Below are 72089 nucleotides of genomic sequence, written 5' to 3'. Positions count from 1 at the left end.
GCCACCAAAACACAGAAAATTGAACTGTACAGAAGTCCAACAACAATGAACCGTTCAAGCCAGACCAGTAAGGGGCAGAGCCAGCAGCAGAGCAGGGTCAGGCAGAAAAGATCCTCCGACCCAGGTGTGCAGGCAGCTGTGGGCTGATCCCAGGTGTGGGGTAGCAACAGGCGGACGCAGTGAGGGCACAAGGCGGCAGGCTGACCGCGGTCACACATTCTCGTGCAGATAAACCAGTGAAGGAGCAAGCAGTGAGACAGACCACACAGGCCCCAGTGGTGGGAAGCAGCAGAGGGGACTGCCATTGCCCCCTTTTGACCCCGCCCCCAAACACAGCATCACAACCCAGCAACTGAGTTGCCATGCCCTGGTGAACACCTAGGACTCTGCCCCTCATATGTAACAGGCATGAATAGACCAAAATATTATGGCTCAAGAAGAACTCAAAGCCCCGGAGCCCATAACTCTAAGCAACCAAGAAATAGCCAACCTCTCAGATTCACAGTTCAAAACACTGGTGATCAGGATGTTCACAGAACTGGTTGATTTTAGTCACAAATTCGAGGAACAAATGAAGGCTAAACTAATTGAAATGAAGGGAAATGCATAGGAAACCAATAGTGATGGAAAGGAAACTGGGACTCAAATCAAGGGAGTAGACCACAAGGAAGAAAAAAATGACCAAATAGAAAAATATGAAGAAACAAGAATTCAAAAAAAAAAAAAAGAGAAAAGCCTTAGGAACCCCAGGACATCTTTAACCTTTCCAACATCCGGATTATAGGGGTACCAGAAGGGGGAAAGAAACAGCCACAAGTGGAAAACGTATTTGAACAAATAATAAAGGAGAACTTCCCCAGTCTGGCAAAGGAAATAGACTTCCAGGAAATCCAGGAATCTCAGAGAGTCCCAAAGAAGTTGGATCCAAGAAGGAACACACCAAGGCACATCATAATTACATTAGCCAAGATGAAAATGAAGGAGAGAATCCTAGAAGCAGCAAGAGATAAGGGGACAGTCACCTACAAAGGAGTGCCCATCAGACTGTCAGCTGATTTCTCAAAAGAGACCTTACAGGCAAGAAGGGGCTGGAAAGAAGTATTCCAAGTCATGAAATCCAAAGACCTACATCCAAGATTACTCTATCCAGCAAAGCTTTCATTTAGAATGGAAGGACAGATAAAGTGCTTCTCAGATAAGGTCAAATTCAAGGAGTTCATCATCACCAAGCCCTTCTTATATGAAATGTTAAAGTGACTTATCTAAGAAAAAGAAGATAAAAAATACACACAGTGAAAGGACAGCAAACTCACAGTTATTAACAGCCACACCTAAAACAAAAGCAAACTAAGGGGACAGCTAGATCAGGAGTGGAACCATAGAAATGGAGATCACATGGAGGGTTAGCAACAGGGGAGTGGGAGGAGGAGAAGGGGGAAGAAGGTACAGAGAATAAGTAGCATAGATGGTAGGTAGAAAATAGATAGGGGGGAGGGCAAGAATAGTATGGGAAATATAGAATCTAAAGAACTTGAGGCACATAGGAACTTGAGGTCATAAACTAAAGGGGGAGAATGGTGGGGGAGGGGTGTGCAGAGTGGAGGGGAATGAAGGGGAGGAAGTAGAACAACTGTAATGGCATAATCAATAAAATATATTTAAAAAATAAAAGATAAATAAATACCAAGGGAAAAAAAAGAAATAAGTATCCTGGGAAATGTCCTTGTTCCAACTCTGGGAATGGAGTTGGAACAAGGACAAGAACAAAAACAAATTTTAGTAGGGTCTCTTGTTAGTAAAATATAAAAAGTATCAACTCCATAGAATATCAAAAGAATTTAATGAGTTGATTATGTGAAAGTGTTTTATTTCACATAAACTATAAAGTTCCACAGAAATTTATTATAAAAATATTATGTTGAGAGTTAAAAGCTCTGGATCAAAGTTTTATGATGACCATACACTTGTTTATTCTATGGGCAATTCACTTAGCTTCCCTGAGCTTCAGTTCTTTGTCTTCATAAAAAGGTGAACTGATGATAGCTACAATCTCTAAGACAGATGTCTCTATAAAAGAAATAGTAAGTATTGGCAATTGTTAGGTCAAGCATATTAAATTCTTATACAATTAAAATTGTTTCTTTTATGAGTTATGAAGTTCTGTGTATGCAACAATGAAGCTCCCACCACCACCGACCATCATTCCTAAGGTAAAGTTTTTCTCCTTTTGATTATAGACCATAGCTTGCAACTTTGTGATACTTTCCTTTGACTAATAGCCATTCTTGGCTCAGTGAATTTAGGACAGCAGCTGTATGACTTCCCATAAAAGCAGTAACAGCTGTGTGTGTGTGTGTGTGTGTGTGTGTGTGTGTGTGTGTGTGTGATTATTGAAGATGTCGTGTGGGGTAGGTACCAGAGTTGAGCCTTGTACCATACTGTTATGGACCACTGTGCCTTGTTCTAGGAATTATAACTCTACCCCCTGTGGCTAAGGAGGGGTCAGTGACCTATGGAATGCAGCCGCAGAAGACAAGGCTTGTCTCTGGTAGCAAACGCTGCCTCAGTTTCCTCCCTGCTTCCAAAGCATGGTCCGAAGTCCTTGACGAGTAAGACCCCTCAGAGAATGGGCAACCTAGGCCAGACACGACCACTTGGGAGGCCATCATGGAAGGACTCAGGGGGCTGCAACAAAGAGCAATGGACTCTTGCCCCCGCTCCCTCCCCCACCCCCGGCTTTGACATAGCCGGAGTCCCCATGTTCTCTGGGAGAAGCACTTCCTGGCTCTAATCCCCTTAAGCCTGAATACCTGATGGGGAGGGATGCAGCTCCTTGCCTTTCTAGAGCATGTCCTGGGGGAAAATCTGGCATCACAAAGACTTCCTGATAAACCTGTGAAATCTGCTCTAAGAGTGCTTTCATTCATATGTTAAGGGTTCGAACAGGAAACCCTAAAACTGTGTTCCTGACAGACTCTGACTCAGACTAAGCCCTCAGATTTCTTTGAAATGTTATGTACTGTTTGATCCTTACCGCCCTGTACTCCCATGTATTACAATGCAATAAAAGCCCTTGGAGGAAGGGGCTCAATGCCTTTTTCCCCTGAGAAACTGGCCACTGCTCAAGGCCTTTGTCCTCTGGAAAACTGGCCACCTCTCTTCCCCAAGCAGGTCACATCATGTCTCAGTCATGTTTACTTCCATCCATGGCACATGGGGGGACTTGGGAGGAAAGTCTCCCCGAGCCATACAATCCCATCAGTCTGTCGAGATGCCATTCATGAATGGATAAAACTTACCAAAGGTGAAAAAAAAAAGTAAAATCAGAATTAAGGAAATACTTTGGGAAAGATTTTTAAACTAGAGAAAGATAAAGCAAGAGAGAAGAGCAAAGTGTTTGGCCATTTTTGGCCAAACATATGGCCAAAAATGAAATTTGGTTCACACTCACAAAAGGAAGATTCAGGAATATGCTCTTGAGTAAATTCACCTGACATATCATCCCTACAATCACCATTTTAGGACAAGTTGATATGTTTCTCAACACTAACATGGGGGTAAAGTATCATCATGGTCCACTTAAAAAAAATGTCCCTGAGGTAAAAGAACAAGGATGGATTGTATTACAGAACTGTAATTGGACCATTTTCAAAGATAATAAACAGACCTCTTTCTAGCTGTAGGGAAAGACTGAAATTGGAAATAATTAATTTCTGTAAATTCTCTTAGTGAACATGTATTAACTAACATAGAAGGGACAAGGAACCAGGCAACAATGGTGAGTGAGGCACAGACCCACCTTTGAGGGTCTTAGAGACTTCAGAGGAGATAACCTCATAAACAGAACATGAGCGTCTGTGTACCAGGCACTCTCCCTAGAGGTGGAAAAAAGAGACCATGTTTGGCTAGAAGGATTTTCTTAAACAGTCTCTAGAGTGGGAAGGCCAGAGTCTCCATCGTGCACCCCAGAGGCATGCTTCCTTTGGGTGGCAGTGCTGAATGGAACAGAGTTTGGGGCCCTTGTTTTAAGTCTCTTTACATAATTACCTTTGATCTTTCTTACATGATATTAACATGCCTTTCAGTTAAGAAGAGGAAGAAATTGTTTCTCTAAAATGAAGTTTTGCACATTTACTTAACTCTACATCTTCCAAATGTCCATGAAAAAGGCTAAAGTACTATACAAACAGGAAACATCTAAATTATAAGGAACTACTTCCAAAATATCTATCAAAAATACTCAAACAAATAGGAAACACCTGAAGTCATAATAAAAATTCTACAAAATACACTGAATATGGGACAATATAAAAGAAAATGAACAGATTTCATATGAAGAAAATGCTTTGGGGGGAAGGAAAATTCAAGAAGAGCCCTTAAATAAATATGGTCTAAACAAGTCAACTTTGTGAAAATAAGTTCAAAACTTAGATGAAATGCACAAACTCCTTGAAATATATATACAAAGCTCACTAAAGATAAAATAGTGTAAATAGCCTTATATTTTAAAAAAAGGAATATAAAGAAGTCTAGGCTGTGATAGAAAACAGACTATTGGGCTCCTAGAGTGGGACTTGGTAGAATAATTACTGGAGAAAGTTTACTATAAACTTAAGAGAAGAGAGAGACAAAGTGAGAGTAAGAGAGAGAGAGAGTGTGTCAGACTTTAACAAAAAAGTACTGGCACCAAGACTGCTGAAAAGGTGAGCACTCTAACACTGTATAACACCCGGGTGAAAAATTTCTCTGCAAATGTAGTCAATGTAGAAAGGCAATGACAAATTAAGACTCTCTGCACACCCCACAGAACTGGTCAGTTGTGGATGTCTAAAAGAGGGTTCATAACAAGGAGCACAGACAAACTGTTCCATTTAGATAGCCATCACCACTGTCAGGAAGCTCCAGGTTGGGTTTTGTCCTCAGTCACTGCAGTAGACTTGCTTCTGTATCTTGTTCTCTCCTCCTTATGTCAACTGTTTTTCCTCCCTTCTTCCATTTTGTAGTTATGTTATTGTTTTTATGTTATGAACAAATTTACACACATGTGTATGTGGGAAATGTTACAGCCTCTTCACGAAGCACTATGTAAATGAAAAGCAAGACACTGCTGTTGTCCAGTGCAATGTGACTGTGAAGAAACAAACACTAGTAGATTCCATTCGTTAATACATCCTACAGTGCAAGCAATAGCCTGAAATGTGATGCTACTTCACTTATGAAATAAGTGGACAACCTTATGCATTCTATAACTTCAAGTTTCCTAGATAATGAAAATGAAACATAAAAGTTAAATTACCTGCCTTGATCCCATAGGTAGGGGACAGTTGGTCCCTTGTTCAAGCCCATTTTTTTAACTCCGAAGGCCATGTTTTATCCTCCATCATGTGATGTTTCTGAAAGGACACTTAAATGAGAGGAACCAATAAATACCTCTGTATGCAAACTGTTTTATTTTAGCTTCTGGGAGCCTGATCATAAAAGAAAATTTAAAAAATACATCGGTTTCTAAGCTTAAAATGTTCTCTGAAGTGGTCTGAGTCCTTTCTGTTTGTAAAATATTGATTGCAGTTCTTCTATTTATTATACCTTAAAGTTCTAGTTTTTACTTCCATGATTATACATTAGAATTACTAATCAAACTTCTAATAATCATAGGAAAGCTTGGAAGGAGAGTGTGGGTCATTTACTAACTAACCAACAATAATTAAATCAGAAACTGAAAAACACAATATCTGCTTGAAGAAAAAGAGTCTTTCAAAAATCTCATCATTCATTGTCCATTCAAATATGTTATGAGCTGCTGCCCCATGCCCAATTATCTATTCAGTACCAGAATGGTTCAAAGCTGAAAATGCTTGTATGCTTTCAAGGTCATGCAGTGTAGTAGAAAACATAACCCCTTTAAACACAGTATGAAAAAGACAATAACTTTTATCTTAGGTTTGTCCATTTGGTCCCAAAGAGTGAATGTTACTGCAATTTTAACTAACCTTTGACCTAGGGCAAAAGGATACATGGTTTAAGTGCAAGTTACAAAAAAAAAGTATACAGAAAAGAAATGAAGATGAGACCATATCTCTTGTGAAATATATAATTCGTGTCCAAAAATATATATTCACTACTATAGTAAAAACTAAATGTAATGCTAAGAAATTGAGCCATCAGAGTAGCACAAAATAAAATGCTGAAATGTTTTGGTTACAAAGAGAACCCAGAATGTGGTCTCAAAATTCAGACAGGGTCTGTGAAAACAGAATAGAAGGTGAGAGGGCGTTTCCGAATGGGAGAGGAAGGTCTTCATTTGTGGTTCCCAGAGTCAATTGTTTCATGAGCAAGCCCCATGGGCTCTTCCAAATCCTGAAATTACTTGCAAAACTTTGTGGATATGTCCATTTTTTTCGGGGTGAAGTGTCTAGAACTTTCATTAGATTCTTTCAGTTTTCTCTGAAAGTATTATGAATCACAGAACAGCAGGAAGACACAGTGAGCAAAATACAACACATATTAAATGTAGAATAACATATTTAAAATATCTTTCATTTGAGCATACAAGCACTTTTTCAACATATATAAACACAAAAAAATTAAGCTTTCAAATGTAAACATTGAGTGGCTAGCATTAAAAAGAGACAGAGGTAATTGTATCAAACAGAAAACCTCAAAGTAAAGAGAGATAAGCATTAGGAAATTAATGTTGACCCCAAAATAATAGCAGTGTTTACTCCACATGATTTGAGCCTCTTATCCTTTCTTCAAATTACCTGGGTGTAAACAAGAAAATAAATGCTTTCAAATATGAAAGTATGTGCCAGTGTTTGGACGAGATCAAGAAGATGAATCTGTCATGAAAAGTGGCTGAGGTTCTGGTTTCTTGGAGGAGGAGACACAGTCACTGGACGGGGGCTCCGTTCCCAGACTTTCTGTTGTTCTCCCAATGTAGGAATGAAAAGATGTGTTTGCCTCTCGCACAAACACATCAAAGATAATTTCACTTATTATTTATGTCATAAGCAGGAGGTTTGTAAAGAGGCTTGTAAAGGCTTGTAAAGCTGGTAAAAGCATTTAAGGACAAAGATGTATGTAAAGAGGCAAAAGTGAAATAATTTTGCTAAGTTAGGCACACAACTGGTTAGTACTCTACTGAAAAATAAAACTGTGAATCTTTGGAATTACACTTTACTATCAAAAGACATATTGTTCATTTTTATTTATCAGAAATCATTTGCAACATATCCATCCCTAAAAGTTTGTATGAAAATTTATACTGTGTGAACTCTAACCAATAACAAATGAAAATCCAGGTAAGGTAAATTCCCCTAAAAAATTAAATAATTCTTAAGCAGCCCTAAGAGATAATGTTCTAGCATTAACACTGAAAGGAAAATTTAGTTGTTCTTTTGTTTTATTTTCAAGTTTTTAAAATAATTTTTCTTAACTGGTGTCAAGATTGCCCTACTGATAAGAGGGAGGTGCTTCTCGATGACATGACATTTGTAAACCTTTGCATCTGACTTGGTGGATTCATGCTTACATTGTTATAGGTAACATTACAGAAGGTTCACACAGGAATTTGCTAAATTGATTCAAGAACAAATTAGAATTTCTATGTGAAAGTTTGAGGTGAGAAGATGAGAGGGAATAACCAAGAATATTTTATGAATCCCAGACACCCACTGTTTCAAATGGCCCCTGCAAGTGGACCTGGCTTTTTCCGCGGTCCTGGGGAGGTTTAGGGTACTTGATCATGAAACTCTGTGTGTACTGTGATGAAGGGTGCTCCTCTGGGGTTTGGGGCAGAGGTGTGTTCTCTGCTGAGGCAGTCTTTCTCACCCTTACTGCCCAAAGCCTCAGGACTCAGCTTCTCTTTCCTATTGCTGCTTATATTCCAAACACGTTTCTGGTAACCAATTCACATCTAGCAGTTGCCATCTCTCAGCTCACCATCTTCTAGATTATGGGTTCCAGACTTTTGGCAAATGTGGCCACATTTCCAGACTTCAAACAAAATCTATAGGTTTCTGCGGACTTCAGGACATTGGTCTTGAAGAAGGAGTTTCCCATCACTTGAACACTGAAGAAATCACAGTCTTGACCCTAAGTGGCTGCTCACGAGTCTATGTCTTAATTACAGGGCACCCATGGGCTCATGACTTGGCCCTAGGCCTGTGTCTTCACAACCCCTCCTTCTCTGCCACAAGTAAATCCTGGTCCCATACCCCAAATTAAGTGCCGGTAACCCACCCATCAGCTATTCTTTTTGCCACATGTGAAAGTGCCACCACTGTGATATCCAGGGACTCTATCTAGGCCCTGAATCTGCAGTGCCTATACCAGGGAAAAGATTTTCCTTTCTGAATGCCTGACCTGCCCTGGCATTGTTTGTATTTGCCTGTTAAATAGCGCAATTTGCTCATAAGTTTTACAACGAGAGTGGAAGATACTTATCCACAGAAATTTAACTCAGCAATTGTGTTTCTCTTCTCAGTCAGTTCATCTAATACTGATATAGCTGCCATTGCCACATGAGCAATATCCCAACCATGCACCTTGAGCTCCATCCTCTTTCAGAAGTGATTTTCTGCAAAAGGAAAAAATCCCTTCCACCAGATTTTATAAAACATTCAAACATTTCTTGACTCATTGTATGTACTGAGAGTGGGCATGAGTGAGAGTCAAGTGGGGGTATCACATCACTCACCAAACAATATTTGGGATGCTTATAAAGCCCTCTATTCAGCACCCATTTACAAATTTTCTCTTATGTTGAAAGTTCAAACTGTTTTGACCTTTATACTACCCTATTCAACTAGCAGGGGTGTCTAACCCATGGCCTAGGAGCTATGAATACTGGCCAACACAAAATTGTAAATTTACTTAAAACCTTTTTCTTTTTTTTTTTTTTTGCTCATCAGTTTTCACTAGTATTTGTGTATTTAATGTGTGGCCCAAGACAACTCTTCTTCTTCCAATGTGGCCCAGAGAGGCTAAAAGTTTGGACACCCCTGGTAGAGGGTTAACTTCTACCCTCAGCACATCCATCAAATCATGGACCCAATAAAGTGACTTCAACCCTAAGAAAAATGCCTTTATCAGTTGTGAAGAAAACAAAATGCTACTCATCTTATCATATGTGCATAAAATTTAGGGACAATAAAGTACACCGACACCAATTTTCTATCCAATAATCATATGATTATAGCCAAGAGCAATAGTTCTACATTTTAACAGACAGAGAAGTCTGGTGAGGTTCGCAGGATGCTTGAATAATTTGGAGATGGTCATAGTCTGAAGTGCTGGTGCCTGGGACTCAGCCTGAAGTTTTCTGTCTTATTCCAGAGCTCCTTCCCTCCAAGTAACTCCTTCAAGCAGGAAATAATAATGCAGCATAATTCTCATCAGCCTTCATAAGAAAAATGATCCAAAACCTTAAAAATGCCATGCTTGTCTTCCAGCATGGACTTTAAGTTAAATTTTAAAAGTTATGTGGTAGGTGTTATTAAATCTACTATATATCTTGTATATATGGGGAAATGGAGGCAAGATTCTCAAAAACTTGAAAATAACAATTATCATTTTGGTCCCTTGGAGATTTTGGTATGTAATGCAGACTGAGTAGATCAGTAAAGACACATGAGACGTCAAACTGAAGGGACAAGATCATTCCCAGGAGGGTGCATTGATAAATTCTGATTGGCAAGACTCACCTAAATATAGTCCAATGGTGAAAGCATGTGACAAATATATTAGGAATTCTAAATTATTCTTGTGCTCTGTTTTCTGTTACATATGTTCACTGTTTTCTGACTACTTTGAATTACTTTGTAACTTGCCATACTTGGAAGCAAAAAATATGCTAAATTGGCCCTGCCAACATTTTATCCATCTGGTAGCTATTTTCTTTAACGGCATTCTTATTGGGAGTGGTGGAATGGGGAGAGGGAGCAATGTACATCCCAGGGGTGCTGAAGATCCGGGCATGTTTGCTGAACTGATAGAGACTAGCCTACTAAAAGTCCAAGTCCATAAGAAATGGAAGAACTTCACACTAAAATGTTAGGCCCACAAGGTTGACCCCATGTTTCAGAGGAAGCATTAGCGTTTGTCACACAAAAAAATTCTCTTTCTGAGACACTGGGGCACATGTTGGACTGCTTCATTACTCTTTCTCAGAGGGTCACATACAGTGGATTCACTGCAGACCACCATCATTGTGGACACTACAGTAAAGGAATGAGCAGTACAGTGGCAAAAAGGCAATGTCACACCTGGATGAAGGTGATGATATCACTATAGCATAAACGAATGGCAGAAGCAATGGGACTACTGGCACTGCAGTATTAAGTATGAAAGTTGGAGTCAACCAGGACATCTTCCAGTCTTGGAAACTGAAAATGACATGATGAACAGCACAGTGCCCATCAGAAACAGTGCTGGTGACTGGAGATCAGCTGTGTGCAGTGACCAGAGTTTCCTACTGTGTACAGCACAGGAGACTGTCAGAGGAAAACCTGAGCAAGGAGGGAAAGCAAAAAATAAGGAAGAGAATGAGAATGAGGAGGGGAAAGGAGGCAAGAGGAGAAGAGGGAGAGAGAGAGCCAGAGAAGGAGGGGAAAAGAAAAAAAGGGGGGAAAGGACCCATGGACACACACAACAGTGTGATTATTGCAGAGGAAAGGGGGTATAAAGGGACTAAAGGCAATGCAAAAAATACAATAAAAATATATAGATCAATTTGAAAAAAAAGAAATTATTACCAAAAATGCTAAAAGGAGGGTGATGTGGACTCTGGCCAGCAGGGTCCATATGCTGTGGCTGCTATGAACAAATTCATATGGACTACAGAAGTGCTGTGGAGAAAAAGGGACAGTATGGCTGCTCTCTGAGTGAGAGAGGGCCCCAACCACTGCCTAGACAAGCGTTTATTGCTTTTCTGGACATATTACATCAAAGATGGTCTACATTTATTATGCACAGGTTCGCTTTAGGTGGTTACTTTTCACAGATAACAAAGGAGAAGTTGCTAACTACTACAAAGAAGGATATTTGCAAATGGAAAGGGAAAAGTGGTTAAACTAGTTAGACTCCATACTTGGGAGATTTAGCACAGATTTTAGGAAGTTACTTTAAAGATATGCAGTAAACATGTGTGCCTCAATTCAGGGTGAGGGATTTTAGCAAAAAGCAAGCCTCAAAGTAATCTAGGTACAATGCAGGCCTGATTCCCCACAGGAAAACCGATCCGTGGGCTCAGTTCCTGTGTGTCACTCATTCCCTGCCAGTTTTCCGAATCAGGGGCTGGGCTACATTCACCATATCACATGTATAGGTTCCCTAAAGGGAGGCACCTAAAAACTAGAATTTGTTTATTTAAAAAACGTGTGTTTTTCTCTTGTATGCATAAACTTCAGTCACCTTCAAAGTACTAAGCACATGCAATACACCTATTGAGATGTTTTTTCCACTGCTCAGAACATTTTTTGAACACATCAATTTTGATACCTTTTAGTGCTCCTGCCATTTTTTGTTTCACCTCTTCCACATCAGCAAAATATCTTTCTTTGACGACTTTTTCATCTGGGGAAACAAAAAATAGTCACCCAGGGAAAGATTGAGTGAATAGGGAGTGTGAGGCATGGGGGTCATTCTGTTTTTACTCAAAAGCTGCTGTGCACTCAGCGTGGTACGGACAGGTATGCTTATAAATCACCCAGCATGAAGTGGGCAAAGACGTTGAAAGAGTCTTCAAATAACATTCACTGAAGCCAAATGCAGCCTCTCACAACAATGCCAGCTGGTACACTGATACAGATGGGTTCCTGGAACACTCACCTAGTGGAGGAAGCCTGTACTACAAGGGACCCACCCTCCATAAGATAATTCTGGTTTTTTGTGTCCCCCACCCCCATATGTCACCTCTTTCTCCAACATTATTTCCTATAAGACAAGACACATGATTTGGGTATGGAGCTTTCTTTTAATAAATGCAAATAAAATTGGTTCCTACTTCTGAAAAAAGAAAAGAAAACCTTTGAAAGAAACATGTAACCTGACTACTCTTATTAATACTCCCATCAGGACTCTGAGGGCTATTTATGAAGAGACAAACAAATTTTAAAGACAGAGAATATCAAATAACCATATACAAGTGCATTTAGAAATATACAACAGAATAAAATTGAAGAAAACATTGAAATTGAAAACCTACTAGAGCAAATTGACAAGGTGATAGAAGCCTGTCTCTGTGTAAAATTCCCATGCCCAGGGACCTTTATAGGTAGCTTTACCAATTTATCAAGAAAAGGTAATCCCAATCTTAATATGTTCTATAAAACATAGAAAAGGAAAAATTAGGAAATCATATTTAGACTCATGAAAGTCACTTCAAAAACAAGATAAAGATTGTAAGAACAGAGAATCATAGCATCAGTTGCAGGTTCTCTAATTAAAATATTAGATAACTAATAATTAATAAATACATACTCATTTATTTTAAGAAAAACATAACTATTTAAAAGAATATAAGCTAATAGTGCAGTATAATTTCATATCAAAAATTTACATTCATGGCAAATGTAATTTACCATGTTAATCGATTAAAATAAGAAAATTATGACTATCTCTACAAGTATAAAAATAATTTTATAAAATTCAACAATTTGTGATAATAAAACAATTTATATAATAAAATAATGAAGCCACTGTGGGGGAGCTTTGGCCACAGAGTCCCCCGCATCTGCAGTGGATGAGAATAAGTCTACCAAGACATGATCTGCTTGGGGAGGAAAGGTGGCTAACTCTCAAAGGAAGTAGAGCCTGTTCCTCAATGGGGTTTTGGGGGTTTAATTTGCAGAGGAATACAGGGTATATGTAAAGCTCATCAATCATTGTCAGGAAATAATGATCAAACAATAGATAACATTCAAAGAACTCTGAGGACTTATTTTGAGTCTGGGTCAGATAGCTACAGGGCCATAAAACTCTGAGAAACAAACTCATTTCATGCTTGTATCCTTATCATTTAAATTGAGGGTATAGCAAAGTAGGTTTGTAGGATTTTATGCATTCTCTCACCCCAGGGAACCCTCCCTTTCCAGCACAGGGCCACACCGCCTCCAGCATTGTTTCAGGCTTAAGTCAGGCAAGGGAAGTAAGGTAGCCAAGAGATTAGGAGACTTCTTGCAGACAAAATGAGGATTCAGGCTATGTCAAAGCCTAGGGGCGAAGGTCCATCGCCCCCTTTTTTATAGTCCCCCAAGTCCTTCCCTGAGGGCCCCTTTACAACTGTACCTGTTTTAGGTCATCCCTCCTTTGAGGAATCTTACCTATCATTGACTAACTGGTCTCATCCACTCTGAGACAAGCAGGGTGAAATAAAGGGAGTAGAGGCAGTGCCCTTTCCAGGGAGATAAGCCTTGTCTTCTAAGTGGCTGATGGTCCCAAGATCTTTTCACTCAGCCTTAGCCATGAGGGGTTACAGTTTCAGGAACCAGGCAGGGTGGTTCCCAACAAGAAACCTTGATATATTTTCTTAGAGGCTAGGAATAAAGTAAGGATGCCTGCTAACACAGCAAACATGGAACATAAAACTGAAAGCCAACATAATAATAATAATAGCAGGACAATAAATAAATGTTAAAAAGATAGTAATGAAAGAAAACTCCCATTCTTACAGACAACATCAGCTGCCAACATGGACTAGTGAAAACATAGGAGAAATCAGTACAATTGTAGGACACAAAATCAACTCATAGAAATAGGCAACAGTGATGCTAGAGGAAAGATGTTGGAGCAGGAAGCACCAGGAACTGTCTCCCCATCTAGATAACAATTGTACTGACAGCATCTGCAGAGGTAACTATTTTGGAACTTGGACATCTACTGAAGGCTTGCAACCTCTAGGAAAAGGCTTGGACTATAGTAATTTTAGTCAATGTTAATGTTAACTTTAAAAATAAAGGGTTTGGGGAAATTGTCCTGCAAGATTAAGACACATTACAACATAACAAAAGATATATTACACAGCATCAGAAATAATGAGATATTGATATAAGAACAAACAAACAAAGAGAAAAAAGAGAGGTCATAAAAGCAGGTTCCTGTGTGTGTGAAAACTTATATAATAAAGTTGGCCCCATGAATTAAACAGAAAAAAAAAGACCTGTTTAGGAAAACAGGTATTGTGAAAGCTGTCTCAATAAATGGAGAAATGTATTAGTGAATCTTTACCTTTACAATACATAAAAGTAGATTCCAGGTGAATTAGAGACCTACATGTAGAGGGTAAGCATATGAAGATATTAGGTATTATATAGGATATTATTCTTTTGAACTAGTGGAGAAAACTGACTTCTTAAATGAAACTCAAATTGTTTAATGCAAAAAATAATTTTATTTTTATAAAAAATTAATTATTTTCTTTCAATAATGCACACCTTAGATAAAATTACAGATAAATTATATTATGACAAAACATATTTTTCATGTTAAGTGTCTATGCCTAAAAAATACAAAGAATTAAAAAATCAATCATAAAAATGTAGGAGCTTTCAAAGAAGAGTATGACAATTATATGAACACACAGTTAAATAACAAATACAAAACACAATAGTAATTACAGGAATAAAATAAAGCAATGAGGTGCCTGTCTATATTCTTTAGATTTGATTAAAAATCAAAGCATTGGATAGTGTTGGTGCTAGTGAGGTGAAGTCTCTCTTATAGGAACCCCTTGTTCTGTGGTGAGAGTGTGAACTAGGGCCCCCATTCTAGTGGACCACTTGGCACTGTGGAGTCAACACATGAACACACTGCTGAGATTCATGTCTCTGTTGTCAACATTCTGAAATGTTCCTGTTCTGATTGATTAATAGCCACTTTCTCTCAATCCCCAAAATTGCCTCCGGCTACCACATATTACATGGACATTCCTCTAGGAATCTCTAGATTATTCCATTATCCATCACCGCAAGTAGAGATACCTGGTAGAGTTGGAGTCCTCCAAGAACTTGCTCCAGAAGCACAGAAAGTGTGTATTGTTTTTTATCATTTCTTGTGCTATGCCAGGAATATCATGCTTGAGAATGTGTGCAATGCATATAACCCAGGCCTTCTTCTCCAGACTATATGTCTAAAAGAAGTTTCATACAGATCCAGAAGGGGAAAGGTATAAGAATCTTCATTATGGTGCTTGAGAGCAGAGAGTTAAACCTGAAGTAAGTGGCAATCATTTGGATGAGTTAAATATGTTGGATGTACTCTGAAATTTTCTATAACATAAGCAATACATCATATGTACATTGTTCCCTAATAATAACACAGTACTACATAAAATAAATAAGAAAAAGAATGAGATGTATATGAACGCACAAAATAACACATGCAGTCAAACTTTTTAAAACTCCCATTTCTCTCCCCCAAAGAAGAAAAACATTAAATAAATTAGAAAAATTTCCCATAAAGGCAAAAAAAGGGAAAAGACGATGTAAAATTAAGAACACAAAGTTTTTTAAAAATCCACAATAGTCTTCAGCAGAGTAATTATCACAATGTGTCATTCATGACATGAGAAATGTGTTTAATCTATCAGCTTCCAGGACTAAGTAAGAAATATTGGGGGCATGGAAAGTCTGGGTCCTAGGCCTAAAAGGCTGATAGTCAACCTGTATACCAGGTTGGGATGAAGGTGAAGGTCGCTGGTGGAAACTTGGCTAGGTAGTCAGTCACCTTTCCCCAGGCAACTCCTCTCCCTCAACCTCAATGTGGCTCATCTTCACTAAACTGCCATTGGCATGAATATATCTTTAAAATACTCCATTTATTGTCAGAGATTAAATGAATTTCTGCAAGAAGATGTCAATTTTTGCTAAAGCAGTTTACATTACATAAAATTTGTTTGAGTAGAGAAATGAGGGACAGCATTCTGGGAAGCATGATCACCTGTAAAATGTTCTAGTTACACTTTCAAGAGGCCTAAGGCCATATTTTATGCAGATACTATAAGCACAAAAGCAGCACATGAGGATTTTTTTAGTAGGTTGATGGAGAAATGAGAATCTCACTAGGGCAGACAGCCAAGCCACTTCAGAGCAGGAGCCCACAGGATTTTATAAACTCCATGGGCTGGCCAAGCTAGCAGAAGTTGGCCAGAAATCCTGCCCTTCTAAACTAAAGGTGACCCCTCCCACAATGCTGTGAGGAATCACCTCTGTCAATGTAAAAAAAAAAAAAATTTAAAAAGCCCAAACCAGTAGAGAATCTTTGTAAGAGTATATTTGAGCCAAAACTGACAATTGCTTAGAATGCTCTGGAAAATAACAGTTTTATATTTCCTTTTATGCAATTGAAATTAAGGGAGAAACATAAGGAAGATTAATGAATGTGGGGGAAAGCATGGTAAAGATTGTATTATAGGATAGTTAAGATTATGTGCTCTCTCAATTGTGGTCAGGCTTTAAAAGGAGGGTCTGAAAGCAGACATTTTCAAAGGTGTATTACCATGGATGCCCAGAAACAATGAACAGATTGTTCCAGTCAAAGATAAGCCTTTTTCTAAAGAAGTTAGATAGCTGGGATGTGACTACTCACCATGATCTGCCCACTTAGAAATTTATAATCAGATCTTCCTGTGGGGTTACTTTGCATAGAAACTCTTTTTTCATCCACACTCCTGACTCAAAAATCCCAATGGACTTCAACTCCCTTTGGAAATGAGTACTCTTTTACATTGTATTTATTTGTGTACTCTCCCTTAAGAGAAAAAGAATTTCTTTGATAAGAAAACTTGTATTTTATCTAGCCTTCTTCTTGATACATGGTCTAGTACAGACAATAAAAATCCTGTCTGGTGGTGTTGATTGAGTGTATATCTCTGAGGGAAAATATATAGTTTATTATTATTTTCAAATATGTTTCTATATACCAACAAAGGTTCATGGTAAAATTTATCAATCAACAAATTATTTACTACTAGAGGTTTTTATATCTCAGAATCTATAAATTTAATATAAAATTTTAATATAAAGTGATTTATATCTCAATTCCCCAAGCTCAATTTCAAGGATTACTAGCTTTCAATATTCTGGAGGATAACAATACACATTTATAAACCAAGAGATTTTAGAAATAGTGCATTTTAAGTTTATTTTTAAAATGAATGTTTCTATGAATTTTATTGGATCATTGAAACTTTCTATCTTTTAACACCTATTACCTCCCTTGTAGAATGGACATTTCTGAGAACATACTGTTGGAAATGTTGCCCAGACATAAGATTTCATGGAATAATAGATGAAATATATTTGTCTTCAATTCTTCCAGATTACATTGATTCTCATTTTACTTTTAGTAGTTATGGCATAATAAATATATTTAGCTATTTAAGTAAATTAACAAATGCATCAGTAAAGTTATATATAAGTAATTAGTTTACTCTTGGCATTTATAACACTTGAAAAAAATATTCAACATTTGCCTACATCTGTGGCAAATCAAACTAAATTTCTAAATTAAATATAAATGTAAATTTAATTAAATGTAGATAAAATTATTGTTCAGCAATTATTTGTATCATTCCCCAAGTAACTTTTCTGGAGATTAAGCTTTGCTAGAGGTGACTTGCTATTGGTTAACAGGTGGTGGTGGACAGAAGTACAGTAGGCCTATTTTGAGTCTAATCTTAAGAAATATTATATATGAGGTTTGTCTGAAAAAATTCCAGCCATTGTCAATATAACAAGAATGGGTTGCATGACTTCAGTAAAACCTGGCAGCCAAGGTGAGTGGACTGGAATACACATGCATGAGCAATGACGACTTCACTGTACTAGTCAGTGAGGGCAATAGACACAGCTGAGTGAGCATGTGTACTGTCTGATTGTCACACTCAAAGTGACTGAGTGAGAAGAGCAATTAATGTACATTAAATTTTGTGTTAACCTTGAACATTCTACTGCAGAAACTATTCAGATGATTGAGAATGCTTTTTGGGATGATGCAATGAGTGCAGTGCTAATAAAAGTATGGTACAAATGCTTCAAAGATAGTCAAGAATCTGTTGAAAGTGATCCATATCTTGGAAGGCTTGAAAAGATGGCAGCAATATCAAAACTATGTTAACTGTTTTTTGACTGGGAAGGTGTTGTCCCTCATGAGTACACCCTCTAGGCCAAACGTTTGATAAGGAGTACTACCTCGATGTTCTTCATTGGTTGAGAGATGCAAATAACAAAAACAATCATAGCTATGGGCAACTGGTAATTGGCAGCTTCATCTCTACAATGAGCCTGCTCATGCATCACAACTCATGCAGAGTTTTTTTGGTGAAACATCAAACCAAGTGTTTCAGCTCCCCCCACCCCAGACCAAATTTGGAGTCTTGTGACTTCTGGTTTTCCCCAAACTAAAATCACCTTTGAAAGGGGAGAGATTTCAAACAATCAATGAGATTCAGTAAAGTATGGCAGGGCAGCAGTGTTTTGGAGTGCTTAAGGAGTCTGCAGTCTCCTTGTAGAAGAGACACTGGGAGAACTGTGTGAGGTCCCAAGTTGCTTACTTTGAAGGGGACTGAGGCATCATTGTCCTATGCACATTTTTTTCTTGTATCTTCTTCAATAAATGTCTCTATTTTTCATATTACATGGCTTGATACTTTCTATACCAGGAACTCCTGGTCTCCTTTCACAAGGACCCAAGTTCAGGTGATCACTTCCACACCATTGTCTTTCCCAGAAAAGAACACAAGGGGCAGAGTGACTGCAGGCAACTTGACCTGTATCCTGAAGTTCAGCTGCTTTGGCTGACCCACAGACTCACAAGTTAGAAGTAAATATTTATCTTTTTATATTACTGAGATTTTGTTGTTGTTTGTTAAACAACAAAATCTAAGACAATGTAATTTACGTAATGAGTAATTCTAAGAAACTTGTCTGTGGAATCTAGTCAAAGTTCTCCAATTCTCTTCTCAACCAGCACCATACTTATTAGGACTCTATTAAAATGTACATCAGTACTAGACTGTGTTTCACGTAACCCAAAGAACTCCTCTCCTCACCTTATTCCTCAGTACATAAACTTTGCTTCTTATTACTTCTGTGAACACTATTTTCCTCTATGGCTTCTGTATCACCCACTGTCTTGATGGTTTTATTTCTTTGTTTGTTTCCTTGACTTACACTGAACATTCTATTTTAGACATCTTTGTTAGATTTTTCACCCCCATTTGACCAATTGGAATGTTTATGTTTTGGTCTTGAACCTCCATTTTTATCTCTACCTACATTTTTCCTAATCTCACCCAGTTCCAAGACCTTGAATATTGTATTTGCAATACAAATGCTGAATTTATATCCCATGCTCCAAAGTCTAAACTTGTATATATAATTGTCCAGTTAGCATTTTTATCAATATTTTAATAGGTATCTACATCACTCAGGGGTCTTTGTTACAAACAGGACCTCTGTAGCTACATCAGCAGAAATGAATTAAAAATATAGTGCATCTTACAGCATCTTCCTGAGGGCTCTAGGATCAGGCATGAGAACTGCAAGGCCAGGAATCAGCAACATATTCACAGTTGGACTACTCTGCCATCACTATCACTGGGCAGCACTACTGCTGGGTCTGCTGCTAGTTACAGACACTGATTCATAGACTGGTGCTGATATTGCCTCTTGTCATTAATGAATATTGAACAAGTTCTCCCTCTTCAGATAATCCTCTTTCAGATCTAAATATAAAGGTATATTTTTATTGGCAGTGCCTAAATCACACACTTGTGCTCCTACCACACGTGAAGAGGGTTATGATTTCTGCCTGGAAAATCAAGACTCATGTAGATGGAAATTCCCTAATACGGTATGTCAGTCAGGTAGTCTAGATTGTACCATACTAATGACAAAAATCTCAATGGCTTAAAAACAAGTGAAGAGTGAGTGCATCTGGGACATTCTGGAATTTAGGCTGACAGAGGATGCCAACTCAGTGTATGATCACAAAAGCAGAATGAAAAGGGCACAGTAAATTGTGAAAGGGTCCTTAAAACATTCACCTAGAAGCAATGCACAATACCCCCATTTGCAATTCATTTGCCAGATTAAATTATATGACCATGCCTAGTATTACAGAAGGAAGGAGGCACAATCTTACCTTTTCCCTAAAACGAAAGGAGAAATTGAATTTTTTGTGAGTGAACCTCATGATTACAACATATAAAGTAAAACATACTAACTGAGAAATTTGACAAAATTTGCCACATTATCACAAATGCAAAATCATATCAAATCTTGGTTTTTCTTTGTAAACATCTTTTCCCCTCAAGTTTCCCACTTCCAGTCCTGTAGCTGTTCTTTAAAATATTTATGCTCGAAGTCACTTGCTTCTATTTTCATCACTGCTACTGTTATCCAAGTCACCATCACCTCATGGATGGGTAGCTGACATCATTTCCTAATTGAGTCCTGTTTCTGCATACCCTCCTACAATCCATTTGTTACAAAGAAACCAGAGTGATCTTTTAAAATGTAAGTCATATAGTGAAACTTCTACCACTTGAAATCTTCCAATATTTCAAGGCATTATTGTGAACAAAACTCAAACCATTTATCATGGCCATGACCCAGCCTCATCTCATCATTAGCTCCTTGATCACTAACTAGGCTCCAGCCACTCTGGGCTTCCCTGAACCTGCTTTGTGCATTCCTACGTGGAGCCTTTGAATTTTCTGTTTCTTTGCTTAATGTCTTCCTCCCACAAATATTATCTATGTACTCATTCTCATTACCCATTTCTCTGATTATAATTTTATAGGGCACCACTCCACTTGGTGTGGAAAATGTAGCCCAGTCCCTGATTCAGAAAACCAGCAAGGTGGGCAAACAGGACCCACACCCATGGATAGGTTCTCCCATGGGGAATCAGGCCTGCATTGTACCTGGGCTGCTTTGAGTCTTGCTTTTGCTAAAACTTCCTCACCCTGAATTGAGGCAGAACATGTTTACTGCATACCTTTAAAGTAACTTCTTAAAATTTATGCTAAAGTTCCCAAGGATGAGTGTAACCAGTTTAACCACTTTTCCCTTTGCATTTGCAAATATCCTTCTTCTTTGATGTAATTAGGAATATCTTCATCTTTGTTATCTGTAAAAGGTAACCACCTAAAGTGAACCTGTGCATAGTAAATGAGGACTGTCCTCGATGTAATGTGCCCAGAAAAGCAATAAAAGCCTGTCCAGGCAGGGGTCGGGGTCCTCTCTCACTCACAGAGTATCCATGCTGTCCCTTTTTCTCAACAGGACTTCTGTAGTCTGTGTGAATTTGTCTGTCACACCCACAACACATGGACCCCTAGGGCCAAGGTCCACATCATAATTTATGTTATCTTCCATTATTAAAATTAATGTTTTAATTTATGGTATTCTTTACCAAGTTAAATAATCCCTATTAAAATTTACTTAGCAGTGTGTAGCAGAATATCTGCCATATTGTTGATGCTTATCGACTCATTTATATACTTGATAGGCATATCGAATAAACCATAGTTGATATGCATATCAACTATGTAAATGAGTCAAAAAACAAAATGCATTATTCGCTATACTGAACCACCTCTAAATATTTGGACTGAGAACATTAAATTATAATAAGCATTGATTCTTTCAAATGTATAATTGTTAGAATTTTTGACACAAAACATTGTCACTCTCTAAAAACATTCATTGATGCTCCGGATCCATAGCATAATATAGAAGAGAACTTCATAACTCTGGAACCAATAAACCCTTCCATGTTAAATTCCATAAATCTTTCCCTCCATGTGCATACTAAAAATTAAGCAAAACAAGTAATTAAGATTTCTTTAACCTCATACAAAAATATGATCCACATGAAGGAAATCCTTCAATGTCCTGGAATCAGACCTAGAAATACTTATACGTATTTTGCTATCTCAGTGAGAGATCTTGTTCTTCTTCTCTAAGTCCAGATCAGTCCTTCCTTACTTGCTCTACATCTGTCTCCTCTTTTCTATTTCTCCATACCTTCACCTATTTCTTCTTTGTTCATAATAGTTTTATTCAGTTAAAATTGGCATGCAATGAGCTGAATTTATTTAAAGTGTGCAGTTTGGCAAGTGTGATGAGCACATGCTTTTGTGCCCCTGTGCAATCGTCAGCTCTGTCAGGGCGGCCAGTATCTGCCACCCCAATAGCCTCCTCCCTTGTTGCTTCCTGCATCTCCCCACTGGCTACAGGCAATACTAAAATGCTTCCAGCCATGGTTGTTAGGTTTTGTTTTTCACAATTTTAAATGAATGGAATCATAAAGTATGTATCCGTGTGTTGCTTTTTTGTACTCATCATAATTATTTTGAGACTCATTCATGTTGATCCATGTTAACATTGACAAATATTCCTTTGGATAAATATACCACAGTTTGTATATCCATTCACCTGTTGACAGGCATTTGGATTATTTTCAATTTTTAATAATTAAAAATAAAGGTACTATAAGTATTCATGTATATGATTATATATTTCATTTCTTTTGGGCAAATATCTAAAATTGGAATAATTAGAGTATGTGCTAGGTATACATTTACCTGTTACAAAACTGCCAAACCATTTTCCAAGGTGGTTGTACCATTTTATGTTCCCATCAACAGTGTGTGAGAATTTCAGCTCCTCTACACTCTCACCAACACTTAGAATAGTCAGTTAAAAAATAAACTGTGATATTTGGCAGGAAGTAGTATCTCATGTTTTAAACTTCAATTTCTCTAATAATGAATGATTGTGAACATTTGTATTTGCCCACTGGCCATCCATATATTTTGGGGGGGGTAATGTGTCTATTCAAGTGTTTTTCTATATTTTTAATGATTTTATTTATTTATTTTTAGAGAGAGGAGAAAGACAGAGAGTAAAATATCAATGTGAGAGAAAAACATTGATTAGTTGCCTCTCATATGTGCTCTGATCTGGGACCAAAGCTGCCTGGAACCCAGGCGTGCACCCCAGCTGGGAATTGAACCAGTGACCTTTCACTTTGCAGGATGATGCCCAACCAAATAAGCCACACTGGTCAGGGCTTTTTGCCTATATTTTTAATTGAGTTTTATTTTCTTATTGTTAAATTGGGTTCCCAAATCCAATTCTGCTATGGAGCTGGGGTTGTTCCCCATACCAACAAACAATTCTTGGACATCAGCAAGATACTGAAGAATTCAATTAAATTTTATACTATCTACCTGGAGATAGTATAAGACTCCACAGGTTAAAGGTTCAGTCCTACAAGAATGCCACCCCCTACACACACACACACACACACACACACATACTCTTCAAATGGCAGCCAGAAAACCCAGGTTATCTCGTTATCTGTACTTTTGACTGACTGGCCACAGATTAGAGGTTGACACCACTCCCTCCTACTCAGAGTGCTTATCACGCCTCCAGGTTGTCACTTGTACTCCTGACTGACTGGCTATAAATCAGAGGTTCCCACAACTCCCTCCTTGGGTTTGATTAATTTGTCAGCATGGCTCACAGAATTCAGGGAAACCTGTTGCTTGCTACATCACTGGTTTATTGTAAAAAGGTATGGTTCAGGAACAGCCAGATGGAAGAAGGAAGAGATGTGTATGGCACGGTGTAAGGGAAGGTGTGCTTCCATGTTCTCTCCAGGGTGCCACTCTCCTCCTGTCTCCAAGTGGTCACCAGCCCAGAAGCTCTCCAAACTCTGTCGTTTTAGGTTTTTAAGGAGGCTTTATTATATAGGCATGCTTCATTAAGTCATTTGCCATTGGTTTAATGGCCCCTCTTACCTCTTGGGTGTCAGCGATCTGGGACTGAACATTCCAATCCTCTAATCATATGGTTGGGTCTCCTGGAAAGCAGCCTATATCCTTAGGTGCATCCCAAAATCACTTCATTGCTGTAACAAAAGACACCATCATCACTATCAACTCATAGGAAATTCCAACAGTTTCAAATGGTGTGAGCCAGAAATTTTGGACAAAAACCAAATATATATGAGAAATATATATTGGTCCTCTGCCTCTGAATGACAAAATATGTATTTCTTATAAATCACAATATTGCATGTGTTTTAAGAGTTTTTTTATACTCTAGGTAAGTTTTTTATCTTATCAGACATTTGATTTGAAAAAAATTATTCCATCTGGATGTTTCAAAAGTGTTTCAATTTAAGTTCAAAACCTAATAAACTGTCCCTAATCTGTCCTAACTCTGGTGTTCCCTTTCTCAGAAAATTTATCTAGTTTTCCAAAATACAATTATTAAATTATCTTTGACTTCTTTTTCTTCTTTATTTAACCTCCTTCCAAACATTCTCTTCTAAAAAAAAAAAAAGATTTTATTTATTTATTTTTAGAGAAAGGGGGAGGGAAGGCCAAAGAGAAGGAGAGAAACATCAATATGGTTGCCTCTCACATGCCCCCTACTGGAGACCTGGCCCTCAATCTAGGCATGTGCCCTGAATGGGAATCAAACCAGTGACCTTTTGGTTTCCAGGCCAGCACTCAGTCTACTGAGCCACATCAGCCAGGGCAAACATTCTTCCATTTACATAGTTATGTTTATCTATTCTCTTAAAGGCAACATTTGCTCTGCCCCCAATACCACCAATATACTGTAACTGTAGCATTGCTCTCTCCACTGATCTCTATATCTACATTGTCTACAGTTTTCTTCTCTCCAATCCAGTGCCCTCACAACAGCCAACAAGAACCTGTACACTTATCACTGCTCTGACCACATGCCTCTTTTACATGGTTTCTGTCAATGACTTACCGTTACTCTGTTAGGAAGTGATTTTTTAAAACTTCATCCTGAAGTTTAAAAAACTTATAAGACCTATAAGACCCATCATCACCTACCTTTTGACTAGTTAGTTCTCCAGCTCCATTTCTCTTTACTCTATTTTATGCTACATTTCATGCAAATAAACAACTTCTGGGCCCTAAAAATACGATTCTCATACTATCCTTTGGGCTCTTTCTTGTACATGCTTTCCCTTCTACATGGAACAAAGGGGAGAATTTTGTTGTTGTTGTTGTTGTTGGACTAGCTCCTACCTATCTTATTTCCCCCAAGGGAATGTAAGCTCTACAAGGTCATAGATTCCGTCCTGTTCATCACTGGACTCCTCACACCTGGACAGTGCCTACATGCAAGCACGTACATCTTTAAAGACCAGACATAAAGCACAACTTCTGTAAAGCCATCAACAAGTTCCCAGGCAAAATTAATTTCTTCTTTACCTGTTCTCCTGTAGTAGTGAGTTCACCCTACCACATCAGCAAATGCTTGTATTATTGCGCCTACTTTCTCCTGCTAAAGGAGGAGCTCTGCTAAGAAAAGTAAAATGGCTTACCTGATCAATGAACTACAATCTATAAAAGTTCCTAACATACTACCTTCATGAATTTCATTCCTTTCATTTTTCTGTAATTTCTTTCTTTCTATATTTACTATAAGTACAATGGATTATTAAATTAATGCCATCAATCAATTAGATAGTGATGAATTTTGTAAATCAAGTAGTCAGTAACTATTAATTCATAAAAACATATATATCTTTTGTACGAGTTTGTGCACACTACAAATAGATAAGGGGCTTTATGTATCTACATGCTACACATAGGACAAATGTACATTATAAATTAAAATTTTTCATGTATATAACATGTAAACACTGGCAGATACTTTTGTGTAAAGAATTGGGTACATGTTATATTTCTTACCTATAAATGTAATATTCTTGGGAGGGCATATATTATTTCTATTTTGTATAACTATACATAAACATCCACATATTACTACATTTAAGTAGCAGATTGTGAAAGCTTTCAGATATAACAAATTACACCATAAAATAGAAGATTAAAAATACAATCCACACCTTTCCACTGAGCAAAAGTGATCTCATGAACATGTTGTGACAGGCTGAAATTTTTCTTGTATAGTCAAAGGACTTCTGAGTGGTTGATCTGAGGCTGTATTTTTCAAAGTATCACCTAGGGACGAGCTACAGTACAGTCCTCCTGTGTGCATTTCAATATTTAGTTTGCAGGATGTTACCCGAAACCCACCACCTCAGAATATCTGGGGACTGAGCCCATGAATCAGAATGTTTAACAAGCTTGACAGATGATTCTGCCGCACATTGCATCCTGAGAATCATTGATCTAAGGCACCCTGCCTTAGGCAAACACACGTGTTAAAGAACGAGAAGCACGATGGGCGAACAGCTGTGAGTGGGAAGTTAGATGCTCTGTGTGAAGCACAGAAGGCTGGCTGCATGGTGGGGGCTAGAATGCATGGAGTACTGGATTCAGCAGAGAGTGGGTGATTACAGAACAAGGACTGTTTTAACAAGGACCTTATGTTCCCCTTCAAGGTGAGGGAAGCAAGACTCTCAACTGTCTGCCTTTCTCTTTTCCTGCCTCCCTTTCACTCTCCTCCTGTTCTTTAACCTTTTCATGAACACATTTTCCACTTGAAATATACTCTGAATTTGGGCAGAGGTCAGAGATGCTTCCCGCTATTGTCTCCTTCATCATCTTACCATAGTAATCCAGACTCTGGTTAAGGATGGGGACCTAGAATTCTGGCACAATTCAGCACCCTAGGAAAAGTCACTTCTGAAATCAGGGTCAGAATTTATTAGGGATTCGAGATATTTTAGAGATCATCTAACACTATCCTTTATTTTTAGTTTAAAAAAAACAGCTTTAGCAAGCAGTTAAGAAACTACAAGGCTACAAAACAACTTAGCAGGCAAGCTGATCTGATATCCAGGTCTCCTCTCTTTCACTTGATCATTTTCCAAAAATCCGTTGTAACATACCTTCAAATTGAACTATTGTCTATTACCTTCTATAAACATTCCATAAATGATTTAATGTATAAATAAACTATTAAATGATTAATTGATTAATGACTGGATGATGAATCAATAGACTGAGGAAAAGAGAATTAAGAATGGCTTTCAGTATCAGGTAGACAGTCTACGGATGCTAGAAACCCAAACATAGACAATAAACTGCACTTTTACAAGCATTTTATCATCTGCAATTTTGTATTTTATATTTCATATTATGTAGTGTGACATAATATTGACACTTGACCTCACAAAACACTTCCCATATATAATCTAACTTTTGACCCTTTGAAAATGTTAGCAGATATTCATAAATTTTTCTACAAGATTTTTTTAAAAACATGGTTGTGAAGTGTTAAGGAATTTGACACTTTATGCAGCCAGAATTAGAGCACAAACCCAGAACCGTAAAATCATTTTCCACTGATAATGAAAGAGAAAGATTTCATATACAGAGGCCTTCTCAGAATATGTATTTTAATTTTTCAACTAGAACTGACATACAATGTTATATTAGTTTCAGATGTATAACAGGGTGATTAGACATAATTTATGAAGTGGTCCCCCTGATAAGTCTAGTTCCCACCTGGCACCATACATAGTTATTACAATATTATTTAATGTATTTCCTATGCTGTACTTTATATTCCTGTGACTTTTTTGTAACTGGCAAGTTGTACCTCTTAATCTTTTTATGTTTTTCAAGAGACTCAAATAGCCTCATTCTTTGATTAATAAAATAAATATATAGGAATGCTTCCTATTTTATTCATGAGTAAATTAGTTGAACTTTTTAAGAAAAGCCACAGTAGACAGGCCTAAAATTTAAGAAGAAACGAGTAAAGATAGAGATCAAAAGAAGCAGTGCTATTAAAAACTTTGAATACATGATGATTATGGTGGACTTTGCTATGACAACACATCTGGCTCCACCACCAGCTCATGCACATTTTCCACTATTTCAAATACAATTTTTACTTCTGGCCACATTAGGCTACTCAGACTCTATCAGGGAATTATAGTAGGGAATTATACCAATTTTTTATTTAATAACATTAAATATTGTTTTACTAAAAAAGTAATATATTTCTTACAGAATATACACAAAAGTGTTTTATATCCTTTTTAAACATGAAAAATTATATACTTACTGCTTTTCATTTGCAAATGACACTTTAAAGTTGTATATAACAATTTTTGACCTAAACATAATATTCTTTTTGGCTTAAAATGACTTTTCAAAAATAATATTTTTAAAAGATTTATTTATTTAAATTTAGAGGGGAAGGGAAGGAGAGAGAAGGAGAGAAATATCAATGTATGGTTGCCTCTCGTGAGTCCCCTGCTGGGAACTGGCCTGCAACCCAGACACGTGCCCTGACTGGGAATCGAACCTCGATCGTGTGGTTCGCAGGCCTGCGCTCAATCCACTGAGCTACACCAGCCAGGGCTTTCAAAAATAATATTTTTAATTGTTGCATGGTAATTTATCATATGGTTATTCCAAAAGTAATATAACCAATTCCTAGTTAAAGTTGCAGATTGTTTCACTCTTATGCATAAGGATACACTGAGAATTTTTACACATAAACATTGTATTTGCACTTTTAACTATTTTCACAGGATACACATATTTCCAAAAGTAGAAATCCTGAGTAAACTCTATGGTCCCTTCATATCAGACTGAACTTATTAATATGTGTTCATTGACCAGGCATTCTTTTTCAGTGTGCTAGCTAAAGCACCTGAGATTAATTTTAATATTTTTCCTTTTGTTTAACTAAATTTAGATTTGCCTTTGGCTCATAATTTTTCAAAAGTTAATTTGCTTTAAATAAATTTTATGATTTAATGTAGAGAAGAAACCCCAAAATTGAAGATATAAATATATTAGAGTAGATTTAGTATTTAGAATCTACTCACCCACCCAGTAAATATAATTTCAATAGTGTATAGAAGGCACTTTTTTTTCACCAAGCATTAAAAAGAAGAAAAAAATTGGAAGGGGAGGTCAATATTTATGATCATGACTTCATGCTATTTTCTACATACAAGGTTAGCTGGTTGTAGATGCTGCTTTTGAAAAGGGTTCCTTTATCTCATTGAAGATTGGTGAGTCATGGCTGTCAGAAGAAATATCAGAATGTAAAATCTGATCAAATGTGAGAGTAGTCACCATAATAGCAGTAGGATCAGACTGGAATTGAAAATGGACTAACTCACAAAGGTCTTTGGTAAAGGTTGATTGATCAGTATCACTAAGGTCCTACCTGATTTGAATAAATGAAAACAGTCCAAATGAAGTAATAAAAATCTGGCTCATGCCAATATAATACAACATCACAGATTATTGATCCTCAACTAATAAGAATAAAGAAGAAATTGTTGAGAAGGAGGAAACAAGCAGGATGAGAAAAGAGAGAGAAAAAAATGAGAAATACCCTGATGTTTCAGGAATTATTCAACACTGGCTCTGAGCTAACACTAGTATTTGCAGATTCAGAATTTTTATGACATTAGACTGGTAAAAGTGGAGGCTTATTGACCTTGGATGAAAAATGAAGTTTCAACTGAGTACATTTCATGGTAGGTCTATTGGAATACATAAAAGATGTGGTTAAAAGGGTCAACTAAATATCTTTACAGTTCCTCCCTTTTTAAAAGAATAAATTAAAACAATACAGTGTTTTGGCGGGAAAACTCAGAGACTGGTCCCAACTTAAGTGACTTGGAAGATTCTGAGTGATAACTTTGCTCTTATAACACCATTTAGCTCTACCATTTGATTTAAGAAAGATGAATTGAGCAAAGCCTTGTCAATAACACTTATAAATTTCTGGAAAACATTTGTAAAATAATGACAATGGCTATGGACACAAGACACAGCAAATTGACTAAAAGCAACCATAAACTAGAGGGAAAGTGGCCCTTGAAGCAAATTAAGTGACAATGACATTTAACCCCTCCTGCTCTGCAGGAACCCAGTTTGGATTGTGCACAAAGCATAGAGGTCAAGCAGAGTTTAGGAGTTTTGTTAGGCTGATGCATTAAAAGTTAAAGTTTAGGTCTTCCCAGTATAAAAAATGAGTAAGGAGCAGTGGGGAAGGAAGACTCTAGAGAAAGGAACCACAATGCCTATATATACATTTCTCTCATATTCTTACTGGTCAATGATATTACATGTAGTAAGGCAACACTCCAAAAAAAAAAAAAAAACTGCCGATGCAAAGCAAAAGCTACATGAATGATGCTAAGCAGATATTTTAGCAGCTGCCGAATACTGAGGAAACAGAAAGTAGTTGCAAAAAGTACTTTATTAAAAGCTTGGACTTTTCAACAAAACTCTGAATGGTCAAGTCTTAGGAGTAAGAATCTACTATAATAAAGTCTGAAGCCAAGCCTTCTCAGAATCAAGTTGAATTTAACTGCCTGCCAAAATAAAATTCAATACTCTTCAGAGGTTGAAAAACTCAACCAGAATCCAGTATCTAAAATACATCATTTAAAATGCCTTAGAGTACAATAAAATCTTACTAGTCATGAGAAGCAGGAGAAAGTGAACCATAATCAAGAGAAGATAGCCCAAAATAGTAGATTTACATATGATCCAGATGTTGAAATTATCAGATACAATTTAAAATAACTTTCATAACTATTTTTAAATGTTAATAACTGTAGATATAATAGGTAGAGAGATGACAATAATGACAGATGTGGCAATATTTTAAAAAAAGAAAAGATAAAACTGAAAAATTATAATTTGAAATTAAAAGTTAACTAAATAAACTTAGCAGGTTGAACACTACAATAGAAAGTCTTAGTAAACCTGAAGTCAGTAGAAATTATGTGAATTAAAACAAATTTATGCATACTATAATAAAAAATTAAACATGATCAGAGTCACAGTGACCTATTGAACAAGAGAAAATAGGCTGATATATGAAATCTAAGCCTTAGAAGAATATGAGAGAAAGAATGAAACATAAAAATGTTTGAAAATAAAACTGTAATACATTAAAAAAATAATCATTTCTATGGCCTCTATATTCATTATGAAAAAAAAAAGTTTGAAGAAAGCAATACTGAAATTTTAACTAATTTGTTTAAAAACATCAATCTACTTATCTAAATATCTCAGTGAATACAAAAAAAGCCACACATGGGTATATTCTGATCAAATCTCTAAATATTAAACATAAAATAAATTCTTAAGAGAATTTTAAGTAATGTAAAAACACACTACATGAAGGCAATGAGAATAATAGCTGACACTTCACCAGGAGCAGAGTGCATTTTGAAACAAAATGCAATGGAGATTTACATCTTTAAAAGAAAAAGAAAAAAACAAGTCCTGTTTATCTAAATTTTCATATCTAGCAAGAAAACCATTAAAAAATAAAGGTGAAGTATTTTCAAATAAACCAAAGCAAAAAAATTATAAGTGTAACACACTATAACAAATACCAAAGAAAGTTCTTCAGGCTAAAGAAAATATGATAATAGAACATAAATAGACCTATAGAAAGGGCTAAAGATCATACCAGGTAATAATTTGGAGGAAAGCAATACAAAATTCTATTTTTTCTTTTCATGGGTTCTTTAAAAGTTGACTAAATGTTCAAAGCAACAACAGTAACAGTGCATATGAGCTTGTTCAGCGATGTAGAACTATTACACATGAAAACAAAAAACCGATAGAGACTTCCTGTCAAGGTAGTGGAGTAGGTGCCTGCCTCCTTCTACAAACATATCAAAATTACAACTAAGTTACAGAATAACCATCATTGAGAACTACCTGAAGTCTAGCTGATCCAAAGTTCTATAACTGAGGATATAAAGAAGCCATGGATACTGGTAGGAGGAGCACAGTTGAGAACTACCTGGTCCCACACTCAGATGTGATAGTTAAAAGTCTGGAGGGACATCTCAGCTTTGGAACCAGAGGTCCCAGCCCTACAACCGGCCCTTCAGCCCAAGGTTCCAGTGCTGGGAAGAGAAATCCCCATAACTTCTGGCTGTGAAAATCAGCAGGGATTGTGTGTGGCTGGGTGACACAGAGTTTCGGGTGCTCCTCTTAAAGTGCCCACGTATGGACTCACTTGCTCTGAGCTCCAGTGTTGGGAAAGCCACTCAAAAAGCACACCAAGGACATACAGGGAGTCTATGAAATTGTCTGGCTGTGGGTAAGAGCTGCAGGGGCTGCTTTTTCTCAGATAGAAGAGACAGCAAGAAGCCACTGGTTTTTGTGTTGTTGGTTGTTTTGGTTTTTTTTTTTTGCTTGTGTGTTTTGTTTTGTTTTGTTTCATTTTGTTTCATTTTGTTTTGTTTTGCTAGGCCCTCAGCCTGCAGGCAAAGATGAGCTCCAGGTCTAAGTCTCCATCAACCTAGCTAACACTGTTCCCACCAACCTAATGATTCCCTGAGACCCTGCCTCACCCAACTTGTAGGCTTACCCAAGATGCTTCCAGTGGCTCTTCCATACATAGGACCTGTCTTGGTTTGTGCTATAGATAAAATCTCTCAAAGGTTCACAAACCACAACAAGCAACATCTGGTCTAGGCATGCCCCATATTTCTTGCTCAGCAGCACCAAGCCTGGCACTAGTGGCAGACTGCCTTGGTTCGTAGCTTAGCCTCTTCTAAACACCTCTAAGCTCAGCACAAGTGGCAACTATTTGCATATCACTTTGAAGCTCATACCATGTAGTGCCTGGCAGGACACAGGCAGTGGCTAACCTTGGCCTGCACCTTCCAAAAGGCCCCAGGACCAGCTCACCTGGTGGTCAGCTTCAGATTATACCAGACACCACACAACCACCTCCACAAGTGACACACTCAAAGAACAGACTCAGAAGGCATCAGAGCCCTGGTATACAGCAAATCCTGCTCTGCAGGGTCAGTCCCTGAACAACAGCTCACCTGTTATATATAGTCAAGGCCAGTATTCACAGCCTGAGTGTCAATCCTTTCCACTGACATGCCAACAGCAATCAAAACTTAACCACAACAGGATGGTACACACCACACACTCAAGGGGCAGGTGACCAGGGAGAATGCTCCACTGGGCCTCACAGGATACCTACTATATAAGGCCACTTTACCATAACTGGGAGCCGTAGCAGCTCTACCTAGTACGTAGAAACAAACACAGGGAGGCTGCCAAAATCAGGAGACAAAGAAAATGTCCCAAATGAAAGAACAGAACAAAACTCCAGAAAAAAAACTAAACAAAATGAAGACAAGCAAAACAATGCATTAAATAACACAATTAAAAAATCAACATAAAATTGAATATCCCAATTATTGGTTTAAATGAGAAGACAGGGAAGAAGATGATAGTACTTTTTACATATTTGAATGGCTAAAATTATTTAAGAACAAAAACTTATAATACCAAATATTAGCAACTCTGTGGATAAAACTGAAACTATTAATATTTCTGACCTAACTGTTAAGTAGTAAAACTATGTTGTAAATTTTATGCCCTTTATTTAGTAAGTTAAAATATTCAGATCTCAGTCAGGGTTCAATTAGAGTTAGATATTATACCAGTAATTTAGATCTGAAAAATGTAACATAAAAACTGTTAACTAGTATGAGGTACTTATTGATTTATTTTAACTTTTAAAAAAGTTTTAATTTATTGGGGGACCATTGGTAAATTACACTATGTAAATTTTAGGTGTACAACTCTATAATATGACATCTGTATACTCCTGTGTGCTCACCACACAAAGCGTAGTCTTTTTTTAAACAGAGAGAAAGAAGAAGGGAGAAAGAGAAACATTAATGAAAGAGAGAAGCATAGATTGACTGCCCCCCCAGACATGCCCAGAATAGGGATCTTCCATATGCAGATTGGTGGTCACATGCGCCCATGCCTAGACAGGGATTGAACCCACAACCTAGGTACGTGCCCTAACTGGAAATTGACCACCAACCAACTTAGCCACATTGGCCAGCGCAGTATTTTATCTTTTTTTATGGTTCAGTAGTACTCCTCCATACATATGGACCACATCTTTATCCAATCATCCACCAAAGGACGCAGGTTGTTACCATGTATTGGACAGTGTAAATAATGCTCCAGTGAACATGGGAGTGACTATATTGTAATGAATAAGTGTTTAAAATGCATCTAATCATTAGAAAAGCTAAAGGAAATTTTTAAAAATATTTTATTTATTTATTTTTAGAGAGAGATGATGATAGGGCAAAAGCCCCCTCCCGCTAGCCTAAGAACGCCACAGAGTAATCTAACTTCCGCATCTGCTTCTGTAACTTGCTTCTGTCACACAATCACAAGAGAGATCTAGCATTTCAGATATCCCCGAATAAGGAAATAGACATAACTTCCACATTTGCTTCTGTAACCTGCTTTGCCATGTAGCTTAGAAAGAAAGACAGGAGTATAAAAGTAAGACCCCTGCCACTGTTCGGGGCTCAGAATTTGGAGGTCACTCTCCTCTGAGCCCGTGCATGTAATAAAGATCGTGCTCCTGAACCCCTCAGCGTCTGGTCGCTTCATTTTTCTGTAACGATGAAAGAAAGGAAAAAGAGAGGAAAAGAAACATCAGCATGTGGTTGGTGTCCACACACCCCCACCAGGGACCCAGCCTGCAACCCAGGCATGTGACCTTACTGGGAATCGAACCAGCAACCCTTTGATCCGCAGTCTAGCACTAAATCTACTGTGACACCCCAGCCAGGGCTAAAAGGGATTTTTTAACGGTCACTAAGGATGAAATACAGAAAGCAGCTACTACAACAGACTGACAGAAGAGTGAACAATGAACGAACTTGGAATTTTGGAGAACTGCCACCACCACCTCCCCACACACAGTTATGGTACAGATTCAGACTTTTTAAGAGGATGTGACTGACACAGCAACACACCGTTTTGAAGAACTTGCCAGAGCATGTGGACTGTAGTTAAACTATGAGTATATAACTGGTGTCAGAGAAAGATGCCGAGTTAGTAGCCCACAATTGAACACAGGATGCCACTGGTGGTGGGGAAACTTGCAAGATGATGCAGGCCAAGGACAAACTTAACTGGTCCCCTGAATTCTGATCACCTCAGAAGAAAGACAGACAGTCTATTTCTCCTGCCCTGGCTTTGCATTATCCCTCCAGAAACCTCTATTGGCAAAGTCTAACACTGTGCCAGCTAACAAAACAGCTAACAAAACTGTGGGGGGGGTTGGGGTGGTGGTCCAGGTCTAGAATCATAAAGCATACCCAAAAAAGTGTAGATTTGGAGCTGAGAGCACAAGGCACCAATCTACTATCTCAGCAAATTCAATCCTGTATTTCTACTCTAGAGAAATATTTAACAAATACCCACCTAAAATTTGTACAAAAATTTCATGAATACTTTATTAATGAGAATCAAAAATTGGAAATATCCCAAATGTCCATTAACAGGTGAATGAATTAACCAGTTATGATATATTCACACAATGAAGTATTTCTCACATTAAAAATAACAAACCACTGTTAAATGTAACCTCATGTGAGAATCTCACATGAATTATGCTGAGCAAAATACACTGAATACAAATGACAATATACTATATAATATTCATATAAAACTCAAAAACTGGCAAAACTAATTTATGATGATAGAATTCAGAACATTAATTATCTCTAGTGGGCATGGGCTAACTCAAAATGTGCATGAAGGAATTTGTAAAATAATAAGACTTAGTCTATATTCTGTATAAGTAGTTATTAAAAGTATATTCATTACTCAAACTTAATAATGTGACTTATTTTAATAAGATTATTTTAATAAATTATTCCTCAATAACATAAGTATTGGGTAAAATTATATATTTGTACACGTTTGTAATACTTATAAATGACACACACATATATAATTTATTTTAAACCAAAAGTAAAGATGAATTTTGGAAAATGACAACAGTTCATCATAATCTTAATCACTTGAGAGAAAAATGCAGCTACTCTTCCAGGCATACAACATTTATTGAAATAAACCAATATGATTCCCAGCACCTGAAATGCAGCAACTGGTCTAGATGATTTTCCCTACCCCAAAAAGCATTAATAAAAAACACCCAGAATCATTTACATTTGCCTGACAGAACCAGCAGGACTTCATCTTCTTGCAATCAGATTACATCAATTCTTGGCTAGATGCCACTGTTTAAATTGCAAGCCGTTCATATTTCAACCATATCTTAATCATGAATAATATCTTTATCTACCATACTAATGACAGTATATAAATAAGACCTGCAGATTAAGAAGTAACAGGTTCCACAGATGTTTTGGGAAGATGCCTATTGCTGGAGCATAAGAAATAGTGTTATAAAAATGAAAAGGGTTTGTCACCTCAGTGATATTCCAGTGTGTCTAGTAGTATGGGTAGGCTGAGATATCCTTACTTAATGGCAGAAAACTGGTCCTTGAGCTTCCTTCTAATGAGAAAGAAAAAGAATGTTCAGTGATTTGTTTGGGTTTCAGAAGCAATATACAACAAATTTGGATTCCTCCTCCAAACAATTGGGTGAATGACCCAAGACTTTTTTCTTGGATTTGGTATATTAGTTACCTACTGCTACCTAGTAAAATAAGCCCCGAGTTTACCAGCCTACAGCAACAGCCATTTATTATCTTATTGTTTCTGTGGGTCAGGAATCTGGGAATACCTTATCTGGGTCCTCTGCATCAGGGTCTCTCACAAGGGGCCAGTCGAGCTATTCATGGGAATTGCAAAGTTCAGCTTGGGGAGGGTTCTCTTATAAGCCCACTCATAAGCCTATTGGCAAGCTTTGAGGAAATTAGCTTCCAAGCTCAAGGTTATGAACCAGAAAGATCACTTCCTGGCCACATGTGCATTTCTGCAGAGCTACTCACAACATTCCCCCAGAGTGAGGGCTTCAGGAGAAAAAGTGTTAGAAAGGAATGTTACAGTCTTTTTGTACTCCAATCTTGGAAGTGACAACCCGTTAATTTTGCTGACTTTATTTATCTTTTGGCTAGAAGTGAGAACCTACATCTAGCCCACAATCAAGAGGAAGGAATTACATAAGGGAGAGAGTAAAAACTAGAACTTAGAGATTATTAGAAGCCACTTTAGTGGCATCATATCACTTTGGGACTCAACAGCAAAAGAAAATTGTTCTAGTTAGTCCAACCTAAAGAGCAAAGAGTTCTCTATCTTTCCACCTTAGGATCTAGTTGATCTTATAATACTCTAAGTGCCTGGCTAAGATTAGGATGCTGCACAAAGCTTGTAGCAAACCTCAATAAAAATAATGGAGCCTTGGCTGGTGTGGTTCAGTGGATTGAGTGCCAGACTGCAAAGCAGACAGTCACTGGTTCAATTTCCCGTCAGGGCACATGCCTGGGTTGAAGGCCAGGTTCCCCAGTGTGGGGAATGCAAGAGGCAACCACACATTGATGTTTCTCTCCCTCTCTTTCTCCCTCCCTTCCCCTCTGTCTAAAAATAAATAAACAAAATCTTTAAAAAGAAAATAACAGACTCATAGTCAAATCAACCAAGATATTGGAACAAAGCCACTCACTTTTTTGTAACGAACTACTTTCCTTACTTAAACAGTTCTTAGTATTTGATTGAGTCTTTGTAGAGATTGAACACATAATCTTGAAAGATCAAGTGACCATACAATCCAAATTGCCCATCATGGGCTGGAAATTGATTCAAATTGAAATGAAATTAGGAGTAATAAGCAGCTCTGCCAAGTAGAAATAAATAGTGTATTAAAAACTGTGAATGAGTTAGCCATAAAGAATCATTAGGTTGATGGGCTTACTCTGGATTTTGGAGCCTCTATTGCAGCCATACTGCCGCTTTTCTCTCCATATGTAATTGTGTTAAAGAAAAGTTTCCTCTGATTAGTTCACTTAGGTTAAAAAAATAATGAGCCTGCTTTGAAACGGCTCTATCCTCTATATCAGGGGTCGGCAAACACCTTCTATAAAAAACCATAAAGTAAATATTTTAGGCACCACAGGCCACATACAGTCTCTGTCACACAGTTTGTTTCAGTTTTCTTTTACAATATTTTTAATATAAAAAATCATTCTTGGCTCATAGGCTTATAAAAATAGGCCACAGTCTGGAGGCTGGTTTGGTCAATGGCTGAAGGCTTTTCAACTAATGCTCAACACATTAGGCTGGTTCCATTGGAAATGTCTGCTATGTCATGAAAGCTTTACTCATGGGTAGCTCTAAAAGACAGTGAGTACAGTAAAAATGCCCAATGGGAAGAATCTGCTGGTACATTTTTCCCCATCCTTGGAAGGAGAGATAAGATAGTAAGATAAGATACACAGCAAGATAAGATACAGTAAGATAAGATACACAGTGATTCAAGAGCAGTAGACCTTTGTCCAGATAGTCAAAAACAGAAAGATTGGAGTGATTAGAAAAGAGGAATGAAGGTAAATCTCTAAAATTATCTAAAGAGTATATGTAATGTGACGTGCCCAGCAGATGATGTACTCTATGAATGTCTGGCAGTCTTCTCCCCCAGCTATTCCAGTGATTACTCAACAAACCCATAAACAAATGGCTATGCCTGGGCACAACAGCATGTACTTTCTCTCATCAGGCTTCTCCATCTATTCATTGCTGACTACTAAATGTTCTTTTTTTAAAATATATTTTATTGATTATACCATTATAGTTGTTCTATTCCCCCCTTCATTCCCCTCCACCCACAAGCTCCCTCCCCCACCATTCTCCCCCCCTTAGTTTATAACCACGTGTCTCAATTTCTTTAGATTNTATTTGAACAAATAATAAAGGAGAACTTCCCCAGTCTGGCAAAGGAAATAGACTTCCAGGAAATCCAGGAAGCTCAGAGAGTGCCAAAGAAGTTGGACCCAAGAAGGAACACACCAAGGCACATCATAATTACATTAGCCAAGACTAAAATGAAGGAGAGAATCCTAGAAGCAGCAAGGGATAAGGGGACAGTCACCTACAAAGGAGTACCCATCAGACTGTCAGCGGATTTCTCAAAAGAGACCTTACAGGCAAGAAGGGGCTGGAAAGAAGTATTCCAAGTCATGAAATCCAAAGACCTACAGCCAAGATTGCTTTACCCAGCAAAACATTCATTTAGAATGGAAGGACAGATAAATGTTCTTAATGAAAAAGCAAATACTGAGCTCTGTATTAGTTTCCTGTGGCTGCTATAATAACTTACCACAAACTTGGTGTCCTAAAGCAACAGAAGTATATTCTCTCACAGCTCTGGAAGGCCACAAGTTTAAAATCAGTTTTATTTGACTGAAATCAAGATGTGGACAGTGCCACAGTCCCTCCAGAGGCTACGGGAAAGAATCCGTCCCTTGCCTTTTCTCCAGGTAGCTGCTGGCATTCCTTGGCTTTTCACTGGGTAACTCTGACCTGTGCCTCCAGGATTACTTGCCTTATCTTCTGTCTGTATCCAATTTCCTTTGGTGTTTCTCTAATAAGGACTGCATTTAGGAACCACCAAGATAACCCAAGATAATCCCCCCATCACCACCCTTGACACAATCACACCTGCAGTGAGTTTTTCCAATAAGGTAACATTCACACGTTCTAGCTATTAAGGCTAGATATGTTTGGAGGCCATTGTTCACCTCAATGTATGCAGCACTCAGCTATCTACTGGCAGGATCATTTTACTGGAATTATTCTATCATTGGAATAGATATTGGTTCACATTTTAGATTTGCTTCCTGTCATTCCAGACATGTTTTGCACCCACATCTGTGACTTCTACAGCTGACATCTTTGTTCTGGATTGCTGCACAGGTACATAAATTGCCAGATCCAGGAGTCTGGGAAGTAAAAGATATTAGTTGATGATGTTTATGAAAAGCAGAACCAGAGGGTGGGGTATATGTGTGTGTGTGTGTGTGTGTGTTTGTGTGTGTGTGTGTGTATCTATCCATAGGGATATGTGTGTGTGTCCATACATACATATTCATAGATACATATCCATATCCATACATATCCATCTGTATACATATATGTATATGTATATATGCAGAGAAAAAGAGGAATGTTGTAAAAATATCAAGATATACTTTAATAACTCCTGTTCAGTAACTCGATATAACAGACCAGGAAACCTCATTGCTCCTTCAGCACCAGATTTGATGGCCTGTTCCACGAGGGAAGCATTAATTTTATTCCACGTGTTCCCAAATCTTGAATTCTTAAGTGTGTTTCAACTTTGATAATTAGCCTATATGGTTCACCAAGAGAACATGGGTGGTATATTTTGATCATTTCTTTATAATTTTAAAATTATGATAATGTTTACACTTATAAAAGAAGAAAAATGTGGGCACTCCAGCTTTATCTCCATAAACAGTTACTGCAACAAAGAATGAAAAACATATAACCTTTATACAACATTGTATAACCAGAATTTAATGTACTAGATAACAGACTACAAGTCTGTTAGAACAAAAACAGGAAAATATTATTTTGCTAACAACCTCTATTTCAGCCTCTATTTTTACTACACTGCAGGGACCAGCATTTCCAGTTCCTGTCAAGAAAGGAGCTGACTGACCGTAGAAATTCAGCTGATGCCGAAGGATTCACTATGCTGTGACATGATCATTGACAGAACCAGCAAGAACACCATCGACATGTCCCCACTTCCCTTCCTGCTTTTTATAAAAGCCACTGGCTTGACCAAAGATGTTGAATGGTTTTTAGGACAGGAGCCCATCATCATCTTCAGTCACAGCACCTGAAAAAACCTATTTCCTTTGCAACAGCACCTGTCTCATGACAATCAGCTTTCATTATGTCAGGCAGTCACATCTGCCCTTTGGCAACATTACCATTGCATGACGCCCAGAAGTAGTCTATCTCAAGTTTTTTAACTGGAAGTCTTTTCCCCTGAATTTTGTCTTTAGGATCTAATTTTGCTAGGACATATATAATTGGGACTCTGCTTTCACTGATTTTTGTCTGTTGTGATTTGAAAGTTTTCAAAGTTCATATTCAGAATTTAAAAACAGTATTTCTCTATTTACTCTTCAGGAAAGTTTTATTCTATTATGTGCACTGTTGTCACATTTGTCCCAGTGTCTCTGGCATCTCCTCAGAGAGGAAATATATACAGTATTTTATCCCTATAACTATCATTTTCTTTCTCTTATTTTTTATTCATTGTATCCTTTCACATTGCATTATTGGAGGACTGCCAAAGGTTTCCCTCAGTGTCATTGATTTTATTATTTAAAAGTGTTGATTTAGATCCTGGCTGCTACTGATGGGATTTTAATTCTCTGCCCATGTTTTATCTTTCTTGAAATAATTCTTTATTCTATGCAATGTCCTTTTTATTACAATGTTCCTTTTTAGCTTTCATCTTCTTCTCTCCTAATGGCTTTCTACTTCTGTTTTGTACAAAATATTTCTTTGTGCATTTTGTTGCATGTGCAATTCTTTAAAGTTTTTTAAAATATATTTTATTGATTATACCATTACAGTTGTCCCATTTTCCTCCCTTCATTCCCCACCACCCTGCACACCCCCTCTCCCCGATCACCGCCCCTTTAGTTCATGTCCATGTGTCACAAGTTCTTTAGCTTCTACATTTCTCATACTATTCTTGACCTCCCCCTGTCTATTTTTTACCTACCATATATGCTACTTCTCTGTACCTTCTCCCCTCTTCTCCTTCTCCCACTCCTTGTTGCTAACCCTCCATGTGATCTCCATTTCTATGGTTCCGCTCCTGATCTAGCTGTCCTCTTAGTTTGCTTTTGTTTTAGGTGTGGTTGTTAATAACTGTGAGTTTGCTGTCCTTTCACTGTTCATATTTTTATCTTCTTTTTCTTATATAAGTCCCTTTAACAATGTAATAATGGCTTGGTGATAATGAACTCCTTGAATTTGACCTTTTCTGAGAAGCACTTTATCTGTCCTTCCATTCTAAATGAAAGCTTTTCTTGGCAGAGCAATCTTCAGTGTAGGTCTTTGACTTTCATGACTTGGAATACTTCTTTCCAGCCCCTTCTTGACTCTAAGGTCTCTTTTGAGAAATCCGCTGACAGTCTGATGGGTACTCCTTGGTAGGTGACTGTCCCCTTATCTCTTCCTGCTTCTAGAATTCTCTCCTTCATTTTAATCTTGGCTAATGTAATTATGATGTGCTTTGGTGTGTTCCTCCTTGGGTCCACCTTCTTTGGGATTCTCTGAGCTTCCTGGACTTCCTAGAAGTCCATTTCCTTAGCCAGATTGGGGAAGTTCTCCTTTATTATTTGTTCTAATAACTTTTCCACTTGTTGCTCTTCCTCTACCCCTTCTGGTACCCCTATAATTCGGATGTTGGAATGTTTAAAGATGTCCTAGAGGTTCCTAAGCCTCTCCTCATTTTTTTGAATTCTTATTTCTTCACTTTTTCTGGTTAGATGTTTCTTTCTTCCTTCTTGTCCACTCCATTGATTTGAGTCCCAATTTTCTTTCCATCGCTATTGGTTTCCTGTGCATTTTCCTTCATTTCACTTAGTTTAGCCTTCATTTTTTTAAATCTAATTTGCGACTAAAATCAACCAGTTCTGTGAGCACCCTAATCACCAGTGCTTTGAACTGTGCATCTAATAGGTTGACTATCTCTTTGTTGCTTAGAAGTGTTGGCTCTGGGGCTTTGAGTTGTTCTTCTGCTTGAGCCATAACGTTTTGGTCTGTTTGCACCTATTATGTATGAGGGGCAAAAGCTTAGGTATTCACCGGGCAGGTTAATACAGTCCTGGGTTGTGACTGGGGGTGGGGTCAGAGAAGGAGAAATAGCATTTATTTCACTCTGTCTCAGATTTCAGTCCCCTCTGCCACTTCCCACAAGCAAATTGGGCCCTTCTGGTGCTGGTTCCTGGATGGGTGGGCTTGTGTACATTCTTGGACCCTGTCGGTCTCTCTGACAAACTCTCCTGTGATGCTGGGAGCCTCTCCCAGCACCTCAACTCCCTTAAGTTTTTTCAGTTGGTGCTTTTAGGCTTTATTTCCCAGTACTGGAGCCCTGCGTTGTGCAATTTGTCTCACTGTCCATTTTTTCACCTGGTTTATCTGTATGTAAATGTGTGACCGTGGTCAGCCAGCCGCCTTGCACCCTCCCTGGGTCTGCCCGTTGCCACCCCACGCCTGGGATCTACCAACTGCCTCATGTATGCCTGAGTTGGTCCGGCAGCCACCACTTTTTCCTGCCTCCATCCCTCCCCACCGGCTATTGACTATGCCCCTCTTGCCAGTCTGGATGAATGGTTCATTGTTGTTGGACTTCATTCAGTACAGTGCAATTTTCTGTCTGTTTTGGTTGTTTTTTTGTTTCTAAATCTTTGTTGTCCTTAAATTTGGTTGTGCGAGGAGGTACAGTATTTCCACCTATGCCTCCATCTTGGCCAGAAGTCTTAAAGTTTTGATTTTTAATTATTTTCATATTCTAAAACATTTTTACTTTAGAAATTCTTCACAATTTAAAAAATTATAGATAATACAAATAGCTTTTATTTTGCAGATTATATCTGCTAAATTTAAAATATTTATTTAATAATTACTTAAAATAATATAAATCCATTATAAGTTAACATAACCTATTTTATTCAAGAAAACTGTACTTTCTAAAATAAAAACACAGTGTGAAGACTGAGATTGTTTTACATTTCTGCAAATCTCTCTAATATCTGACCTAACCCAGTGAAAGATGTATTCTCATACCTGCTCCTACTTTCACTCTGTTGCAAAATCATGTCATGTGTCTTCTGAAAATTGCTACTGTATAGTTATGAGAATGAAAGTGCAAAGCCCAAGAAAAATCTCCGTATTATGAAAGTAGCTTTCACCAAATATGTTCTCTGAAAAGGTCTCAGGGACACCAAGTGTCCCTAGATCACACTTTGAAAATTACTACTCTAATACATATTTCAGGTATGAGTTCTGCTTTTAAGTCAATACTATAAATTTGTATTTTACCTCATGTCAGTTTCTTTACTGTTATATCATTGCTGCTAGGAGATACTTTTATAAAACAAGATACACATAAACACATTACTGAAACCCACTTCAAGTTCTCATGGCTGATGGAAAATGTGGTAAACTGCATTAATGTTCCCCACCAATTTTTCATATTTATCCACCTCTGCATCCTTTGGCATGGAATCTTTCAATGCCCTCACACGAAGGCAGAACATGAGGCTTCTGAACCTGGCTCAGTGGTGTGATTTTCCTTGGCCAGTGGGATTAAAAAAAGAGGCTTGAAGTAGGCTGTGCTCCTGAGTCACCACAAAAGGACAAGCCTGGTTTGGTTTACAGACTCAGGAGGGGCATGAAAGAAACTTGGCAGAGCTGCAAAGGTTATTTAGACTAGTGAAGGCCCAGGTAGCCCATGGGCCATGAGCTATATAAATAATGGACTATTGCTTTAAGCCCCCAAATTTGTGTTTATTATAGGACAATTGCTAACTGATAATAAAAAGGAAAGACAAAAGGAACCAGTATTCAGTGAGCACAATATAAATGTATGAGATAACAGTACTATTTATAAATCAGTTAATATAATATGAGTGGTTAATTATGTTTTCCAGATTATCCAAACTGTAAAATAGAGTATGTAATGGAACCAAGATATGTACAAGGACAAAAGCCCTCACTGCTTTTCTAGAAAAGTTAATGAAACTCTACATGAACTGTTATCACCAAAGGCAACAGTGAGTATTTAGACCTTTAAAGATCTCTTAGGCAGCAGTTCATTTAGCAGTCAAATGTCTGCACAGTTTTGGCTTGGCTCTTTCCAACAAATTGAGAATATGCTTTTGTGTTACCTAGAGGATACCTTCCTTGGCTCTCAATCATTCTTAGCCTATGATTATTTTCACTATTGGAAGCTTTATCTGTGATAACATTTCCTGATCAAATATTAAGTGTTCCTATTAGGAACTATTTTATCATTTAAACTATTGATGGAGTTGCAACATTTGTGTTGTTCTCCTGTGGAATTTTAGAACCAGTGTTTACTAGCTGTCTCTCTGGAGGAAGTTCTGTGATTACTTGGCTGACACTGTGTTCTCCATGAAATGTCATTCATGGAGAACACAGTTACTGAGTTTGATTAACTAAAGAGAAGTATGAGGATTGACAGTAAATTTATCCAGTAGAGATGGAGAAAGCTAAAAGATTGCCAGTTACTAAAAGGCATAAGGAGCAGATTTTAGACTAAAAGGAAAAAAACGCTTTTTTGAGTATATCAACTACTGGGATCCTTGTTATTAGAGGCATATGAGTAAAATATGAATAATCACTTAACAAGGCTATTGCAATCAGGTACTCTCATTTTGCTCCCACAAACACTTGGAAAACCCCTGATACCCAACAAGTGCTTTCAGAAGGTCAGGACCTCCTTTCTCAAAATCATATGCAAAACTGCCTGTAAATTCATGTGTTCTTTTCTTGGAAAGGGTTTACAATTGCATTAGTTTCAAAAACATATCTGTGAACCTCAGAAAGTTGACCATTAGAAAAGCGTTCATTCATATAGAATGAAGTTGGACTAGATAAACTCTGGCACTGTAGCAAACTGCAATATCTGATATAGTAAGCCTGTATTGGTTTTTTTGCCAACACAGAATCTATAGATACCATTCATATATATATACATATATATACACATACATATATATATCCAGCACAAATAACTTCCCCTTTTTATTACAAAATCATAAGCATATCATTCTATAACACCACAAAATCACACAAGCATATCATACAATATTTTAAGTGAAATGTTCAAATTAAAACTATAAGTTATTATACCCATATTATTATCCTACCAACCACATTCAAGCAAACCTTACTTCTGCTGTACCCTGTGTGTGTGTGTGTGTATACGTTTTACCCTTTGATATCTATATGTAAACAGGAGATATTAAGCACTTGTATGCTTAATTTTATACCACATTACATAAAGTCCTTACCTTTTCACCTTAAGTAGAGGAGAAGAATGCAGGTAATTAATCAAGCAGAGGAATAAAAGCCTGTTCTCACCCTGAAGGGTCCAGTACATAAAGAGTATAAAAGGAAAGCATGCGATGTCTTACATTTGGTTCCACAAAATGTGCAGGAATAAATGAAGAAGGATGTGCATATGTTGCAGCATGTGAGAGAAGAAGCTTAAGGGTTTTATGAAATTTTAATTTTTATAAGAAGAAAAGTATGCTATGAAACTGCACAATGAAGATGTAACTGTCATAAATCTTTATGCACAGAATAGTTATGTCAAAAAATATTTTTAAAAATTATAAGTACAAGGAACAATTTGATGTGAGAACACAATAGACTTCCCTTACTGATTTCCTGTCAAGTATGCAATAACTAAATAAGGAACAGTACATAAAAACTGTATAAAATATACAAATAAAACTGTTGACAAAATGAATTATTGTAAACATAAATATCTTAATAGGCACTAGAAAATATATCTTAAAGGAAACTAGCAAATACATTATGAACAAGTAAGATTAATTTTAGATGTGTAAGGATGGTCCCATATTAGAATATATATTAATACTATTTCTCAAAACAATAGATTAAAGAAATACATATTAGAATTATGTAAATAAGTGTAGAAAACATTAGGCATCATTTAGCTTTCATTCTTGATTTTTTAAAATGTTAGAATATTTAAGAAGGCTCAGTTATAGTCAATAACAAACTTTACAATGCACATTAACCTTCCATCTTACAATTTCAACATAGTTTTTTTACTAATATTCTCTTTAAATTTTATCTTGTTCATAATTGTGGATTACATTATCACTTTTTTACTTACGAAATTTGCATTCCTCTTCTCTTTTGGGGAAGTACTTCCTAATGCACCTCCTGGTAGCTACTAGCTAGACATTCCTCAGATTACACTTTCAGCTAAATATTTTTATTGTGCTTATTGGTTTTACATTATTCTCTATTGAACTTTTCACTCATACTCCTGCTGCAATTTTAACCAGGTGTTATAATTTTCTTATTTTAAATAATCTATAACTGAGAGGCAAAGTATAGACTGCTATATACCATGGCCTTAGTTCAGATGAATGATGACATTTGCTAAGCCCATTTAAATCACAAGCACTTATTGACAACTGTTTACTTACTATTTCAATTATTCTTTTCTATTTTATGTTCTTTTATGCTCAAATAGTCTTATATAGAAAACCCATTAAGAAATTTATATTTGTAAAATTACAGCTGTTTCACACACTATTTAGAATTGTTTAAATATTTTATTAATCAGAAATTTTCTCTACTATATATATCCCCTTTTATGCTCTCATGTAGCAAAACCATATCTAGTTATATTAACTTGAACTCTGAATACTAAACTGCTAAATTATGTATCTATTTTAAAGCTGGTATTCCCAAATTTACCTAAACCTTTAGGCATATAATAGAGAAAGAGATTGTTATACAACGGTAAAGATAAACTCATGTTTACCTACCAAGTGTAGGTAACTAAGAGGATGTGACCACCTGCTGATGCACAAGCTAGACCCAGTGAGCTGGAGCTGGACCAGGCAGTCAGAGACTCCTCACTCTCTCCCTGTTCTTGGAACTCCTCCCCCTGTACTGGTATTAGGGGCCATTTCAAGGACACAGCCTGAGAGAGTAAGGTGTTGTTTAGACCATCTGGACAATTTACTGACTGAACTTGAGGCAGGAGATAGAATATGAAATCTTCAGATACTGCAGCTTTCATCAGCCAGCATCCTGATTTCTGAAAATTGCTTTGTTACCCCTGATAATAATTAGCATTGTAGTTCCTTTCCCAGGTGGGCAATCAAGGAGAATTATGGGAAACTGCATGTGTACCAACTTAAGTAAAAACCCTATAAAGCCTATAACAGTTCAATAGCAGAGAGCCATTTCCTGGCCAGAGATGGCCTGTCCCTGTATCTTGGGATGATGAAACTGAGAGAACCAAGGATAAAGCTACCAGCCCTTTAGTTCCTGAAAGAAATGAGGATTTTTTGAGTCAGGATGATTTTGACTTTGGAATTTGTAAGATTTGTATTTGCTTTGGAATTAAATATTTTAGTGTAACTTTCATTATGACCAAGTTTCTGCACCTAATTCTTCATTGATGTGATTCTTGACACTTCCTGTGTGATTAGAGTATCTATCACTTTTATTGGTTTTTCTCTTATCTCCTGATGATTTGAGCAAGAGCTGGGAGTAAGGAAGGGATTACTGGGAGCAAAGAAGGAATAAATTGGAAATTTGAAATGATCCCTAACATACTTAATAATGTTCTTTCTCCTCTTTAACTGGACGGGGTTTTTTCTGTTTTTTTGCCTTACCACCTCAGCTACAGGAAAGTATGGGGCCATTTCAGAATTTGGTGTCTTTCTAATTAAGTAGATCCTGATTGCCAGGTTTTCCATTTATTTCCCTGGATATTTGATGGTCAGTATTAACTCTGGTGGGTGTTCCTGGTTTTAGGCTTTCTCCTATTTCTCAGAGGATTTCTCAATAAAGATACCAGCAAATTTCTCACTCTTGCTTTGCTTATCTTTGTTTGTATGGCCCCATTTAATTCTTTGTTTGTGACCACCAAGAGGCTGGACCCCATCTCCATCTGCAACAAACCCAGTTAAAGCCCCTGTATAAAGTTTCAAGAGTCTGAAAGGCATGTGCAAAGATCTATTCACCTGCGGATACCCAAGAAAAACCTCATAAGTAAGTTACCTTGCTTATTAAAATTGCCACATACTAATCTGGAGTGACCTGCCTCTTTCTTCGTTATTTCTGTGCCCTTTGTGCACTGGGGCCAGTCTCAGATTTCACTTGGGAAGTTCCCAAGGTTTTATATCAACAACTGGCGAGCCAATCAGGAGGCATCCTCAGGGGAAATCCCAGATTGACCATTGACTTCTCTGTGGGAAGGGGTGGGGAGTATATTAGATGCTGTGGGCAAACACGTGAATATGATGACACTCCCAAATTTTTAGCTGGTCTAAAATGCTTGTTTGGAGAACAGCACAAAACACACTGAGGCAAAGAAGGGAGACCAATGGCTGCCACAGTGGGATGGCCTCTATCTAATACGGGCAGTTTACTGATGTCCAACTGCAAGCTGAAGTTCAAGTTAGGAAACAGAAAGAAGAGCTGAGTTTTAAAAAGAACACTCAGCTGTTCAGTATTCTGCTAGCATCAGGGCTAGCAGCCAAGATGGGAGAACAGAATAGCAAGTTGGGGAATTATAGTCAGCAGGTTAAGCTCACTATTGACTGGTACTCCAGAAATAAACGAAAGGTGATGGTGCTAGTTGATAACTGGAGCCAAATGTACTCTAATACATGGAAACTCTCAGAAATTTTCTGATCTTTTTAGGGCCATTAATGCTTACAAAGGCATTCTATATTCATGTATTTTGCATACTAGTCACTTATCAGGTATAAAGGTTACATATATTTTCTCCCAGTTGGTGGTTTGCCATTTCAATTTCTTAAGGGTATCTTTTGAAGCACATTTTTAATTTTGATAAATTAAATTTACAATTTGTTATTTTATAGGTTGAACTTTTTGATCACACTGTTTATTACTCAACCCAAGGTCATTAAGGTTTTCTCCTTTTTTCCCTATGTTTTAGTGTCTTACACCTCGTATTTCAATCTATGATTCAGTTTTAAGTTAATTTTTGTGAGGTAAGGCTCTAAACATATTTGTTTTGCGTGTGGATGCCCACGTACCCCAGAATTATTTTTTGAAGTGACTATCCTTTCCCTATTTAATTGTGTTGCCACCTTTGTTAAAAATCCCAAAACCTTAAATATAAGGATTTATTTCTAGACTCTCATTTTTGCTTCATTGTTTTCTGTCCATTTTTATGCTAATACCACATTATTTTGATTGTTTTAGCTTTAGAATATGTTTTCAGATTAAGTACTATAATTTCTCCAGTTTTGACATTGTTTTGGCTATTCTACACCCTTTGGATTTCCAAATAAATTTTAGGATCATCTTGTCAAATGCTACTAAAAATTGCATTCTGGTATTTTAACCATTAGACAGATTCCCAATACCAGACACCATGAGTCCAGATTTACCCTCCTGCATAAGTAATCAGAACAAATATATGTAACAATGACACTTGATATGTTGGACATCAGGCAGTTTAGAATAGTAATCCCTGAGAGATGGAAAACAAATAAGATGAGCTCTTGATTGCCCTATATTACTGCCTGAAAAAAAAGTTTCCATATCACAACTTGGGAAAAGCCCAGCAAGAGCCCAGTGCACTCCCTGAGTTGGGGTGATGGAGCTGGGAGTCTGAGGGGACAAAAACATGTCTTTGAAAGACAGAGCACTGGAAAGGAATGGTTTCACAGAAAGAACACTTCAAAGGTCTATTGAACATCCTCCTTCAGTTTTCAGTTGAGTACCACTAATCAGCATTTGAAAATGGGGAAGTTAAACACATTTCCAATTGACATTTAAATTCCTAAGTCCCCTTCATTACTGTTATTGAAGTACAAAAGCAACAACTGGTGGCAATACTTAGATAAAAATATTAATTAAGAATAAATATGCATATGAATAAAAGCACAACTTTATTAAATTATGAGATGAAAGGAAATGGAAAGCATATACATTTAGAAAATATTCCACAAATCATTAGATAACTAAAAACACAACTCAGTTAGAAATAAGAAAAATATTTGTTGTCACATCTCCCACCACGAAAATTAACCACTCATTAACTCTTGATGAATGCAGCTCTCCAAGAAAATTTTATGACTGCATAACTCATGCAGTGAAATTAACAGTTAGTAATATCTTAAATAACTTAAGATATCTTAAATTCAAATTGATTTCAATAGTCTGTGCTGGCTCTTCCCATTTTTTTTTTGCTTTTGTAAAAGTAATACATTGATGTATCTTTGAAAATAAATCTGCAGCATTGCAAAACCAATTTTAAAACATTAAATGTTGCCTTAGCATTGCCAAAGACACAAAGTCATTATCAGGATGTCATAAATATTTTCATATTAACTCATTAGCATTTCAACTGTGTCTGTAATCCTGAATATTTAATGTCCTGACATTACTTAAAAGTCTTTTTATTTCAATATGGGCAGCATAAAAATAGAAATGCTGGCATACATCATAAAAGTTCCATATTTGACACTAGAGAAAATCTTGTAAAATAAATTCTAATTCATCCATAGATTCCCATTATGCAATTTAAATAAATGCAAACACAAGGATGAAAAAATTAACTTGAATTTTTATCATACTTTATACAACAAAAGAGTATTTAAATTAATCAAAGTGTTATACCTAAAAGCTGAAATGAAAAAATTTAGAAATAAACATAATTGAATTATGCTCTTAGAGTGATTATCGATTTCTAAGAAGTACATTAAAACCAAAAAGCTGGATTTTTTGAGAAACATTAATATTTAAAAATGATTTAAAAAATTAAAAATACCATAATAAAATTAAAAGGTAAGTGGTAAAACATAACTACAATACCCATGAAGGTCAATGAGTGAAACAATTTACTAAATAGCTCATGAATCAATTTTAAATTTAAACCCCCATTATCTTAGAAAAAATACCTGGGTTAAGGAATGATAGTTTGTCTCAAAAACTTTAAATGCCCCAACTTCTTTTGTTGTTGAAGTACATCATATACAACGACTAAGAACTCAAACTGTCAGCTGTGACATCTGAATGCTGCAGAGGTCTGGAGAAACAGGCTCCCCTAAGGAACTTTGTATGACTGCGTTAACAAGTAACATGGACAAGCATCTGTGATACGTATTTTTGTTCATCATTACTTCTTGCATTTTATTCTTTCTTTAATTTCTTCTCCCTTAAGTGTAGCCTCAGGTGACCTTTCAGCATTGTTCTTTTAGTGGTAAACTCAGCCTTTGCTTAAAAATTATCTTCATCTTATCCTCAGACTTGAATTGTTATTTGATTTAACATTTCAGGTAAATATTCTAAATTGAAAGTTAAATTTCCTTAGGTTGAATTCTGGCTTCCTTTTTTGTTGCCTACATTCATCACCTAGATTCCACATATAACATAGTACCTATCCATCCATCAATGCATCTTATCTCTGATGTATTTCAAAATATGTTGCACACATCAATGCACTTTCTCCTATTTAAACATTCATACCGTCTAAAATTCAATATTTACTTCAGAATTTCCTTTTGATACAAAATCTAATGCAAGAACATGCACAATTCTCAAGTGTACAATCAATGAGTTTGGACAAATACACACATCTGTGAAACCCAAATAACCCTTCAGCCCCTATGCCTGATGTGAAGCCTCTATTATTGGAGTTTTATCTTTGGTTAAACTTAACAATAAACTTTTTTTACTTTCCTGTTCAGTCACTTCACTATCAAGATACTTTCATTTCCTTCCTACATTATAACTGCAGTAATTTCATAGGTAATTTCTTATTTCTATCATTGCTTTTTACAGTCTATTCTCAATATAAAGAAAAGCCATATCAAATTACATCCTTGTTCAAAATGTATTAATCTATTCCCACCTCGCTATGCAGAATAAAAGCCAAAGTCTCTCAGTTGGATGACAGTGCACATGAGCTACTTATCCCCTTTTCCTCTCTAACTTCATCTCCTGTCAGTCTTTCCCTTGACCACTCTGCTTCAGCCACACTGACCTCCTTACTGATCTTGAACATGTCGTGTATGCTCCTACTTCAGGGCCTTACTGATCCCCTTGTCTACACCTCTTTTCCCCTCCACAGATGGACATTTGGTTTATTTTCTCATTTCCTTATTTATTTGCTTAAATATTGCCATTTTAAAAGAAGCTTTTCTTTATTTCCTTATGTCTAAAAAAAGTAAACTCAAACTCATACTGAGATCCCTCCCCCTTACCAGCTTCCTTCTTCTTATAACTATGTTCTCATAGTATTTTTCACCACTAAAATAGTTAATTTGATATATAAACTTGGCTGGGACATAGTCCCCTAATATTTGGTTAAACATTATTCTAGATGTTTCTGTGAGGGTGTTTTCAGATGAGATTAATGTTAAAATTGGTGGACTTTGAGTTAAACCAGATTGCCCTGCATAATGTGGGTTGGCCCCATCCAATTAGTCAAGGCCTGAGCAGGAAAGAAAAAAAAAAGACTGACCTCTGCTGAGCAGACAGCTTTGCTCTTGAACAGCAATATCAGCTCTTCCCTGTGTCTCCAGTCTGCAAGCCTACCTTGCAGATTTTGGACTTGCTAAACTCTTTAACCGTGTGAACCAATTTTATATACACATTTACATATATCTATACACACACATACACATACACTTACACTTAGGAACCAATGAAATATACATATCTATTTCATTTTATATATATACACATGTACAAACATACATACACAGAGAGATCCTGTTTGTTCTGTCTCCCTGCCAAAGCAACCATTCAAAACACATGGCATTTGCTTCTTTGTTATGTCTCCCTGCCACTCCACTACTAGACTGTCAGCTTAGGCCAGGGAGTTTGTCCATTTGGTTCACTGTTCTATCCCCAGTGCTTACACTGATTATTTTCCATCTCTGAGTACTGAATTCTGGATAATTTATCTGATCTACCTGTCAGTTAACTAATAATACTCCCTTCAGACATTTCTAATATTTTACTTACTAATTTATTCTTTAATCCTGCTTTTTTAGGATTAATTTTAGAAATTCTAATTGGCTCCTTTACAAAACTGTGCTTTTTTCAAGGAGTGTTGTTTTTTCTTATGTTTTCAAATCCTATATTTTTAAGCATTTTAAACATTTATTTTTTAATTCCTATTTTATTACTAGAAATTAATAGTAGCCTATTTCTGCTCTTTGTGTTGTCCACACCAATTGTTCAATAGATTATTTCTTTAGGATTTCTACAGCTAATCTATTGTTTGTTTGTTTTTGTTATTGTTCAATTACACTTCTCCCCATTTTCCCTCCATTACTCTACCCAGCCATACTCACCCCCATCTCCCACATTCAATCCTTTTTCCCCCATTGTATTTGTCCATCGACCCTTTACATATGTTCCTTTACTTGACCCTTTTCCTTCTTTTGCCTCTTAGCCCCCTCTCTCCTCCACTTTGATTATTGTCAGTGTGTTCTTTATTTCAATGTCTCTTCTTTGTTATGTTAATTAGGTTGCACTTACAAGTGAGATCATGTGGTATATGTGTTTCACTGCCTGGCTTATTCACTTAGCACAATGCTCTCTAGTTCCATCCATGCTGTTGCGAGGGGTTCAAGCTCCTTTCTTTCTGCTGTGTAGTATTCCATTGTGTAAATATATCATCGTTTTTTTATCCACTCATTCACTGATGGGTACCTAGGCTGCTTCTAGCACTTGGCTGTTGTAAATTGTGCTGCTATAAACATTAGGGTGCATAGGTTCTTTTGAACTGGTGTTTCAGGGCTCTTAGGGTATAATCCCAGCAGTGGAATTGCTGGGTCAAAGGGCAGTTCCATTTTTAGTTTTCTGAGGAAATTCCATACTGTCTTCCACAGTGGTTGCACCAGTGTGCTTGCCCGCCAACAGTGTACTAGGGTTCCCTTTTTTCCACAACCTCACCAGCACTTGTTTGTTGATTTGTTTATGATGGCCATTTGGACTGATGTGAAGTGGTATCTCACTGTGGCTTTAATTTGCATCTCTCTGATGGATAGTGATTCTCAGCATCTTTTCATATGTCTCTGGGGCCTCTGTATGTCCTCCTTGGAGAAGTGTCTGTTCAAGTCTTTTACCCATTTTTTATTGGGATTTTTGTCTTCCTGGAGTGGAGTCATGTGAGTTCTTTATATATTTTGGAGATCAAACCCTTGTTTAAGGTATTATTGACAAATATGTTTCAGTCTACAGCCATACCACCCTGAATGCACCCAGTCTCATCTGATCTCGGAAGCTAAGCAGGGTCCGGCCTGGTTAGTACTTGGATGGGAGACAAATATGTTTTCCCATACAGTTGGTTCTCTTTTCATTTTAATGCTGTTCTCTTTAGCCATGCAGAGGACTGTTATTTTATAATGATATACTTGATAAATCAACATTATATACATGTACTGATTATATTATTTGCAAGGTTGATACTTTTTACTGTAATCTTATTATGAGAATATCAAATAGCTGGGCTAGGCTATTAGTTAAGACTAGGCTTTGATAAAAATAGAAAAAGAAAGTAAAAAAAGGATAATTTTCATTTAGTTCGTGAAGGTCATTCATTTACTATTTTTCTTTTCTCCTTTCAATCTTTAGTATGATCTCAGGAACTTAAAAAGTCTGGGTGGGAGCTTTCCTGTTTTGCAGTCAAGACTTGATCTCATTTTGAGTAATATTATTTGAGCATAAAAGTAATGACTTTCTTTTAAATATAGGTTTTTCAAAGATTTTCTCTATACTTCAGTGTGATTTTATTACATCCAAGGGGTATGTTTCTCCTCTGCCCCAAGAGAAACAAAATTTCCATTTTATGAAGTCAATAGGGATCCAGACTCAATTTATAAAAATTAACTTCACAGAGAACTCTTCCTAAGACTGACTATTGCCACATGAGGAAGTTACACTCTGGTAATTAAAGGCTCACTTACAGAAACAAATTAACTCTCTCCCAGTAAAAAAAAAAAAAACTTTTGGAAAATGTTTTAAAAGAAAGAAAAAAAGAACAGAATAAAAACTGAGAAAAGTGTTATATTTTCTCTGGGAGAAAATACCCTTATCACAGTTTGAGCACAGACTGAGCACAGTTTTTACAGTTTAGGAGCATGGCACTCAAAATCAGTGTGCAAGATTATCTTGAGGGGATCCAAAAGACTATATATCAAAACTCAAACCATGTTTGAATAAACATGGACTTGATGACTAAGCTGGAAAGTAATTGGGGAATATCAGACTCTGGATGTGAAGGTGCTTCAGGAATACTTTTAATCCATTTATTTCACCTCTTATATGCATATCCAAGAGTGTTATATAATAAGAGTCTACTTAAATAAGTATGAGTTCTCTAAATAAGTATAAAATAAAAATACTAAGTCATAAAAAATATTGTGTCTTTAACTGGTAGCATATTTTCTTTCCTGATATACATAAAATAATGGTGGTACAATAAATAGTATCTTAGATTTGTGACATAGGAATATACTCACTATAATGTTATGTGCTCCTAGGTAATAAGAGAAAAACAATCTTGGTAACTGGTCTTTATTTTTTGGTTTTCTTCTGCTATTTTCAGTGTCAGTTAATATATGTTAATGTAAGCCTCCTAATGCTGCTGTTCGCTGTCTCCTTTTTGAGTACTGAGGAGTAAACAAGTAGAATAGAGTATGCTCTAAGACTCCCGAGTAAGAGACAAAGGTAAGTAATATTAAAACCAGGCCATATATACTCTTACATGATGAAAACAATATCCAAGAGAACACCACACAGTATTTTGAAACTGACAATAAGCTGCATCGTAAGTGGCTATCTAAGGTGCAACCTAAAATACATGGCACAAAAGATTTGAAAATTAATATCAGAGAACAAGCATCTACTGGGAAAGAGCTCTTGTTGCATATCTTAACGGCATAAGGATTAAATATCTTTAAGCTTATGTGAATGGAATAACAAAATGCAACTTCTGGCATGCAAGTTTCCATCATGATTTGGAGAAATTAGTTCCAATGATTTTCCAGCTCTCAATATTCACGTGCTCAAAGCACAACATCATATGCCGTTTAACAGCATCGAGGACATGCTTCAAATCATCAGCCATCTCTCCACCCTGGATACCACCACCATCTCCATCATCCCTGCACTCATAGTATTTCTTCAGATTCAATAGCTCTGGTGGTCCTGTGATAAATTGGGATTTCTACTCCTGGGCTAGGCTGTGAATACTTGTGCTCTGAGCCTACTAGGCTTGATCTTCTTCATGGCTAACCATCAGACATCAGCTGTACCTCTCTGGAGCACAGCCAAGATACTGGACACAGTTCTGCTATTCATAATCTTCCCAGGGCGAGGGAAAAAACTTTATTCTCTTTCTCCTTCCTCTCAAGTTACTCTCAGTTATCCCAGCCCTTCTGGGACATTTAAGATCTCTCTCCAATTATTTTGGCTTTTATAAAAGGCAAGAAAATTCTTAAAATTATAGACCCTGAATTATAAAAAAAGAGTCCCACTAGCTTAAGAGAAAGGGAATGCTGGGAAGATACATGGATGGCACACACTAATTACAAATTATTGTGCAGCATCCATACCAGAAGTTCACAGCTTCAGCCAGGAAATTTCTGGGTAATTTTCAATTAATTGCAACAATAACCAAGAAAAGTGAAGGTCAGAAGTACTTGCCATGCATGAAATATACTTTTCCCTGATTATGCATTGTCCAAGCCAAAGAATATATACTGCAGGACCATTATGTTTATCACTGAAGGTGCTAGATGATTAAAATATTTTTAGTGAATCCTGTCTTTATGAGTCCTAGAAGTTAGTCTGCACTTTGCATCATTTCAGCACTATAATCCTGAAGTGAAACAACCAAGGGAAAATAGTGCAGTATGAGAAGGTTGCAGAGTGCCTGTTTATGAGTTTGTTTATTCTGCAGAAATTTTACTGCTGCTCAAACTGACTGATTCTTTAGTGCCTTAAATCACACAGTATAATCTATGGACTTGAGATCAAAACAATAAACTCCACTGAGTCTACAGGCTCAGGAGAATGGCATTGAATAAGGCCTTTTATTATGACCCTATCCTGACAATGTTTTTCTGACTTTCATATCTTCAGGAATCCACAGGAGAGATGCCAAACAGCATGTTGTTTTGAGTGTGGGCTCTACCCCTACTGTCAATCACACCAAATACTGAAGAAGACAATTCAGAAAGGAAAAGACAATACAGAGGGATATCTAAGGTAGGTACAAAAAATAGCTCCCATACATGTTAACAGACACGTTTAGAAAAAGAAAATGTAGAACCATTTAACTGTGACTGGGCTTTCTCACAGATACGTGCTCCTTAGAATTATTACTCCTCTCTGGGTGTTGATGGATCATATGCATAGCTGAGTTACTTAGTATCCAGTATGGGGGAGACAGAAAAGAGTAATTTAGACAGTTTTCCCAGGTTTTATATGTCTATGAAAGGGAACTTTTAAAATCTCACTTCCTATACTGAATTATTAATTAATCCTACATATACCTGTATAAGATTAATCACTATTGTATTAATGAGGTATAAATTATACAGCATACAATAGAAATGAAAGGAAAAATACATTTGATAAAAATAAATGTAAACATATTTCTAATAATGAGTTCTACTGATACTATTCATGATCTGTGTGAATCTGGGCAATATATAAGCTCTCCTAGCCACATGGGATTAGCCATTAGCACACTTGAACCTACAAGGAATTGTGGCTGTCATGATGATGATGATGATGGTGATGGTGATGTTGACAAAGTTGACGCTATTTAAGTTATCACTGACTTTTAGGGACCAGAGAAATCTTGTTTTTTTTAATTTAACAACATTTTATTTTTTATTTTTTTAAATATATTTTATTGATTATACCAGTACAGTTGTTCTATTCCCCTCCTTCAATCCCCTCCACCCGCACATTCCCTCCCCCACCATTCTCCCCCCTCTTAGTTTATAACCACGTGTCTCAAGTTCTTTAGATTCTATATTTCCCCCACTATTCTCGCCCTCCCCCCTATCTATTTTCTACCTACTGTCTATGCTATTTTCTGTGCCTTCTGCCCCCTTCTCCTCCTCCCACTCCCCTGTTGCTAACCCTCCATGTGATCTTCATTTCTATGGTTCCACTCCTGATCTAGCTGTCCTCTTGGTTTGCTTTTGTTTTAGGTGTGGTTGTCAAGAACCGTGAGTTTGCTGTCCTTTCACTATTAATATTTTTCATCTTCTTTTTCTTAGAAAAGTGCCTTTAACATTTCATATAATAAGGGCTTGTTGATGATAACTCCTTGAACTTGACCTTATCTGAGAAGCACTTTATCTGTCCTTCCATTCTAAATGAAAGTTTTGCTGGATAAAGCAATCTTGGCTGTAGGTCTTTGGATTTCATGACTTGGAATACCTCTTTCCAGTCCCTTCTTGCCTGTAAGGTCTCTTTTGAGAAATCAGCTGACAGTGTGATGGGTACTCCTTTGTAGGTGACTGTCTCCTTATCTCTTGCTGCTTCTAGGATTCTCTCCTTCATTTTAATCTTGGCTAATGTAATTATGATGTGCCTTGGTGTGTTCCTTCTTGGGTCCAACTTCTTTGGTACTCTCTGAGCTTCCTGGATTTCCTGGAAGTCTATTTCCTTTGCCAGACTGGGGAAGTTCTCCTTTATTATTTGTTCAAATAAGTTTTCCACTCGTGGCTGTTTCTTTTCCCCTTCTGGTACCCCTATAATTTGGATGTTGGAATGGTTAAAGATGTCCTGGAGGTTCCTAAGCCTTTCCTCATTTTTTTGTTTCTTGTTTCTTCATATTTTTCTGTTTGGTCATTTTTTTTCCTTCTAGTCCACTCCCTTGATTTGAGTCCCAGTTTCCTTTCCATCACTATTTGTTTCCTGTGCATTTCTCTTCATTTCAATTAGTTTAGCCTTCATATGTTCCTCTAATTTGTGACTAAAATCAACCAGTTCTGTGAGCATCCTTATCACCAGTGTTTTGAACTCTGCATCTGAGAGGTTTGCTATTTCTTTTCACTTAGAGTTATTGGCTCTGGGGCTTTGAGTTCTTCTTAACCTATATTTGGACTGTTCGTGCCTGTTGCCTATGAGGAGCAGAGCCCTAGGTGTTCACCAGGGTGAGGCAACTCACCCAGTGACTTGGGTTGTGATGCTGTATGTGAGGGCAGGGTCAAAGGGGGGCAATGGTGGTCCCCTCTGCTGCCTCCTGCCACCGGGGCCTGCATGGTTCATCCCACTGTGTGAGAATGTGCGACCACAGTCAGCCTACTGCCTTGTGCCCTCACTGGGTTCGCTGCTGGGGTCTGTGCGGTCCGTCTCACTGCTCACTCTTCTGCTGGTTTATCTGCGCATGAATGTGTGATCACGGTCAGCCTGCCACCCTGTGCCCTCACTGGGTCCACCCGAGGCTACCTCCGCTACCTGGGTGCCTGGGGTTGAGGGATCTTTCCTGCCTGACCCCGCTCCACTGCTGGCTCTGCCCCTCTTACTGGTCTGGTTGAACGGTTTGTTGTTATTGGACTTCCATATAGTTCAATTTTCTGTTCTTTGGCTGCGTCTTTGTTTACTAAACCTTTATTGTATTCAAACTTGGTTATGGGAGAAGGCACAGTGTTGCCACCTACGCTTCCATCTTGGCAAAGTTTCTGGGTTGTTTTTTAATAATAATGAGTATATGTTGAATTTTGTTAAATGCTTTTTATTATCAGTTGAGATGATCATGTTATTTTCCTTCTTTGGTCTGTTAATATGGTGGATTTCATTGATTGATTTTAAAATTTATAAACAACCTTGCATCACTATAATACTGTCCACTTGGTCATGGTATGAAATTATTTTTTGTAACTTGCTAAGTTATATTTCTCATGTTTTATTAAGAAAGTTTAAATCATTTTTTATGAGGGATATTCACCTGCAGTTTTCCTTTTATATGGGCTTATCTGGTTTGATATATTATTCTGGTATCATAAAATGAATTAGGGAGGGTTCAATCTCTTTCTGGAATATAGTACAGAATTGGTGTCAATTCTATTTAAAATATTTGGTAAACTTTTCTAGTAAAAATGTCTGAGCGTACGTATTTATTTTGAGGAGTTTTCTAATTAACAATTTAATTTTCATAATAGTTATAAGGCTATTCAAGTAATCTCTTTGGTATATGTGTAAGTTATAGCAGTTTGTGCTTTTCAAAAATGTGGTCCATTTTAACAAAGTTTTTCTATTGATGCATTTAGAACTGTTCATAGATATTTATAGTATTTCCTTACTGTCCTTTCCATATCTTCACAGTGATATTCCCCATTTCATTCTTTTTTTTATTTAACTTTTGTTCAAGTACAGTTTTCTTTCTTGTATTCCCAGCCCTGCACCCCCCCAGTGCTCCATTTCATTCTTGATATTGGTATTTTGTTTCATTCCTTTTTTTTTAATCTTTGCTAATCACTACAATTTCATTCAGTCAAATGACTGCCAACTCCCAGTCAGTTGAAAATTTACATATAACAGGTTGGTACTCTGCATACATAAATTCCCAACCGTGGCTTAAAAATATTTCTGTCATCTATAGTTGGGTTGAAACTACAGATGCAAAACCTGAGGATATGAAGGGCCAACTGTTTACTAAAAAAATCTGCATATAACTGAAACTGGGTAGTTCAAAACTGTCTTGTTCAAGGATCAACTATAGTTTGTTCACTTATATCACCACATGGGATTTCATGGTATAACTAAAAAACATTAAATACTGTTGATGGATATTTGTGTAATTTCAATTTGAAACTATTATAGTAGTGCTTATATGAACATTCTTGTACATGCAGCTGGTACAAATATACACATTTGTATTAAAAATAAAATTGTTAAATTATAGAGTATGTATATCTTGAAATAAAACAGCAAATAATTAACACTTTTCCAAAATGGTTCCAAAAATTCACACTTCTGGCAGAAGTGTATGAAAGTTCTCCTAACTCTATATCCTTACCAACACTTGGTATTTTCATTCTTTTTAGTTTTAGCCAGGTTAGTAAGTGTTCAGCCATAACTTAGTATGTTTTTTATTTGTATTTCCTTTTTAACAAATGAGGATGATCATCTTTTTTATATGATTAATGGCCATTTGAATGCCCTACTCTGTGAAATGATGAATGGAATTCTTCATTCATTTTTCTGTTGAATGGTCTATCTTTCAGTTACCAAAAGTGGGGAATTAGTTAGCTCATGACAAATTTGTGGTGACTATGGGCTGTTTAAATCGTAGACCATTAGATAAATGGGGCTAGAAACTCAGAAACAAGATTTGGGCTGTGAAAACCAAGATAGAGAACTCAATCTATGACACTGGGTAGTTTTTTGTACATCCAACAGAACGCAGTGCTTTGTAAGTCCAGCTACAACATATTATGTGGCAGTGTTAGCACCAGCTCTCTGGCCCAGCTTTCAGTGAGTTATTCTAGAGACCCATTTAAACATGATGACATAGTAATCTCCATAAAATTGGGACAATTATCAGTGTAATTCAGAGGCTTTTAATAAGACAAAGTTTCATCAGAATTTATTACTCTATCAGGGCTACCCTTGGCCTGAAGGCAGACAACCAAGTAGTGACTTGTTAAATGACATTTTTTAAAACTAGAAAACTATATTAAATGAGATTTACAATGAAATTGCTGACATCAGAAACTAGAGTTTATGATTTCATGTTGCTTAAACCTAAAAAAAGAAGATGTTAATAGGCTACAAAGAGACTCTTTTGCTTCACTTTCAGCCACTAGATGCATCCCAGTTATTAACAAATGGAATTTTACTACATGTCAGAAAGGTCTTCCTAGATGTCAAACAATAAAATAAAATCAAGTCTTTTCCTGGATCTTAAGGAAGTAGTTCAAAGTGTCCTATATCCCCAAGTAAAGAAAAAAAAGAACACTCTAGTTACTCTAAATTCACATTGCTTTAACCAATTTGTTTCTTAGAACTGGAAAAATTTAATGTGCTAGAACAAAAGCCCACTGTTATCAGGGGATGTGTCCTCTCTCTCCTTCCTCCCCTCCCTCTCTCTCTGTATCCTCTCCTTGTATGAATATGCACATTCTCAACACTCACCTAATTAGAGTGACATCTTCTCTGCTTAACTATCAAATAGTTGGAAAAACCTAAACAGATATTTAGTATATTCTGAATTAAAAGGTATATTTTTATAAACATGCTAAAATATTATTTAAATAATTCCTTTATAAACTTTCAATACTTCTAATTGATTTAGGGAAATAATATGGTATAAGAAGAGGCATTGTAATATATGGGAAATAGATTTTGTTGGAGTCAAAAGACTTGGATTTAAGTCCAGCTCAGTGATTTTTAAAATGAAGGGCCTTAAATGACTCATGAAAACTTAGAACCTCAATTTCCAAATCAAATAATAAAGAAAAAATTTTCTTCTGTGAAAGGATGTTCTGAAGATAAAATAAACCATTGTTTCTGAAAATGCTTTGTCAGATAAAATATTGTGTAAATCCAGTAGTTTTTGTTTCCCTATCAGTATAGACAATTCTTTTGCTAGCATTTTTCAATATCTATTTACACTTGAAAGTACCTCCAAAATTCTGTTTAAATATAACCAACCACCTCTGTTTAGCCTCTCCCAGAACATAAAAGAGGCAGGTAAGTTACCACCTTGTCCATATTTCCATACAATATTAAATCATCTCCATTTATTGTAACTGTTGGTTCACTGCACTAACAATAGAATCAGTAATCATAATAGTAATATAACTAGCAATATTGATAGTAGGAGTAATTGCTATTTACTAAGTGCATCTAGGGCAATGCACCAAGTACACATTTCAACTTCACAACAATTTGGTAAGGATAGTGTGTTCCTATACAAGGAAATACATTTTTAAAAGATCCACAAATGTCCAAAGCCCACAGCTCTTAATCTCATGTATCAGTTAGTTACTTCTGTACAACACCTCACCACAACCTTTAGAAGCTCAAATAACCCTTTTTTTTTTTTTGCTTATGATTTCATTGCTTGAAAATTTTGCCTGGAATGCCTGAAAGCTGTGAGATTCTTCTGGTTCCAGGTGGTTTCCTAAATGTGTGGTCAACTTCAGCTGGTCTGGGCAGGATTACCTCTATTTATAAAAGTAGACTGATTTTCATTTGGGCCACCTTGGCTTTCCCCATGTGTGTGTCATCCTCCAGGTGTCCAGGCATGGTTACGTGGAGTGAACAGAGAACTAGAATGAGCAAGAAAAGACAGATCCAAACGGAAGGATGCAAGACTCTTGAGACACAGACAAAACCAGCACCCTGTCATTTCTATCATTCTGTTAGCTGAAGCAAGTCACAAGGTCAGTTCAAAGTCAAAATGGAAAGGAATTTGATAGTTAAAGAAAGGAATTTGATAAAAAGCATGGACACATTAATTAGACACATTAATTAGGATCATGAATGCAATTAATCTACCACAACCTATGTCACACTGCTTTTCTAATTCTGATTCTGAGTCTTAGCATATTAGATTGGAGACTACTTCAGGAGCAAGGACCACATTATGGGAACCTAGCACTTGACTCCTTGACTGGGTATTTATTTAATTTCTTAACTTCTGTGTGAAAATAAGAAACTACAACTCTTCATTCAAATTACAAAAAGAATTACAGAAAATATTTGTAGATCTATCACTTTGACTAACTTTTACTGAGCTACTAGTATATACTTTGCAAATCTTTTTAAAGATGACTTCTATTTATATGCAGAATTATTGTGGTATTTATTAAAGGCTCAAAGACACATTTCTAAGCTTATAGTTTGTATATTTGTTTAAAGGCAGAAAAAATATAATATTGCATATTGTTAAATTCATCGCAGCACAGCTATTTAAATTCTAAGACATTCAAAGAAGCTTTGTCTCACTACATTAGGCATCTGACTGAAAGTCCATGAAAACATATTAATGAAAAGATTTGCTTTTTACAACATTTTGTTTGTCATATCACATCCCAAGTCAACTAATATGTATAGAACAATTCCAAATTAACATTGTCAAATAATAATCTGTCAATAAAATACTTTATAAGAAATTCTTTATAATCTTTATAAACACTGAAATGCTAATTTTATAATAAATTTAAATTTATTATATATAAATGAATATATAAATTTCAAGCACATTTAGTGAGAACCTACTATATACAGAATGTTGTTGGGCATGTATTGTAGAATATGATGGACACTTTTTCCAATTAAAAGATACCATATCCTATTAAGAGTAATAGAATGAGCATAACTAAATTTTAGTATATAATCAGGAACCATCACATATACTCAGGATGTTTTTTACACAAAATAATTTATTTTACAAATATTTTCTTTATAATATTTATATCTCTCCTTTTTGGTTTGTAAGATGTAAATATGGCAACAGGCATGAACTGGAATATTGTAAAAGACAAATTAATCAAATTTGTGAGAATAAATTGTATTCCAAAACATCATTCCAAGTACTCAAAAGGCATACAGCAAACATTCACTCAATCATAACTGAAACATTTTTTAAAACCCCTTTATGGTTGAAAAAGACTGAAATAGAATAAGAAAAAGTCAAGCATAATTTTAGCCTTCTATTGTATTCACTCCTACTTTACAAGGAAGTCCTCAGTCTTTCTCTAGACTATTATTTTCCTTCTAACATCACAGTCTTTCCTTTCCTCTGAAAACACTTCAGATGGAAGAGTCTTTAAATGAATGATAACTTTATTATTAACTTCAGAGCTTGTACTACACTTTGGCCTCTTTCATTTTGTTATCATTCAGTAGCAGCACCTCCTCCTTCACCATGTTCTTACTGTTTCTCGTTTCTTGTTGCCTTTGGTGTGCTCTCTTTGCTGTTTCCTTGGGTTTTAACAGCAGAAGTGACATTTAGTGACCTACCCTGGTATTGGCATCCAGTCGCTGCCTCCATTAAAGACAAACTAATTAAAGTGGGGCATGTGCTGGCCCAGAATTAATGAAATGAAATACAAGAATCATAGCAGAGCATTGATTGTCTGAAGCTCTGAACTATAAATTTGGCTTCACATTTTGGAAGTTTAGGTTGTGATTATTGACCTAGTTATGCATAAATATTACTTTTATATCTGAAGCCAGTGACTAGATCTATTTTAATTAGTGCTGACTACCTATACATATGAGTGTGTATATGTGTATATGTTGGAGTTTCTTTGACTTCTCCTTTGAAAAAAATCTGCCTGTGAGTGAACATGATGAACATGAGAAGACTTCATTTGTAGAAAACACTAAAAAATGCTTACTGTCCGAATCTTTATTTTGTGTCAATTCATCCATTTTTTAAGAACACTAAAGACTCCAACTTACAAGTCTTTCTAATAGAAATGCATGACAAAGGTCCTATCTGCCATGTCCCCTTCATAACCACCACCTACTCCATCTCTTCCTAGACCTTATCTTTTGCATGATTTCATAGAACCAGCCTACCAAAGACTAGAATATCCATCAGATATTGTGACTGAACAGGTCTGTTGTGGGGCCAGGGATTTTGCTTTTTTAGGAAGATCTTAGGTGATACTGCTGCTGGTCTGCAAACCATATTTTGGGCAGCAGAATGCTAGAAGCTTTGTTTAAACAAATTAACATACTAAAGTCTATTCTTTTTTCTCTATTCTCCATGGTTTTATTGTAGAGGCATTATACTTCCAAATGAAGTACGAGAATATCTCAATCACTCTTCAATGCCTAGGGTGAGGTTTCCAACATTTCAAGTTTTCATACATAAGTGATAAGGGAGCTTAAGAAGTTAAAATTAAGGTAAGGTGCAGAGGGAAAGATGGAAATTAAACATGGAAGTATTTACCTGTATAATTTTATCCCTTTCATAAAAAGAAAAAAAGAACAACATAATAAGTAAAAAATAAATTGCATCCACATACCTTAAACAGTAATACTGACCTCCATTAAATAAGTTCCATTTATCTTTTTCTCAGTATAACGTCCCATGATGTTGATAATGTTTTAAAATTGATGTGATAGTGATTCTGCTACTAAGAAAGGAAAACAGGGAGGTAGAATTTTTTAGGAAGAATTCTTGCCCCCCACTCATGCACAGGCCTACATGGTCTTTGGGAGATGGACTTATTCACCCCTCTGAATGAAAGAGTGACAAAGTCACTCTTTTTGAATTCGCTAGTGCATCCCTTTGTCAATTGTATCAAATCACTCCAGGTTGAATTAGGACTTGCTAAGACTTTGCTATGCACTTTCATAAAGTATAAGGCCATAATAAATGGATTTGCACAGAAAACTTTGCTTCCTTATGGTATGTTCTGTATCAGGCAACCTAATAGGCAAAATGTTCTGTAACATGATACTATAGGCAGGTGTTCTGTGCCCATATCAGTATTTAAAGTCCCCAGTAGTGAGGAGAAATATTTGCTGTTTTCAGTTGGTCATTATTTTTTCAAATATTATTTTCTGCCCCATTAGTTCCTCCCCTTTCTTTCTGAATCAAACTTACAGGTAGGATAGAACATCTGATAGTGACCCACAATAATCAAAATCATTACCAGTTCTGTGCAATCATTTTGGTTTTTTGTTAGGATGACTCCTAATAGAAATCTAACCTACAACCTAGGTATATATCCTGATGAGGAATCAAACCCACAACTTTTTGGTGTATGGGTAGATGAAGCTCCAACCAACTGAGCCACCTGGCCAAGGATCCATGTCAATATGTTTTCCTATACATCATTGGTCATCTAGTTTTAAATCTTTTTCTGCTAATTGCACTGCAGTCATCTCACATTTGGATTTTGTTTAATTTTTTCTTCACTCTCTCCTGATTGACACTGACACTGCTTTACTTTTTTTTTTTTTTTTAACCTGGAGTCCTGTGCAGTATGGCTCTAGACCAGCCGGCTTGCCTCTTTTATTCATTTATTTGTTTGTTTATTTATTTATTTATTTATTTATTTATTTATTTATTGTTCGAGTACAGTTTTCTGTCTTGTAGTCCCAGCCCTGCCCCCCCACCAGTGCTCCCCACCTCCCTCCCATTTCCACCTCCCACCTTAGTTATTGTCCATGTGTCCTTTATACTTTTTCATGTGAGTCCTTCCCCTTTTCCCCTGTGATTCTCTCCCCTCTCCCCTCTGGACCCTGTCAGCACGTTCTGTATTTCAGTGTCTTTGGTCACATTTTGCTTGCTTGTTTGTTTTGTTGTTTAGATTCCTGTTAAAGGTGAGATCATATGGTATTTGTCTTTCACTGCCTGGCTTATTTAACTCACATAATGCTTTCCAGTTCCATCCATGATGTTGCAAAGGGTAAGAGCTCCTTCTTCCTTTCTGCAGCATAGAATTCCACTGTGTATATGTACCATAGTTTTTTGATCCAGTCATTTACCGATGGGCATCTAGGTGGCTTCCAACTCTTGGCTATCATAAATTGTGCTGCTATGAACATCGGGGTGCATAGGTTCTTTTGGATTGGTGCTTCGGGGTTCTTAGGATACACTCCCAATAGTGGAATTGCTGAGTCAAAAGGCACATTCATTTTTAGCTTTCTTAGAAAATTCCATATTGTTTTCCACAGTGGTTGTACCAGTCTGCAATCCCACCAACAGTGAACTAGAGTCCCCTTTTCCCCACAACCTCTCCAACACTTGTTGTTTGTTTCTTTGTTTATGGTAGCTATTCTGACTGGCGTTAAGTGGTATCTCATTGTGGTTTTAATTTGCATCTCTCTGATAGCTAGTGATATCGAACACACTTCAAAAATTTATATGGAACCATAAAAGACCCTGAATAGCAGCTGCAATTTTGAGAAAGAAGAACAAAGTAGGAGGGATCATAATACCTGATATCAAACTGTATTATAAGGCCACTGTAATCAAAACAGACTGGTACTGGCATAAAAACAGGCACATAGACCAATGGAATAGAACAGAGAGCCCAGAAATAAACCCAAATCTCTACACTCAATTAATATTCGACAAAGGGGGCAGTAACATAAAATGGAGTAAAGATAGCCTCTTCAACAAATAGTGTTGGGAGAACTGGACAGCTACATGCAAAAAAATGAAACTTGAGCACCAACTTACACCATACATCAAATAAATTCAAGGTGGATAAAAGACTTAAATATAAGCCAGGAAACCACTAAAGCCCTAGAGGAGAGCATTGGTAGGAAAATCTCAGATATTCCACGCAGCAATGTTTTTACTGATATGTCCCCTAGAGCAAGGGACATAAAGGAAAGAGTAAACAAATGGCATCTCATCAAACTTAAAAGATTCTGCATGGCTAAGGAAAACAGTATCAAGATAAAAAGAGAAGCAACAGTTTGGGAAAACATATTTGCCAATGATACCTCAGACAAAGGTTTAATTTCCAAAATATACAAACAACTCACACAACTCCACTCAAAGAAGATGAGCAACCCAATTAAAAAATGGGCAAAGGACTTGAACAGTCACTTCACCAAGGAGGACATAAAGAGGATCCAGAGACACATGAAAAGATGCTCGATATCACTAGCTATCTGAGAGATGCAAATTTTTCTATGATCATATCCTAACTATTGGGAATATTATGTTGTGAAGACTGAATACTGGTAAATTCCTCAAAAATTTTATTTTTGTTCATTTTATCAGGCAGTTCATTTACATAGACTCAAACTGCAAACACCTCTTAAGCAGGAGCTCAAATCTTATTTTAGTTCTTTATGCTTAATTGGGCTACTTGCAATCTGCCCCAACATCCAAAGTCATGGATCAGGCTGAGATCTGGGCAGTCAACATAGCATTTGGTCTGTCTCTCTCTCCCTCTCTCTCTCCCTCATTCTCTCGCTCATCACTCACTCTCTGCGCCACCCCCCCGCCCTTTTTCCTGTCCTCACTTTCTGGCTGCTGGGTTTCTCTAATTTCTGTCTTCTAGAAATACTTTTAGGGTTTCAGCTATCCCATGCTGTATCATCTGTGGACAATTTTCAGGCTAAAAGCTATAAAAATGGAGAAATCACTCTGTGAATTTTTATTATTCTGAGTATGCACTCAACTCCAGAAGCCTCCTGCTTTAGCTCATCTCCAAGTCCCTTTAGGTAGTTATTTTATTTTAAATTTTATTGTAATTTTTTTTCAGACCAGTGGGAAGGTTGATCTCTAGGAACCATATTGATAACAAAACTTCAATTTATTATACATTTAGGTCTATTTGTTATACAAATTGATTCTTAATAATACAGAGATTTAAACCAGAAGTTGGTGCTTCCAAAATAAAACATGAAATGTGCAGAACTGGTTTGGTGGTTGGGCACAGGCATTGCCAGGTAGAAATCTGGTAACACTTGGTATATTATTACATAGACAGAAAGACAAGCAGAATAAACATGCCCAGCTTGCTATCCAAATTCTAAAGGAAGAGGTGACTAAAAATAAGAATGTTGGTATATAGTGTCTGTTCAGAAAGTATCAAGCCATGTAATATGATAAATAGAGACATTTATCGAAGAAAATACAAAATATAAAAAAAATACATTGTACATAGGACAACATCTCAGTCCTGTTCAAAGTAGGCACTTGAGACTCATATAGTTCCCCCAGGAGCCATCAGCTGCACCATCATGTTTTCCTGAATCTCATCAAAGTCTGAAATTTCTTCCTTTAAAGGTGATTTTAGTTTTACGAAAGGCTGGAAGTCCCAGAATGCCAAAACTAGGCTGTAGCAGAGCTGTGTTACCTGGGTGATTTGATGTTTTGCCAAAAATTTCTGCATGAGACATGATGCATAAGTGGGCATATTGTCTGATGATGCTGCCAATCACCAGTTGCCCATAGCCCTGGCCTTCTGAATCATCCAAATAGTTTCCATAGAGGAATTTAACACAAAATTTGCTCTACTCAGAAGTCATTTTGAATATAATGGCCACACAGTACACATGCTCACTCAATGTGTCTACCAGTCCCACTGACTACTACAGTGAAGTCATCATTATTCACTCATGTACATTCTAGTCCTCTCTCCTTGGCTTCCAAGTTACATTGATGTTGTGCAAATTATTTGTGTTATGTTAACAATGGCTGGACTTCTTCTGGACAGGCCTTGTATATTGAGGTTCATAGCCACTTTAGGAAAATTCTTACAGAAGAATGATCAACATAGGTAAAACTGTTTCAAACTGAATCAGTTATAAGAAGCAACTTGGAAAATATGATCATATGATTTAGTGTCCAAAACAGGTTATATTTGTATATGAAAAAAACACTATGAATAATTGCTTGGAACACAGGCATAAATTGGCATTATCTATACACACTGATATATTTGGTCACTAAATCTGGAGACAATCTTAGTAGATAAAATTGTGTCATTAATTTCTTTCCTAACATTTCTCATTGATATTCTCTCAGAAATGAAAGGCAGCCCAGTAATAAAGATCAGAGTAAGGGAACGCTTCTGACCCAACCTATTTCATTTTTTTTTCTTTCTTTTTTTAAAATATATTTTATTGATTATACCATTACAGTTGTTCTATTCCCCCCTTCATTCCCCTCCACCCGCACACTNTTTCCAGCCCCTTCTTGCCTGGAAGGTCTCTTTTGAGAAATCAGCTGACAGTCTGATGGCAACTCCTTTGTAGGTGACTGTCCCCTTATCCCTTGCTGCTTCTAGGATTCTCTCCTTCATTTTAGTCTTGGCTAATGTAATTATGATGTGCCTTGGTGTGTTCCTTCTTGGGTCCAACTTGTTTGGGACTCTCTGAGCTTCCTGGATTTCCTGGAAGTCTATTTCCTTTGCCAGACTGGAGAAGTTCTCCTTTATTATTTGTTCAAATACGTTTTCCACTCGTGGCTGTTTCTTTCTCCCTTCTGGTACCCCTATAATCCGGATGTTGGAATGTTTAAAGATGTCCTGGAGGTTCCTAAGCCTCTCCTCATTTTTTTGAATTCTCATTTCTTCATTCCTTTCTGGTCGGATGTTTCGTTCTTCCTTCTGGTCCACTCCCTTGATTTGAGTCCCAGTTTCCTTTCCATCACTATTGGTTTCCTGGACATCTCTCTTCATTTCAATTAGTTTAGCCTTCATATGTTCCTCTAACTTGTGACTGTAATCAACCAGTTCTCTGAGCATCCTGATAAATAGTGTCTTGAATTGTGCTTCTAAGAGGCTGGCAATTTCTCGGTCGCTTAGAGTTATTGGCTCTGGGACTTTGAGTTCTTCTTGTGCCATCTTTTGGGCTGTTCGTGCCTGTTCAGTAGCAGGATTGGAGACCTAAAGTGTTCACTAGAGCAGGGCAACTAAGTCGCTGGGTTGTGAGGCTGTATGTGGGGGCGGGGTCAAAGAGGAATAATTGTGTCCGGTCTGCCGCCTGCGGCTGCGGCCCCCACTGGTGCCACAGCCACCACTGTCACCAGGCCCACGTGTTTCGTTCCACTGCACGCGAG

Source organism: Sturnira hondurensis, unplaced genomic scaffold (genome assembly GCF_014824575.4).
Source record: "Sturnira hondurensis isolate 20B ecotype Veracruz unplaced genomic scaffold, ASM1482457v3 Scaffold0010874, whole genome shotgun sequence".
NCBI classification, from domain to species: domain Eukaryota; kingdom Metazoa; phylum Chordata; class Mammalia; order Chiroptera; family Phyllostomidae; genus Sturnira; species Sturnira hondurensis.
Note: the sequence above shows the minus strand (reverse complement) of the source record.